The following is a 72,089-nucleotide window of genomic DNA, read 5'->3' as shown; positions in this document are numbered from 1 at the left end:
ACAATAGGCAATTACAATAATCTGTCTAGTTCGAAGTATATGTTTTCGTTTGTCCCATCACTCAGGAAAGTGATATTGTAGTCATCAATTTACAACTATGTTCAAGCACGTTCAGCCTAACATACTTCTTAGGCACTCTATGTTTTCCAGACAGAGTTCATAGTCTCATACTTCAACACATATTCAATCGTCGCTTAATTCAAGCTTCATATGAGTTCTACATTTACAACGAAGTTCAAAATTCCACATTTCACTTTCACAATGATTCTATACGATACCTCGTACTTCATCAATCATGAATTATCATCACATAAAACGTTATTTATATATTGCACAGTCAAACATGTTTGTCCATATAAACCATTTGGCATTCCATAGCATTTCATCCCATGACGATATTATTGCATGCAAATCATACAGTTCATGGATATCTGTATCACAATCACAAAATTGCAACTATGCACTCATCATGCTTTGCATTCATAGTTTCGAAATCATGCAATTTCGACCACATAGGCATAAAAATAAATTACCGCTCAAGTAATCAACATGTATGTCCTTCAAGTTAAATTCGCAGTTCAAACATGTAATAACAAGTCTCCGCCTCAAGCATGCGATTCATATTCACACTTCAATATCCATCACATTCAACGCATTCAATCACATACTCCCATAGTGTCTCACATCTCATCTGACCACAACATTTTCCAAAAGCCTTAATATTTACTTTAAATTTCCAATAGGCCCAAAATTGCCATTTTCCAATGAACCATTTTTTTCCATTGAATTTCAAAAATTTCAGTAATTCATTTCAAAAGTCGCCAAAATATTTTTTTTTTTACCTCTTCTTCCGTGGTTGGGCGTAACGAGTTGTGGTGTTGAGCCTTCGACGTTTAACACTTTAGTCTATCGATACAAGGGTAGACTACAACTCAAAAAGACTCTTGGGTCCAGAGCGGAAAGAAACTGAGGCTCTGATACCAAACTGTCACGACCGCCCTTTAGGGTTAATAAATGTGGGCGATCGTGATTAAGAGAATTTAATAAAAAGAGACAAAAAGAATTAGGGCTTCAAAGACGAATTTGACCAATAATTAATATTCAAAGGAAACGACCAAGTATTTGACATAAACCGGTAAAATCCCAAGTATTCAGCATCCAAATAATTTAAGTTGCAAGCCCAACAAAAGATAAGTGTAAGAGATGTCACAGCAGAAACGACCAAGAGAAAGAGTGACGTCATGTGTGAAGACACAACGACACCCATAATTCAAAGACAACAGTTCGATCACCAGTTAAATTGCTCAACACCACCATACCCTCGTCGCCGCTCAACCTGCACATAAGGAAAACACATGCAGGGCTGAGTACCATAAAAATACTCAATGGGCTCATGCCGAAAACATTTTGATGAAAGTTATGTCATCCATACCATAGTGTACTCGAGGTTTACATTTAGAAAAGAAATATCATCGAGTATCACAAAAACAGTTTCATAGCCTGGCCAGGCAAAACAATCTCCCCACTTTCTCAACAACCAATCAATCATATCCTCTTTCCATAGTGCGACGAAAGTGTGGCCACACTATTCGCCCACGAGACCGGCCGACTAGCAAGGACGGCTCACGATCCCACATGTGTACACAGCCTGATAGGGTTTGCGGCCCTACTCAGACCCGAATTCGTTTAACATAGCCCTATAGCCTAATGGAGCGCACTCACAAACTAGGCATCAGGCAACAATCTCAACATAGCCCTATAGCCTAATGGAGCGAACTCACAAGCTAGGCATCAGGCGCAATCTCATCCTCAAAACAAACACGGCATGACATAACAATTTAAACCACCCTTATTACACCATAATCATACTTTTGAAAATCGTAAAAGAGTTTAGTAAAAGAAAGCCCACCTCGAGTGCTTAATTTGAAATTACGTTCTTTCCCTTGCGATCACGATTCCCTTGCGATGATTCACCTTTAACAATTTATATAACACATAAATCAACACACTTTCAAATTAAATAAATAGATGCATGCCCCCTAAGCAAAGTTATTTAACTCGTTTTATCTCGGTTTTCGATTATTCGGCGGCCGCTTACGCCCCTAATTCCTCCGTTGGCTCCTCGTATTTTTCCTCAACGATATCGAAATAAAATCCCCAAAATTATAAAAGTGCATAATAAAATTATCGCAAGTACTCCCCTCGCAATTACATTTATTTCGAAACTCGGGGTAAATTAATTGTACATCGAATTATTCCGAGAATTAACTAAATAATTCCCCACAATTAATTTAATTATTAATTCAAAGATTTATTTAATTATTGGCCCAACTAAAATACAACCATCCTTATTTTTTTTCCTTAACCAAGATAAAAAGGCCCAACTCTTTTTTTAACACCAAGGCCCAACTCTCTCATTTATAAAAAAAAACAAAAACAAAAAGATTTTACTCCCCACCCCACGTCTATCTCTTCTTATCTCCCTCTTCGACCAAATCGAGGATTGCAGCAAATTCTCCCAATTCACGTTGCCTTCTCCGATTTAGACCGCAACGGACCTAGCCGTGCGTCGCCGTCGCAGTGGTGCCGCCGATCCGCCGGGAAGTGCTGCTGTCTCGCCGGTCAGCCTCCGCCAGGCTCCGTCGCACGCCGCTGCTGTCGCACACCAGCTGTCGCGCCGCTGAACCGACGCCAGCCCAGGCTTCGCCTCCTCCGTCCGCTGCCTTCGTCGCCGGGAAGAGCTGCTGCTGCCATCGCTGCTGTCGTCGTTCGTCCAGCCGGGAGATGCCACCGCCGGTGGTTGTGCAGCCGTCGCCGGGAGGCGCTGCCTCCGATTCCGCCCCGATTTGCCCCGGAACTAACCCGTTCAGCCCCGCAAGACTCCGATTTCAACCGAACAGACCGGTTTTCATCCAAGTATGCTTCTTTCACTTCGTTTTAAATTTTCGATTAAATACGGAGTGTTTAACTGTGGTGCGGTGTTTGATCGGTGATGGTTCGGATAATGGTGTTACGTGTGGGAAGGGTGGATGATGATATGCTGTGAAAGCGATTGCTAACGAAAATTTCATGTTTTAGGATCGAGTAAAAAGAATTATACCTTCTTGAGTAGGACTTGGTTGTGGAGTTCACAAAGCTGAAATGAGAGGCTCTTTGAAGCTGAGAATTTCGATTTCGGTTATTAGAAATTGTTGATGTTAGATTTTGAAACCAAAGCAATTTAGGTATAAGTCGATAGGGAAATTGTTTACCACAGTTAGGACTGAATTGAGAATTCGGCACTCTTCGAATTCTGCCGTGGATTTCAAAAGGAGAAATTTCCCTGAATTCTTGTTGCAGAGATGCGGCTCGGTTGCAGAGTTGTGAGAATAGGGAAAATTTGATTTAGGAAAAGTATATAATAGGGGGAAGGTGGCTGATGGGTAGCTTAATTTAAGGGAGAGATTCATGGGGGCGGTTTTTAATCGTGGGAAAAATAGGAGTGGGATTCGAATCCCTTCTTCTTTTTTTGGATTAATTTGGATTTGTTAGCATTTATTTGCAGATCACAGAGGAGGGAAAAAAATCTTTGCACTTGTCGTCCAAGTCAACAGGAAGAGGATTTAGTTTGATTTGTTTAATTCACAGTCGTTTGTATTTTATTAAATTATACAGGCCACAAGTTATTTATTACGGAATGGATTTTTATATTATTTATTCAATTTATTAAATCCAACTCGCAGATTGAGTCCAATATATATTCCTCACGGAAATGAATTATTTTAATTCACATTATGATTTACTTCACAAATTTCTAGCTCTCATAACAATTTATCAATTACTTAAAAATATTTAATTTCACTCCACATCAATTATTCAAAGCAGCCACGTCACATATTCAACAAAGTTGACCCAGTCAAAAAAAATCCAACTCCAAATTAGGTCACGAAAAGTATCCAACAACAATTCTAGTCGACAATTAATTCACGGACTTCGCAATATTAATAGCATTAAAAGCAAGTACTTTAGGGTTCAAAAAGTGGGGCGTTACAGCAATAGTCTAGCCACATCACCCCTAATTATATAAAACAAATAATTGACAATCACACAAAATACGGAATTAAATGTACGACACAGATACGGGAAAATTCAATAATATTATTTAAATTAAAAAAAGTACAATAAAAAAAATACATTTATTTAAAAAAAATTGCATTAAAAAAATACATTAATTTTAAAAAATAACATTATTTAAAAAAAACACGACCTCCGCCTCACTCCTCGTCTCCGTCTCCCCCCTCGCCACTGTCACCGTCGCCGCCGCCTCCGTATCCGCCGGAACCCCCCGATGCCCCCCGGTCTTCAAATCGTCACACATGCTCACGAGCTTTGCGTGAAGAAAACTCTTCTCCTCGGGGTTCGTCGCCGTCCGCCATTCGGCTAATGTCTTGGCCATCTGAACGTGCGTTTGTTGACGCGCGAAAAATTTGAGATCCTCTGTCGACTGGCCAAGGGGGGATGCCGACTGTACCTCCTGGGACCCCCCCGGCGCCCCCCCCCCCCCCTCGCCTCCCGTTGCGCCCGCCTTTGACCAACCGGGCGAGTTCGGCGAGCGAACGATGGCGGGGACGGGAGCTCCTCCGCATCCTCGGGGAGGTCGTGGGAATCGCCGCTGCTGCCGCTGTAATCACCGGTATAGTTCAGTCGTTGCTTCTTCGGCCAGCCAGCGTCGACACCTGCCAGGAACTTCTCGGAGTCGTTCAGCACCTCGTAGCAGTTCCAGTAGGTGAACTCCTTATACAACCCGGGCTGGGGGAAGGCTTTCTCTTCTATCCTCCTGCAGTCATCCTCCGTTTGGCCACTGCTCTGCATGCGGAGGGCGTTGGCGTACAAGCCCGAAAATCGGGAGACCCCAGCCCTGATTCGGTCCCACCCCTTACAGCACTCCTCCCCGGTGCGCGGCCTCCCCTCCGGGCAAAATCTCATGTAGGCTGCAGCAATTTTGGCCCACATATTGATGATCCTCTGATTGTTCGAAGTCAGAGGATCATCACAGACACTCACCCACGCCTTGGAAAGCGCGACGTTTTCCGCGTCCTTCCACTTCCTCCGCACCTAGGGGTCGTCCTCAACCGGCTGCGACGACTGGCCGACCCTCTTGTCCTTCCCCTTGTCTTTCTTCTTTGCGGGGCCCCGACCCCGCCCTACTCCCCCCATTTGAACGGGAGTTTCCGGAACACCGAGAAGATCAAACCCCAACTCCTCTAAGGAGAAAGTCTCATATTGCGTGAACTGCGTCTCCGTTGGGGTCGATGTGTGCGAAGAATCAGTCGAAAAATCAAAACTTGGGCGATAGACGTTTCTCCCCCCCCCCCCGGCGTCCCCTGCTTCGCCGGTACCCCTCCCGGCATCATCTGCATCCCCGGACCCCACCCCGGCATCATCTGCATCCCGGGTGTCCACCCCGGCATACTCCCCTCGGGTACCATTCCGACCATCATTTGCTGCCACGGGTACATGTTGTAGTACCCGGGCATCGGACCCCATCCACCTCCCACGGGTACCGGGGGAGTTTGAGACCCGCTCGTCACTGGAGTACCTTCGTTGTTGTTCTCCATTTCGCGTTATTGATCTTATACATAAATTAAGATAGAGAGAGTACTCGTTAAAAATGTAAGCATTTGAAATGGTATGAGAATTAATGCACAATTGGTAATGGTTAAAGTAATGTCAGTGGATAGTGGAACCCACATTATTATTAATGTTTAATGAGCTGTAATGGTGGCTCATAGTAGTATAAATTTTCAATAAATTGATATATTTTGGTAATGAATGGATATGCTCTTATTTTTATATGACGAATGAAAATAAAAGGTTGCCATATTTTTATGAGACAAATGAAGTATGATATTTATTTGTTTATAAAAATGACCTTCATATGCAGTGAGTACAATTTTGGCCTACATATTACCTCAATAGCTATTACTCAACTACATGCTTACGATTTACTCCTTTCGTCCTAAGGTAGTTGAGGCATTTCTTTTGGGCAATGATTTAAAAAAAATGATGTGTTAATGGTTAAAGTGAAGAGAGTAAAGTAAAAAGGAGAATAAAATAAGAAAGATAAAGAGCGAGTAAAGTAAAAAAGAAGAAAATGTTATTGCCAAAAAGGAAATGACTTAACTATCTTGTGACAACCCAAAAATAAATACAGTTCAACTACCTTGAAACGAATATAGTATATAATAAGTCATTATAAATAAAGACTAGAATTAGTAGCAAAAATCAAATTTTAGATATTTCTGTTACGAAAATCACGTTATAGGTGACTAAACTAATTATTTTACTTCTTAGGTCATGGATGATTTCTCTGTCATTTTCTTCTCTCATCTTCTCTCATAATTTATTTGAGTTAATTAATATTTTTTCATCATTATATTAATTTATAAATCATTATTTAATTTTTAACCCATCAATTGTACCTTGTGTATGACAAGATAACTTGCTTTCATTTTTTATTCTACTTTCAATCCAAATTAATTAAGGTGTTTTCTTTTGAGTATACTATTTAAAATATTTATATTTAAATATTAAAATGGAAATAGAATATAAAGTAGGAGAAAGAAAGAGAGAATAATTTTTTTTTAAATATGGCAGCTACCGTAGAATGACCCAAATTGAATATTATGATTCACCTATCTATTAAAATAGGGAGTATATATCATGAGTTGTGATAAATACTCCCTCTGTCCCATTAAATATGCAACATTTGTTTTTTGGCACGGAATTTTATGTAGTGTTGTTTTGTGAGTTAATGATGAAATAGTAAAGTAAGAGAGAAGAAAAAGTAGAGAGAATGTTGTTTCCATTTTTAGAAACGTTTCATTTTTAATGGGACAAACCAAAAAGGAAAACGTTTCATTTCTAATGAAACACAGGGAGTATATGCTTATAATTATACATATAAAATAATTTCATTATTTTAAGTAACTTTATAAAATAAAAGGTTTACGTAATTTAATTTTTGTTTTACATATTTACCTCTTATGAAGTTATGATGATGAACAAACATATGGTAAATCGGTAGTGAAGAAACAACATTTTTTCTCTATTCGCGTATCTTTCTTACTCCCTCTATTATTAGAAATGAAACATTTGCTTTTCAACACGAGATTTTATATAGTGTTATTTTATGAGTTAATGTTGAGAGAATAAAGTAAGAGAGATGATGTTGTTTCTATTTTAGGAAATGTTTTTTTAATGGGACAGAAGGAGTATAAATTTAAATTCCTTATATTTATTTCTAATAAAATTATTTATAATTTGTTACTACAGGGTCATGTTAAAATGCATATAGTATCAAATCAACAACTAAAACCAATTCTACACCATTAGATCTTAAAATGAGTGAATGAGATTAAGGCTCACGGATTTCAAAAAAGAGTAGATAAAATATCAACAAAAGGGTAAAATACAACATAATAATTTTCACGGTTTTTTTATATCAACATAGTGTATTCCAAATATCAACACATTGACATTAGAATTTCAACACAAGTACGAGAAAATATCAACACAGTTTTATTAATATTGTACATGCATAATATTGAGAGATTTTAATGCATTTATTGATATAAAATCTGTTTATCAACATATACAAAAAATGAGATAAAAATTATAAAATTTCATCATCAGATCATCGTCCGAACATATGCAGATCTCGTTAGAATCCTTATTAAATTACCTTTAACTTGATATATTTTTTATGAAAAATAATATAAATCGAGAAAGTTACGTAAATTTAAAGTTTTAAGATTCTTTTGAAGAGAGAAAAGTGATTTGTTTTAACTATTCCCTCCGTCCCATAAAAATAGGACATTTGGGATCCGCACGGGTTTTAATGTGAAATTGGTAAAGTAAGAGAGAGGGAGAGGGATAGAGAGAGAGAAAGTAGTTGAAATTTATAGTGGATTGTAGGGCCCATAGATGATAAAAGGAAAAGAAGGAGAAAAAGGTTTTGTAAATGGATATGGACTATTTCTATGGGACGAACGAAAAAAGAAATATGGTTTATTTCTATGGGACGGAGGGAGTATCATATATAGGAATTGACATTAATACCCTTTAATTTTATTTAATAATTTTATTAATTTAAAATATAATCCATTTGATATTATTTCAACCACTAGATCTTCTAATTTAATGGCTAAGATTTGATCTAAATTTAAGATTGTAAATTAATTAACAATTGATCATAACCATGTTATTGCATACTACTATTTTATCTTCTTTTTACGTTGAGAGTTTGTTTTCTTATTTATTATAAAAATAAGGGATATTGGCACCTAATATCATGAAACTTTCAAAAAGTTGGATTTTTCCACGAATTTTAAAATTGACAAATAATATCACGAACTTTACCCCGAGTTTGTTATTTCCCACCAATGAAAAAATTCCAGCAAATAATATCATGATACGGATTTTTTTTCGTAATTTCTCGACAACAACTTCGAGAGCTTCAAGTTTTTTAATCTTTGAGAATAGTTTTTTTTGAAGCACACCCTCCAAATTTGTTCTTCAATCTATTAATATCGCCGAAATTTTTTTATTGGAGGAATAACAAATTCAGGGTAAAGTTCATGATATTATTTGTCAATTTCAAAGTTTATTGGAAAAACCTAACATTTTGAAAGTTTCATGATATTAGGTGTCAATATCCCCAAAAATTATTGTGGACTTCTTATTATATACTCCTCGTATATGTTTTTTTAATGTCAGATTCTTATATTGTATCTGATTACTTTTTATTCATCGCATATTCTATTAGTTTTGTGATTTTGATTCAATTTTTATTTTATCTATAAATAAAATATATATCACGATATATTCCTCTCGTGTTGTTATAATTGAGGCATTCATTTTATTCATTAGATTAAAAAAATGATGTTTAGAGAGTTAAGTAGTTAGAGACCAAGTATGAGAGAAAATACGGGAGAGAAGTAAAAAAAAATAAAGTAAAAAGAGTAAATATGTCTTTTTTGACAAAAAAAGAAAACGATCCAATTTAGGAGGATCTTCCAAAAAATGTGAATTATATATAGTGAGATGGAGAGTGTACTTTGTGATATGTGGAAATAATGATATATATTATTTATCTTTTTATTCATAATAATCATAATTAAAAGTGACGTCCATAATAACCGTAATAATTCAAAATTATAAATGGAAACAAATAAATATTCTTATGATATTAATTCAAAAATATATATAGTTTGGGAAAGTTAGTTAGTCACTCTTTTAGATTTGAAGAATGATATTTGAGCATGAACTTTAATACTTTTTTTCTTTTTGAAATAGAAAATATGTAAAACAAAAACTAATTATTTTAGATAAATTTTTTCTTTTCATAAGTTATTCAAAGTGACAAAATTGTCCTATTTATCGTTACTAAACTACTCCATCTGTCCATGAATAAATGTCTCATATTTGACCGGCTCGGGTTTTAAGAAATTGTCTGACTTTAAAAAGAAAAGTGGATAGAAAAAGTTAGTCATTCGTGGGTTCTACTTTTATATATATTAGTTTTATAATAACATGTAAGTGGAATGAAGGGTCCACCTACCAAATATAGTAAAGGTGAATGAGACATTTATTGTCAGACAAACGTAACAGGGAAAATGAGATATTTAATGCCAGACGGAGGGAGTATATAGTACTCCCTATGTTTTATAATAGATGACATATTTGGGTAGTGACACCAGATTTTATGAGATATTTTTTGGGTTAAGTGGAAAGAAAAAATAGTATATCCATATTAATGTGGGATGAAACTTTTAAAAAATTGAAATGGTTCATCTTCTGTGTGACGAATAAAAAGGAAAGTATGAATAATGTAAATAGGAGATTATTAAATATGAAAGCTTTTTGTCGTTGTACTATAAGTATAAGTCTCATTAATTGTTAAGTACTTAAATGAATGAAATGATGATTGTGTCGGAAAATGATAATGTAAATGAACAAAATGAATATACATCATCTACCGTCTCACGAGCAAAATATTCAGTCAGATATGTTGAACATAATTTTTTTCTCAACCAAATCCCAATAACATGATTTTTTATACTATAGGAACCAAAAGGTCAAATCTCATTATTAAGTTCACTCTAAAGCATAATTACCTAGAGAACACAACCTCATTTACATTACAAATACACTACAGAGTATTTTAGTATCAGTCCCTCAAAAATGTATTTCGCACCTCTTAGGTCCTTGAATTAGAAAGAATATCAGTCTCGGTATTTGAAAGTTGTGTTGAGAAAACCGGGTAATTTTCTCTCAAATAGTGAAATGAACCGATTCAGTAATTTCAGAGTTAACCCAATGGGGTCTACTCGATAAAATTACTTCTCCGAATAAATTCTTTGGAAAGACTGGCGAGGACACTGTCCCTCTTAAATACCAGATTCCTAACAGAATTTATCAGTCGGTGTATTTATCACAATATAAAAACACCCAAAAGAACCGTACAAAACACTACTACCAAACCCGCAAATAATATTGAATACAATACTACTACAGAAAATAAACCCAGAAATAAATGCGGAACAAAATAAATAATAAAGAAAGAACACACCCGAAACTTTGATAACGGAGTTCGGCCAAATTGCCTACGTCTCCGAGCACCCTCTGCAGAGCCCGCTTATATTTAGACGGAGAAGAGAATACAAATTTGGGATACATTACAAATGAGGGGGGAGTTCCTTTTATAGGCAACTTACCCCCCAAGTTTCATCTCCCCACCGATGTGGGATATGGGATTTGTTAAAATTTTGACAAACTTCAACAAATCTCCACCTTGGCAAAATTTCAAATCTCACCGAACACAAATCTTCCCCATCCAAACAAACGACTTGCGGTGCTTACATATTGGCGCAGTCAAGCGCCAGCTCCAAATCGCAGAATATTAACCAAGTCCAAACAATGTTCAAACTTGGCTCTCGTTACCACCTTGGTCAACATATCTGCAGGATTCTCCAAAGTCGGAACCTTTTTGATGACAATTTCCTCTTCTTCGAGAATTTCCCGTACAAAATGATAGCGAACATCAATGTGCTTCGTCCTTGCATGAAAGACCTGATTCTTTACTAAATGAATAGCACTCTGGCTGTCAGAATATACTTCAAGTTGTTTCTGACCAACACCCAATTCTTTCAGCAACCCATGAAGCCAAATCGCCTCCTTCACAGCTTCAGTAATGGCCATGTACTCTGCCTCTGTCGTAGACAAAGCTACCGTTGACTGCAAGGTAGACTTCCAACTAATTGGCGCACTCGCTAAAGTGAACAAATAGCCCGTAGTAGATCTTCGCTTATCCAAATCACCAGCATAGTCGGAATCACAATATCCAACTGCAAAATGACCAAGTGATTTATCCTGCTCAAACAACAAACCAATATCTACAGTATCTTTGATATACCGCAGAATCCATTTCACAGCTTGCCAATGACCCTTTCCTGGATCATGCATGTATCTGCTCACAGTACCAACGGCCTGTGAAATATCTGGTCTTGTACACACCATTGCATACATCAAGCTTCCAACTGCGTTAGCATAGGGAACTTTCGCCATATATTCTCGCTCGTCTTCCGTTTTTGGAGATAACTGAGAACTAAGTTTCAAATGGGGAGCAAGTGGGGTACTTACAGATTTGGAATCATCATTCACACCAAAACGCTGTAGTACTTTGGTCAAATACTGCTTCTGTGTCAGCCAAAGCTTGCCTCCCTCTCTATCCCTTGTAATCTCCATACCGAGAATCTTCTTGGCTTCCCCCAAATCCTTCATCTCGAACTCTTTACTCAACTGAGCCTTCAATCTGTCAATTTCAACTTGGCTCTTTGATGCTATCAGCATATCATCAACGTATAAGAGTAGGTAGATGTAGGAACCATCTTGAAGTTTGCGCAAATACACACAGTGGTCGTATTTGCTTCTTGTGTACATCTGATCCTTCATAAACTTGTCAAACCGTTTGTACCACTGTCTTGAAGACTGCTTCAATCCGTACAACGATTTGTTCAACTTGCAAACCCAATTTTCTTTACCAGCAACCTTGAATCCCTCCGGTTGGGTCATATAGATTTCCTCCTTCAGATCACCGTGTAAAAACGCGGTCTTCACATCAAGTTGAGCTAGCTCCAAATTCAACTGCGCTACCAAAGCCAACAAAATTCTAATGGATGAATGTTTAACAACAGGAGAAAATACCTCATTGTAATCAATTCTCTCCTTCTGGGCGTAGCCTTTAGCTACCAATCTTGCTTTGTAGCGAATATCATTTCTGTCAGGAAATCCCTCCTTTTTTACAAAAACCCATTTACATCCAATTGCCTTCCTGCCTTTCGGCAATGGCATCAGCTTCCATGTGTTGTTCTTCTGAAGAGATTGCATCTCTTCTTCCAAAGCACCTTTCCAACCATCGCTTTCTGAACTTTCAATAGCTTTCGAAAAGATACATGGAACATTATCAACAACTGGAAGCGCATATGCTACCATATCCGCAAATCGAGCAGGTTTCTTATTTTCCCGCCTCGTTCGCCTGACTGCAATTGGCTCTGATTGCTGCGAAGGTTCTTGGGGTGGAACCTCTTCATCATCTGACTCCTCTTCTTCCATAGGAGAGTCATTTGTGGTGTTCGTAGTTGGGATCACAACCGCTTCTTCGAACTCCACCTGCTTCGGTGTATACTCCACCTGCTGCGAAGTATCACTACTATTTGGATTTACCTTATTCAACATGGAAGATTCATCAAAGGTAACATCCGTACTTACAATCGTCTTCTTAGACTCCAAACACCATAACCGATATCCTTTAATACTAGCACTGAAACCCATAAACAAAGCCTTCTTTGCACGTGGATCCAACTTTGATTCATTCACATGATAATATGCAATAGAACCAAAAATATGCAAAGAATCATAATCAGTTGCAGGTTTACCGGACCATACCTCTAAAGGAGTCTTGCCATCAACGGCAGAACATGGCAAACGATTGACAATGTGTTGAGCGTATGAGATGGCCTCAGCCCAAAATGTCCTGTCTAGCCCAGCATTAGATAGCATACAACGAACTTTCTACACTAGTGTTCGATTCATACGCTCTGACACTCCATTCTGCTGTGGTGTATGTCTCACTGTGAAGTGTCGAACTATGCCACACTCCTGGCATACATCTTGGAAAGGATCACTCTTGTATTCTCCACCGTTGTCTGATCGGAGAACCTTGATCTTCCTCCCCATCTGATTTTCAACTTGAGCTTTCCATTTCAGAAAAATCCCAAGGACTTCATTTTTGCTCTTCATAGTGTACACCCAAACTCTCCTGGAAAAATCATCAACAAAAGTGACAAAATAGTGTCTACCTCCAAGTGACGGAGTCTTGGCAGGTCCCCACACATCTGAGTGCACGTAATCTAGAATTCCCTTCGTATTATGGATTGCAGTGCCAAATTTCACTCTTCGATGTTTTCCCAGAACACAATGCTCGCAAAACTCTAATTTGCAAGACTTCGTACCTTTCAATAATCCTTGCTTGGCGAGAATTTGCAATGATCTCTCACCAGCATGTCCCAATCGCAAATGCCAAAGCTTCGTCGCCTCTGCATCCTTCTTATTACTCGAAGTTGCAGTTGCTACTGTCCCAACAACTGTACTACCTTGGTAGTAATACAAATTGTTCTTCCTCACACCTTTCAGCATCACCAATGCTCCTGAAGTTGCTTTAAGAATTCCATCTCGCATCATCACAACTAGGCCTTTAGATTCTAAGGCCCCCAATGAGATGAGATTCTTCTTCAACTGGGGCACGTACCGCACATCCTTCAAAATTCTGGTGGATCCATCCTGATTCCGTAGCTTGATTGAGCCTATCCCGGTTGTCTTACATGGACTGTCATTCCCCATGTAAACAAGTCCGCCATTGAGTTCTTCGAAATCAAAGAACCACTCCCTGATGGGACACATATGATAGGTGCAACCTGAATCCAATATCCACTCGTCTGGATGCGATGTTGAAGGTGAAACCGTCAAAGAACAATCTGACTCCGCATCATTTTTACATTCAGCAACATTTGCATCTTGCGAAGCCTTTTCTTTCTTCTTCAACTTTGGGCAGTCTTTCTTCCAATGTCCTTTCTCATAACAGAAAGCACACTCATCTTTGGCAACTCGCCTTTTCGATTTGGACCTTCCTCTTCTCTCCTTTGATCGGCCTTGTTGACGACCTCTTGCCACTAATGCTTCATCTGTAACTGCTTTGCCTTTCATTTTATCTGCCTTTCGCAATTCATGACTATACAAAGCAGAACATACAGTATCTAAAGACACATTCTGTTTACCGTGGAGTAATGTGGTCTCCAGATGTTCAAATTCATCAGGTAGAGACGACAACAACATCAATGCCAGATCCTCATCCTCAAATTTCACATCTAAATTTAGCAGGTCTGCTACTAATTGGTTAAACAAAGTAATGTGTTCATTCATAGTGGTACCTGATCGGTATTCAAATCGGAACAACCTTTTCTTCATAAGGAGCTTATTCTGACCACTCTTCTTCAGAAATTTGTCCTCCAGTGTCTTCCACAATCTATGTGCAGAAGTCTCATTCTTGACAGCATACTTCTGCTCCCTGGATAGACACGACCGAATTGTTCCACAAGCTAACCGATTTATGGTACTCCAATCTTTATCATCTATATCTTCTGGTTTCTTTTCTTCAATGGCAATGTCAAGACCTTGCTGGAAAAGAGAGTCTAGAACCTCCCCCTGCCACATACCAAAATGGCCAGTACCGTCAAATATCTCCACCGTCAATTTCATATTTGACAGTGGAAACCTCGACCACGATGACGAAGAACTAGCCTTGTTTTCTTGATCATTATCCGCCATTACAGACTCAAAATAAAGTATTCAATATTACAAACAAATAGAACCAAGGATGAACCTTGGCTCTGATACCACTTGTTGAGAAAACTGGGTAATTTTCTCTCAAATAGTGAAATGAACCGATTCAGTAATTTCAGAGTTAACCCAATGGGGTCTACTCGATAAAATTACTTCTCCGAATAAATTCTTTGGAAAGACTGGCGAGGACACTGTCCCTCTTAAATACCAGATTCCTAACAGAATTTATCAGTCGGTGTATTTATCACAATATAAAAACACCCAAAAGAACCGTACAAAACACTACTACCAAACCCGCAAATAATATTGAATACAATACTACTACAGAAAATAAACCCAGAAATAAATGCGGAACAAAATAAATAATAAAGAAAGAACACACCCGAAACTTTGATAACGGAGTTCGGCCAAATTGCCTACGTCTCCGAGCACCCTCTGCAGAGCCCGCTTATATTTAGACGGAGAAGATAATACAAATTTGGGATACATTACAAATGAGGGGGGAGTTCCTTTTATAGGCAACTTACCCCCCAAGTTTCATCTCCCCACCGATGTGGGATATGGGATTTGTTAAAATTTTGACAAACTTCAACAAGTTGAAACAATGAAAAATATCGAAACATGACTTTATTATTCAGTTTTTCTTTAAGCCCTGCAAAAGGTCAAAAATAGTGAACTATGAAAATAGTCCATGGACGTATAGAGCATCCGCAGCGGTGAGCAGGACGCTGTCCGTCCGTCCGTGCCAGCGGCACGACACCGCTGTCCGCCGTTGCGCTCTTACCGTTGGCGCGGCTCAGCTCGATACATCGAGTACGTCCGTGTCAGCGAGCAGCTGACGTGGCGCGTTATGATTGGCCAACGGGATTTCCGTTGGAAATTCAATTTTTTTAAAAAAAAATGTAAAATAATACCAAAAATTAAAAAAAATTCAGAATCCCAAAAATCTGGCCGTTTTTTTTACAGTTTTTCTAGTTTGTTTATTTTTATTATCCCCAAAATCATCTACAAATACACACATTCATCATCCATTTTTCACATTAAATCATCTCTCATTCCTCTCTCATTCATATTTTTTCATACAACTTATATCTACATCTTCCTCTCTCACTCAAACCCTCAAATGGATTTCACCTATCTCATTGCTGAAGCGGAGCACGAATAACAAGAATACTATGAACAACATCGTGTCGCCTATGAAGCCTATGTCGCAGCGAATACCCCCACCCCTCCTCCTCAACCAACTAGATCAACTCGCCGATACATCCATCGTGACCGGGAGGGAGCCAACGAAAGGCTCGTTGCCGACTATTTTTCCGACCAGCCTCCATTTCCGGAAGATTACTTTCGGCGCCGTTTTCGCATGTCAAAACTCTTGTTTATGCGTATTGTCAACACATTGTCCGCCCGTGTTGAATACTTTCAAACAAGTACAGACGCAGCCGGTCGGCAAAGTCTCTCGGCGTTGCAGAAGTGTACGTGTGCCATCCGACAACTTGCTACTGGGCAAACGACTGACCTCTTCGATGAGTATTTGCATGTCGGTGAGTCCACTGGAATCCTTTGCCTTAAAATTTTTTGCGAGGGCGTTCGTTCAGCTTTCGGGGATGAATTCCTTCGGGCACCCACCACCGATGATTGCCAACAGTTGCTTCGTCTTCACGAAACAGTCCATGCTTTTCCCAGTATGCTTGGCAGCATTGACTGCATGCATTGGAGGTGGAAGAATTGTCCGACTGCTTGGAGGGGGCAACACTTAAGCTGCCACAAAGGCGGCGGCCCAACACTTATCCTTGAAGCGGTCGCCGACTACCGCCTATAGATTTTGCATGCATATTTCGGCGTTGCCGGATCCAACAAAGACTTGAACGTGTTCTATTCTTCACCACTCTTCAATGATGTGTTGAATGGTGTAGTACCGGCGATCGACTACACCGTCAACGGAAATACATATCACGTGTGTAACTATCTCGCCGATGGTATCTACCCAAGGTGGTCGACTTTCGTGAAGACGCTCAGCAACCCGCAAGACCCGAGACGGGTTCTTTTTATGCAGCGTCAAGAGTCCGCTCGTAAAGACGTCGAAAGAGCTTTTGTGGTCCTTCAAGCCCGATTCAACATTGTGAAGGCCCCATCTCGACTTTGGTACGTGAAAAATATCGCCTACATCATGTACACGTGTATTATCTTGCACAACATGATTATAGCCGATGAAGGACCGAAGGCGGCTAGCTTTTACGACGAGGATGAAGCCAGAAGCTCAACCACGAGGTCTCTCCCACGCCGAGGTGTGCATACGACGGTGGGTGAGAGGATCGAAACAAGGCACACAATGCGCGATACTCGAACCCACGTTCGGCTACAAGAAGACCTAATCAAACATATTTGGGCGAAATTCGGCCACGAGTAGTGGGTTTTTTAAATTTTATGAATTTAATTATGTAATTTTTAATTTTTAGGATTTAAATTATGTAATTTTTAATTTTTAAGACTTTAATTATGAAAATTTTAAGTTTTAGGATTTTAATTATGTAATTTTTAATTTTTTTGTAATTTGTAATATTATTCCGGTTATTTTTAATGCATTTTAATATTGTGAAAATGTTTTTATTTAAATTGAATAATAGAATGGTGGGACCCTTGAGCTTGTCCTTGCGGAAGAGCACGGATGTGGATGCAAGGAGTAAAAGTGGGTCCGGGCCCATATCCGTGCTCGTTGGCAAGAGCACGGATATGGATGCTATTAGGGTTTTGCATATTTGCGGTCCTTATTGATATTTAGGCCCTGGACATAGGGATAATCAAATTTGGGTAATTTACATTTTGTATGACATTTTTATCATTTAAAAAAATATATTAGGCATTTTTGTTCATTAACTATATTCACAAACGTACCCGTTTAGAGGATACGCTAATAATATTCACTAATTCATTAGGTATCATATTTGTGATTTTAGTTTTCCTTATTTTTCTATTTTTTCTTCTTAATTCTTGTTATGCTTTCATCTTATTCATTTTTCTAATGATTAATAATTTATTGTTACAGTTGTAAATTATTGAGTACTCTTTTTTCTCTTAAGAATTTTTTTCCTTTTAGATTTTTTGCACCGAGAGGTTTTAACAAAGTTCAACCTAAGAGCATCGACATCGGTGCTCTTAGCTAAGAGTAGGGGCCGTGCCGTCGGCACGGTGAGACCCCTGCTCGCCGTTGTGCTCTTGCTTACGGCACGACCCTGCTCTTAGCTAAGAGCACCGTCGTGCCCAAGAGCACACATATGTGGCGCATTCCGATTGGGCTCGTTTTTATTTAGTTAAATTTATTTATTTTTTTAAAATTCATAAAAAATCGAAAATAATCCGGAGAAAAGAAAAAAAAATATTTTCGAATTCCCAACATTCATCATCCATTATTTACATCAAATTATCTCTCATTCATACTTCAAAAAATTTTTTATTATGAATTTAATTATGTAATTTTTAATTTTTAGGATTTTAATTATATAATTTTTAATTTTTTAGTAATTTGTAATAGTATTTCGGATATTTTTAATGCATTTTACTATTGTGGAAATGTTTTTAGTAATTGAAGTATTTACATTAAAAATAGTGGGACCCTTAAGCATGCTCTTGCGGAAGAGCATAGATATGGATGTTGTACTCTTGCAGAAAATCAGGGAGTAAAAATTGAATAAAAGTATGTCCAGACTCACATTCATGCTCTTTCTTATCTGAGTTTGTGGATAGCAATTAAATAGTTTGGTGCTTTTGTTGTCCATTGGGATTATCCAATTGGTCTTTGTTCTAGATGACTAATCAGGCCTTGGTCGGTTCTTATTCGTCAACCATGTCCGAGTACGCCATTGTAATGTTATACTATACGATATACTCACTCCGTTAATGAAAAATAGAGCACATTTACCATTTTTAGTTATCCATAAAAAATGAAGCACATCCAAAAAAGGAAAGTTTTCAACAACTCTCATACTTTTTCCTCTTCTCTCTTACTAATAATATGGACTCAACATTCCACTAACACTACTTATCTCTTACTTTTTTCCCGTCTCTCTTACCTTTTTCCCTTCTCTTCTCTCTTACTTTACCAATTCCACATTAAAACATGTGTCATTCACAATGTGTCCTATTTTTCGTGGACGGAAGAAATATTATTTTTGTCCCACAATAAGAGTCACATTTTGTCATTTCGACCAGTCTCACAATAAGAGTCACATTTTGCTTTTACCATAAATGGTAAGTAGGTCCCACATTCCACCAACTTATTCCACTCATATTTTATTATAAAACTAATATATATAAACAAGTGAGACTCATAGTCCACTAACTTATTCAACACACCTTTCTTTACATTTCTTAAAACGCGTTCCCCCACCAAATGTGACTCCTCTTACGGGAAGGATGTAGTATTAAATTTATTTATTCATAAAGAAATAACTTTGAACCGATGTGTTACTTTTACAATGAAATAAAATTATACTATCTCCGTACATGAAAAATAGTCTTAATAGTGAACAATATGAGTATTAATGCAAAAATAGTAAAGTAAAGATTAGATAAAGAGAGTGAGATTGGAGTATTATTAGTGAAAAATTGAATCCTCCTCTTCAGTTTAAGGCTGACAAACCGCTCGGATTAGGTCATTATCGGGAAAACTCAATATCTATAGAACCTAATAAGGCCAAACCCTAACCCAACCTTAAATCTTCGGATTATCATCGTGTCCCAATTCATTAATTTTGTATGTATTTGTTGTGCAGATTATCATGTCACATTGAAAAATGTCAGCATCACCGTTAATGTTAGTAAGTAGTTACTATACAAATTAGTTTGACAAGACACGATAACGACCATAACATGTGATACTCCCTTCGTCTCACAAAAATATGGACATTTGGGACGGCACAGGAATTAATGCATAATTGGTAAATCAAGAGAGAAATAGAAAGAAAAAAAGTAATTATTGTATTATTAATGGAGAATAAGGCCCAAAGATAAAGAAGTTACTAAAAATAGAAGAGGATATTTTTGTGGGACATCCCAAAATGGAAAATGTCTTTATTTTTATGGGACGAATGGAGTATTAAAGGATTAAAACTTGATATTACACTATAAAATACTCCATTTGTACTATAAAAATACAAACTGTTTCAATTTTGGTTTGTCCCATAAAAAAACACACTCCTATTTTTGGTAACTCATTTCTCGCTAATGAGGTGGGCTCCTTCTTCAATGCTCCCATTACTCTTTCTTTATACATCTCGCTACTTTACTAATTGTGTACTTTATTAAAATCGGTGTCGGAAATGAGGCAAGGAGTGGTTGACGGAAATGGAAGTAGAGAAAGAAAACGAAAGAGAGAGAAGGGAAGAAGATGATTGTGAGCCTACGAAGAACTGTAGGAGTGGTTCGGGTACGGTATATCGTATTGTGAGTGTCAAAACACTATACCGATACCGTACCGAAAGTTACGGTGTGACAAAACACTATACCGATACCGTACCGAATTTTCGGTATACCGTAAAATTCGGTAGAGTAGTTTTTGATACCATTACCATACCGTGTTTTCGGTATACCGTACCGCATTTCGGTACACCGTACTTTTGCGGTATACCGAACTGTGGTACGACATACCTTTATATCTATAATATCAAAAAAAATCTATTATACCCAAAATATGCACAAAAATAATTCTATTTTTTTTATTTTTGTATAACAGGGAATTCTATTTTTAAATTTTAGTATGAATATAAAATAAATATTATATATATATATATATGTTTAAATATATAAAAATCAATCGGTATACCGGTATACCGAAGCGTCGGTATATATCGAATATTGGGTATGCCGATAAATACCGGTATACCGAAGATTCGGTATACCATGGTATACCGCAGTATAGGAAATCTAATACAGTTACCATACCGAAAGATTCAGTACGGTAACTACGGTATACCGAAATATCGGTATTTTTTCGGTACGGTAAGTGCGGTATTCCGGTATTTTGGTATAATTCCCCAGCCTTATGAAGAAGACAAAGGAGAAAATTTTAGATTTAATATATTTAATGGGCTGACTTAGTTCAATTTTATGTATTTAAGTATTTGTAGAATTTTAATGGGATGGAGTTTTTTAATGCATTATTTTTAAATTCATATACTATTACTATTTTGGTTTAGTTTTATTTATTAACTGTTTGTTTTAATTAGATGTGTAACACCCCTTACTCGGTTAGTTTTAACCGAATAGGTGACGTTACCTTTCGGTACGATCGATAAACAAAACCTGCCTATTTTTTTTCTCACAGAAGATTTGCCTGCCGTTGGATGAGGGAGGCCTCGGCATCCGTCGTTTCCGCGAGGTCGTCAAAGCTTTCAGCATCAAGCTCTGGTGGAGATTTCTCGCGCAGGATTCACTTTGGGCGCAGTTCACCATGCGCAAGTATTGTTTCCATGCTGGTCGCGCTTTCATTTCTCCTTACTCTGTGCATGATAGTCCTATCTGGCATCGTCTCACGGACATTAGGGGTCAGGTTCATGGTCTCATTAGGTGGTCCCTAGGCGAAGGGCGGATTAGTTTCTGGGATGACGTGTGGGTCGGGGATCTCCCCCTTAGGACCTATTGTCCGCCCGGGACTGATCTTCCTGCTGCTGAGGTCTCTTGGTTTTGGCGTGATCATACTTGGCATGTTGAAAAACTGCATGATTATATGGCTTTGTATGGTGTGCCTTTGCATGTTTTGGATCTTATCAGGGCTGTTCCGATTGAGGTGGGCAGGCGGGATGTGATGCGATGGAGCCTCACTGGCGATGGCGAGTTCTCGACGGCCTCAGCCTGGGAGCTCATCCGGACACGGTCCCCTAGACATTTCGGACTTCGCATGGTTTGGAATGCTGGGCTGACCCCTACCATCTCTGTCTTCATCTGGTGCCTCCTCCTCCAGAGGCTCCCTGTTGAGTGTTATGTTCAGGCCCGGGGTATCTCTCTTGCATCCAAGTGTCTCTGTTGTGTCTCTTCTTTCTCAGTCGAGTCGTTTCAGCATTTGTTTGTGTCGAGTCCTCTGGCGAGATCGGTTTGGGATTACTTTGATGGCTGGTTCCCTTACATCAGCACACACATTCACACGTGCACTGACATTGCACATAGATTAGGTTTTTGGTGGAGGTCCTCTCACAGGGCCACCGCCTTGCACATCAGCTTCGTCATTCCATGTTTGGTCTACTGGTTTATCTGGACGGAGAGGAATAGCTGCAAGCATCGCGGCATTTCTTTTCGTTCTTCGCATGTTATTTGGCAGGTTGTTCGGCACCTGCGGATCTTGGTGGCGGCAGGCGTGCTCGTCCCCACTCATTGGCGTGGTTGCTCTCCGGCTGTTGACTTCATGCCTTCGATTCCTCCTCGCCGGCGAGTTCTGAGGTCCCTGCAAGTGCTTTGGCATCCACCCGACGATCCTTGGGTGAAGCTGAACACCGACGGGGCCTTTACTAGCTCGACGGGACAGGCAGGCGGTGGGGGAGTGGTTCGTGGCTCAGACGGTTCTCTCTTGGGGGCCTTTTGTACGCCTCTCGTAGCTGGGTCGGCCTTCGAGGCGGAGCTTTTAGCTCTTCTTCACGGGCTGCCACTGGCTATGCAGTTCTCCTCGCATGTCTGGGTCGAGATGGATGCGGCAGCAGTGGTCGCGGTGTTCACTTCAGGACGCGGAGGAGCAGCGGATGTGAGACATCACATGGCTCACATTCGTACTTTGCTCGCACAGATACAGTTCATGTTCTCTCACATCTATCGAGAGGGCAACCGGCCAGTTGACTTTCTGGCAGGTAGGGGGGTCCAGACCCCTGCCATTACCTTCTTTGATGCGGATTCAGCGCCTCGGTATTTGAAGTCGCTCGTCAGGATGGACCAGTTGGGCTATCCAAACTTCAGATTCAGATATCGAGATGGATGACTACTTCACTTGTTTCGTGGTTTTGATTTATGGTTTTTTGATTTCCTTTGGATTTGGCCCGCTTTTGGCCATCCTCCTTGTTTTTTTGATGTATTGCTTTGATATGTTTATTTTCTCTTTAGTTAGATGGTTAGTACCCGGTCTGTGGGGATACCATAGTAGCTTTGATAGCTCTTGTGTTTTGTATCTCTCGTGCGGACCGAGTCACTTTTGGGCTCGTCTGATGTATGTTCTTTTGGTGATTTTTGATATTTACAGGTTGGGGGTCCGCCTTAACCCCCCGCCGTGATGGTGTTTGAGGAAAAAAAAAACACTATCATAAAAGTAACTAAACCTGATAACATAACTATTTACTACTATACATAACAAAATATTGATAACTTGCTTCGATAATTATTTACATCCCCATTAGCAAAAGAAGGTTATAACCTTACATTTGTAACCCATTTATTTACAAACAAAAGATAACCTAAGCATGCCACGTGTAAACTCCAACTTTACCAGCAAAAAGGGGGGGTAGTGACTTGACACGTGCTGCTGCCAACTAGCGAGTTCACTCGCTTCTATACTCTGCAAGAGGGAGAAGAAAGGGGGGTGAGCTTCGAAAAGCTCGTAGTGTAATCGCATTCCAGAATAAAATCTCTAAAACTTCAGTCTATATCACTATCACAAGAAAACACTTTATTACCTGGAATGTCGTACAACACATATTCAATTTATATTGGCATCAATATACAAGTTCAAAATAATATCACCAAATATTAGCATTCATAAATGTTTGAGTCATTTAAGATCACATATATCACTTGCAAATAATCAACACCTTCATCATGTACAATCACACTATCATATTTATCACGTAATACTTTCAATAATAACTATCTACCATCAACATAACTATACTATAAGAAACATAACTATTTAAAGAATTCAAACCACCAAAAGTATTATTTCTAAATCAAAAATCACATTCAGCACCCAAGTTATGCTTAGTGATGGACACGGGTACACGGACACTATAAGTAGCCCGATGGGGGCGTCTATCATGTACGTCCATATCGGACATTGTAATCTCTCAGATGGCCTATTGCAAGGAAACTGTCATATATTACCCATATAGGGTACATGTCAACTATCAACATATCATATAGACCATCGCTTCGGTTATCCAGAAGACGAATGATCAAACATGTGTGCAGTACTGCTGTCCTATGGCATGCCAACTATACCATGTGATTCACTCAAGCAATGGGGCATAACGCAACTATTTCATATCAACTTTCACATTATTCAACACATATAACTATTTAAATCACTTTGCATTTCATAAGAAATACCAAACAACAATTTCAATATCATCTTTTCTGTCACTTTACCTTGAAGTATACAATCCACACAATTATTTTTAAGTTCTATGGCATAAGCATACGAATCACACAAACAAGTAGTAATATTTATCGAAGTTAAAGGAATTAAATTCTAGAACACGCGTACACTACTTGTACACGTAAAAAAACGCTATTACTTGCTTATTCAACCATGGAGGAGCCATTTTCCCTTATCGCTTGTGCTTGCACTCGGTTCACCTAATTTTTCAAACAATCACATATACAATTTATAAATAAACACTTAAAGCACAAATATGGAAGCCAAAATATCACATCTATCTATCTCCCTTTTAGCATAAAAACCTCTATGCTCAACTTTTAAAGCTTAAAAAATATTGACGGCATTACATCATCTTCATATAATAAACTGACTTAGCTCACCAACACAAAACTCAATGTGTTTCCTCTTCACTTCCGCCGCTTCATCCTTTGCTCGAGCTCACTGGCGACGTCTCTGTGACACCCTACAGGATATTTTGAAATATATATCGAATAAGTGTTGGTTTGAACTTGTATAATATGGGTGTTCTATGAATTAGACTTGTGTATTGATTGCTTTTATGAAAAGGGATTTATTTATTATAAGAGTATACGTCAGAGGGGTTGAGGTGTGACAAGATGGGTGGTTTTTTTATGTATTAATTATTTCTTTTGTATAATAAATACTAATATTTATGTTATTGAATACTACAAATTTTTTTAATCAAATGTGTAATATATTTAATATATATAAATATATTAATATAAAATATTGTATTAAATTATTTAATTATGTTTAGAAAGTTATTAACAAAGTGTTTTGGAGTTAATGTGTAATTTAAATAAATATGTAGGTAAGATTGAAAAAGTAAAAAGTAGGTGAATGTAATATTCTTTAGGGTTTTAGTTTGGTGTAAATGGTTAGAGTAAAATTATTGTTTGATTTGACAGAACTGAAAAAATGAGTTTGAGTTCGGTGTAAATAGTTGAAGAAGGCCTAACAAAATTGTTTCCCTCAATTTAATTGTCGTTCATTTTCCTATTTAATGGCTAATCGAAAAGATAAATTTTACAGTAGTAATACCTTTTAGATGTTTTAGTATTTCTTTCTCTCTCGTACATTTTGATGCCAAGCCTTTTCAAATTACTTTCGTATTTTTTTATAAACAAATGACGAGGTAAACAACACGAGGTTGAGATGAAAAGTCGATACACCCTCCATCTCAGAGAAATAGACTTCATTTCTTTTTTTTTTGCATGTCTTTAAAAATTATTCATATTTAATAATGAAATATTTTATCTTTTATTCCTTACTAGATTATTTATATATTAAAATTTATGATATTCTCAAATGACTTATTACTAAGTCACAGGTGGTTTGCACATTAAATAACTAAAAATTGTGTCTAATCGGAGGAAATCAAATTCTCTTTTCCTATTTTTAAAGCTCAGAGATAAAAAAATTAAAAAATTTAAATCTATTGTGGTACTCATTTTTCATATCCAAATACTTGTCTTGTGGCTATATTTAATGTAATTCTATGACTTCAAAAAATGTGAAGTACATTTTCCAAAAATTATTTTATAGTTCATCTTACTCTAATACTCCCTTTGTCTCACTCGACACATAATTTTATATAGTGTTATTGTCTGATTTAACTGAGGAGGATAAAGTTCTTATTTTTAGAAATTTGTCATTTAGAGTGAGACATCGCAAAAATGAAAATTGTTCACTTAGAGTGGAATGGTGCGAGTATAAGTGGAAGGAGTATAAGTAAATAGAATACTCACTCCGTTCTTTCATAGTTGAGACATTTCATTTCAGCACAAAGTTTAAGAAATGAACATTTGGTATGTTAAGTAGATAGATAAAAAAAATAAGCAAGAGAAAATAGAGAGATTATAATCGGAAAGTGAATAAAATAGAGATAGAAAAATAAGAGAGAACAAAATTAAGAGTGAAAAAATGTTAGTTATTATATGAAATGATTTAATTATAAGAGTGAACTTCAAAAATAGTTCCTGAATTACAGGTTTTTTAGCTGAAAATACCCTTTCGGGTGTTTGGGCAATTCAATCATTTTAAAAAAATTTCTTTAGAGTGTGTCCGTTCATTAATGATTTTATGCAGGTAGTGTCATTGATTGTTTTCTCTCTCTTACCTCTCACATTCTCTTTTAAATATGAGGTAAACCAATTCTCTCTCCTATCTCACTTCCCTTCTTCTTCCTTTGCTTCCTCTACTTCCAACTTATTAGTCTACTATGAGTCTATGACCTTATAATTTTATGATATTAAAAAGCGGACAGATAATATTTACATAAATATGCAAATACGAGCTTTCTTTTTTAGAAATATTGCACAATTATTAATCTATGAGCTTTCTCCTTCCGTCGTCTAGTCTTTCTCTGTTTCTCTATTAACCTATGTTTCTTCTCCGTGGAAATCAACACCAAATTGAGAATTTCAAACTCTCCTTCGATTCCTCAATGCCATTCCCTTATTGACATTTTCCTCCCTCCTCCAAAATTGACACAACTTGCATTCCTTCCTCTCTCTGATCCCAGGCTGCTCGCTATCGAGCAGTGCTCAGCGTCGCTGCTGTCCGGGAGTCTCGCTGTCGTCGTGAAATCCAGCTACTGCTGCCGTCATCCCGCGTTGGAGTTGTCTCACCACAGAACAGTCGAGGCCGTCGATATCTTCTTCCTGGTCGGCTCCGCCGCTATCGCGAATTGCTCACGCCTCAACCAGCACCTCCATCATCTCTCTCTCACCTCTGAAGTTCCTCGTCCGACCGCTCGCTAGCGTGCGAGTCGCCGCCGTCCCCTGTAGTTGCTGGTTCGTTGCCACCGCTGCTGTCCGGTAGATGCAGCGTCGTCATTGTTTCAGCCACTACTGTTGTCGCCGCTACACTCGCCCTTGGTCCAGCCGCACCGCTGCCTCTTCTTCCTTCTCACAGCCACTCAGCAGTCAAACAATATCTGCGTAATTCAGATGACACCGCCAAAAATAATTGCAGCCTCAGACCTTGCCCTTTCTCCCGTAATTGAAGTACAACATTCCATTTTATTCCTTGTCTGTGTCGAGAATTTGCAGAGAGACCAAGAGGAAGAAGAAGGGAAGAGAGATAGATAGATGAGAGAAAGAGAAGGTGAGAGGCAAGAGAGAGAAAACAATCAATGAAACAACTTGCACAAATCAAATAATGAGGTGATACAAGCATAAATAATTAAATGATCTAAAATGCCCAGACCCCTCAAAAGGGTATTTTCATCTAAAATGCCCAGACCCCTCAAAAGGGTATTTTCACCTAAAAGGGGTAAAATGACCATTTTTTAAATACTCTTAATTAAGGGTTGTCTGGAGATATTTTTAAAGTTCAGTAATTATGAGTGAAATAAACTTATAGTCCAATGACTGTTTTTTATGTTCACTCTAATTATAAAAGAAGTTTCCATAATAAACTACTCTCTCCGTTCCATTCAAAATGACCACATTCTTAAGTGGCACGGAATTTTAGGTGAAATATTTGTTTGTGATAGATTAGAGTAGAAAAAGTAATTAAATATTTGAATTTAATTTCAATTATAGAAAATGAACATATAAATTAAGAGAGAATATGAACATTTTAATTGCTACGGAGGAGAGTCTGATAGAACGAAGGCCGTATCATTGAAAACACGAAGAAAAACAACAAAAATGATTTACAAATTATAGATAGAAAGGGGTAACGCTACATACTATTCACAAGACTGTAACAAATAATAATCTCCATTAAATTATTTTTTCCACGTCTCAGCTCAGAAGCCGACTCTCGACGCGCCGACTCTGATCGGCTCCATCTCAAGATTCTCCTTTCAGCAACCGGCCTCGGGCATTAGCTTAGCCGCCGCCGAACTCATCGGCTCCGACTTGCACCTAGTCAGCACGAGCGGCTCGCACTTCCCGTCGGGCGGCAGAGAGCACGACGACCGCGCCGGCTGCGCGTCGTTGTTCCTCTTTGGCGGCGCAGGAACTCGGGGCTTCGACTTCTCCACGGAGACCCTCTTCTTCACCAGTGGAGGCTCCGCATCGGCTTTGGCGGCGGCTCTCCTTGGCCGCTCCGGATGCAGCCGAATGAAGTCGGTGGCGCAAACCCACGTCTCTTTCGAGACCTCCATTGAGAGCTTCGGCTCGCGCATCATCAACAGCAAGCATTCCGGCAATGCCCCCTTTTCTTGGTTAATTTCCTGCTTTTGATCGGCGATTGGATCTGATTTTGGTTCATTCTCTGTTTCTAAAAGAGCTTCAAATGAGGACATATTGGATTCAACATCTTCTTCTGGCTCGATTCTTTCATTATTGGGCATGAATGATTTCTCTGCTTCATTGGCAAACATTTCTTTCTGCACTTGCTCCAGAACTCGAGCTTCGAACACTTCATCGGAGCTACTGGTTTCATCATCATCTTCTTCTTCGTCATGGAATTGAAATGCTACATTTTCATACCTCGCTGCATCGGAGCTAATCCGGTTTGCAATGGCGGCCAATTTGACTGGATCGGATCTGCATCTCATCAGCAGAAGCGCATTTTTCGGAGGTACGGAAATGGCGAATTCATCCTCGAAGCTCCGCCCCTTCACCTCAATTCTGTCGCCGTTAACCTCAATGTCATCAAAAACATGTTTTCTCGGATTCGAAATAACCTCTTCCTCCTCCTCCTCCTCGTCTCCGCCGCACTTGACAGCAATAATCTCCCTCTTCTTCCTCCTCCCGCCGCCGCACCACCACGTCTCACAGCCGCCGCACTTGCAGCTGAACAAGCAGCAGAACTCGCGCAGGAGAGCGGAAAAGCTGGGCAAATGGACCCAGTGGTGGAACGAGGGCTCGGAGGCGCTGCGGAAGCTGGATTCGCCGTTGATACGGCGGCGGCATTGCTTGACCTTCTTCTGCGACTTGACTCTGACTTGGCCGATGCACGTGACTTTGGGAGAGGACGGCTCGGGATTGTCGGCGGCGGCGGATCTCCTCCGGAAGAAGGGGGAGGTTCTGCGGCCGGCATTGGAGCGGGGACGGCGGCGGCGGAAGAAGAAGAAGGAGGAGCGGAGGAGGGATCTAGTTAGGGTCATGGGTGTGACTGAGCAGGAGGAGGAATCAGCAAATGGGAGCATTCAATGTGCATTTTATTTGTTTGTTAATGAGTTTTTTTAGGGGCAGTTTTTTACTGCTCGAGGTTGTTTGCGTTGCCCGACTGATTCATACTCCTTCAGTAACAACAGCGACAGTAACAGTAGCAGTAGTAAAAGTGGAAGAGTTAATACAGCCTAGTGCCACATACTTAGGCTGTCCACTATAGGTCGGATACTTCCAATAGCCCAGTCACCTTTTTTTGTCCACAACCCCAATTTATTTGTCTGCGCCCATAAAAAAAATGTGTCTGCAGCTATAAGCCGGACACTTCCAATAGCCCTGTCACTTTTTTTTGTCCACAACCCCAATTTATTTGTCTGCGCCCACAAAAAAATGTGTCTGCAGCTATAAGCCGGATACTTCCAATAGCCCCGCCACTTTTTTAGCCACTTTTCATTTTATTTCATTTTCGTTTATTTTAAAGCAATTGTAATTAAAATTATCAGAATGTAAATAATTAGAAACCGAGGTAATACTGAAATGTAAAAAAAGTATTGAGACCAAATATTCGTTATATTATGGAACAGGAAAAATTATACAACGAACATTTTATAAAAATACAAATAAAAACACCGCCACCGTCTACTCGGTGGCGGAATCGGATTCCTCCTCCTCTTCTCCGCCGCCTCCCCCGCTGCCACTTGCCCCCCGCCGCATCCTCATACAATCCCAGCTGATTCTGAATCCGACACATGAGCTTGTAGTATATACCCTTGGTGATCGGGTCGGTTGCGGTCTCGTAGAAACGGCAGTTGTTTCATCAACTGCACATCTAGGTTCGCCCTCAAGACCTCGTGGGAACCAGTGGCCATGGATGGCGGTATAGGGGCGGGCTGTAAGATGCGCGATCCAGATGCGGCCGACAAGAGGCGGGAGGCAACTGCAGCCCCTCTAGCGCTTCGGATAGAGGCTTGTTGGCCCGGAGGGCGTGGACGCCTAGAGTGTGTAGCGGAGGGCTCTTCTGTTTGCTCGTCATTGAGGTCGATTGATTGCGAGCCGCTGCCGCTGCTATAGTCCCCGACTATGTTGTGTCTAGTACGCTTCGCCCCAGAAGCTCCTGCTCGCTCTTGCGCACAGATGGCCTTGAATTTCAGACAATGCTCGAGAACGAGATACTCCTCCCACATGTTGAACTTCGGCCAGCCTTCCGTGTTGAATTGGGTCATAGACACCGCCTTCACGTCGGCTTCGCTTCGGCCACTCTCAGCGCTGAGCAGGTTGTTCTCGTATATGCCCGCGAACTTCTTGGTGGCTCTCAGAATCCTAGACCACTTTTTGCGGAGCTGTTCCCTGTCACGCGGTTTGGCGCCTCGAGGTTTGAACTCGTTGTATGCCAACAGGACGCGCTTCCAAAAGCTCCCATCGGTCTGATCGGTGCCCACTATGGGGTCCGATGTGACGGCATCCCACGCCCTCGCCACAGCAATGGACTCCGCTTTGGTGTTGTGCGTGGTCCGTCCACCGTCGGCTGCCGGCGCCGCTGCCTCGCTGCCACCGCCGCTGCCCGAGCCGCCACCGCCACTGTCGGCGCCGCTGCCACCGCGGCTACCGCCTCTTCCGCCGCCCCCGCCGCTGCTTACACCCGCCCCACCGGACACGCTGACTCTAGTCGGAACGGGCGTATCCATGCGTGCTGCCGGCGTATCCGATACGCCCGGACTGAGCAGACCCATCATCGTCTACAGTGCGTCTCGATCTGCATCGGTGAAAGGAGATTGGCTGGATTGGAAAGGGGTCTACGGTCGCGGATGGTTAAGCGCGTCCAGGTTGGGACGGTAATCTCCAAACGCCGAGCGGCTCAAATTCCTCTGAAAAGGTTGGGGCGTGGGACTCGACCTCCACGGCTGAGATGGAGGAGGAGTTGGACTCGATCCCCACAGAGGGGGAGTTTGACGCCAACCCCACGGTTGGGAAGGATACCTGTTATATCCCGATTCATCAGTGCCGGTGATTCGTCATCTCCACCGTGCATTTTTAGAGAGTGAAAACGTAGAGAGTGAATTAATGGAGAGAGTTTGAAATAGGTGTAAAATGGGTGGTGGAGGAGTGATATTTATAATACAATTTTTGAAAAAAAAAATTCCGGGGGACGGCCGGCACGCCTATAGGCGCGGCGAGGCGTGCTCGGCGCGTCCTCGCACTCTTCTCGTCGGAGGGCCTTCCGCCCCAGAAATGGCGTCCGCCTCGAGGCGGACGCTGCCTGCACTATAGGCCGGCGGGGCGGCCGACGCGCCTCCCCTATAGTGGATGCCCATAGAGCATCATTAACGCATTGGGAAGGGCCGCAAATCGCAAGTCCCGACCCGTCCTGCGCGCTGGAGGGAGGAAGGTTGCTGCCTGGGCCGGTCCCAGGGCCGCAGTTGCGGCCTAGGGACGGTCACGGGGTCCGGCCCGGCCCCCCGATGGAGGGAATGGGGACGTGACTGTATCTGCAATTTTTGCATTTGGAAGAGGAAGAAGAGGGAGGAAGAGGAATAAGAGGGAGAGGGAGAGGGGCGACGGAGCCCAATTTCCTTATTTCTTTTGCATTTGGAAGAGGAAGAAGAGGGAGGGGGAGAGGAAGAAGAGGGAGGAAGATGAAGAAGAGGGGCGACTGTTTTCTAATTTTTAATTTTTTTTGAATTTTTTTGCATTTTTATTGTTATAATTTTTAGTTTTTTAGTCTATAATTTATTATTTTTGAATTAAAAATGAATTTCTCGTGTTATAATTGTTAAAACGTTTTCAATTTTTACACGTAAAATAGGTCGAAATTATGAATAGTGTTATTTATTAGTTGCGGCCCGGGTTGTGGCCTGCAGAGTTAGAGCAGTTGGGGCCTGGGCCGCAACTGTAGATGAATGATGACGTGGAGGGGACTTGGGGCCTGAAACCGGGCCGGGCTTAATGATGCCCTTATACATACACTCATTTCCCTTCCGCCTATTTTTGAAATAATATGTTAAATACTCTTTACCTCTAATATCTCATTTTTATAATAAAAAGTAAGTAAGTATGAGTTGGTCGAATGTAGGGTCTATTACCAAAAGTAGTACAAAAGTAGAGCATTCACGATAAGAACAACCCTCCTCATAGCCCATCTTCCGCCCTCACAACCTATCCCCAATTTCTCTCTACCACATCATCAGCCTATCACACATCCCATCCTCAGTTCTCACAGCCTATCCCAGCCCATCTTATAGTCTATCTCTCCGCATATCTCACTATCTGTATATAATTCATTTAAATTGTAAATGTTTATCAAATATTAAAACAACAACAAAAAAATCAATTGGAGAAAAAAACATTGAAAAAACCAAATATATTTCATTAAAATAAAAAATGTAGTGCAATGAGTAGTATATATAGAGGTAAAAAAATTAACGTCGATCGTCGTAACGCTGATCGTAGTATATACGTGGATTTAAGTAGCATTAATTAATCTAAGAGCACCCACAATCGTGCTCTTGCCAACGAGCTAGGTTGTAGGCCCGGCGCCACTATTTCTGCCTGCTCTTAGGCAAGAGCACAACACCCACAGCTGTGCTCTTCCGCAAGGACGAGCACAAGGGTCCCACCATTGTTTTTGGATGCCCAATATCACGGACTCGTGCGATCGAAGTTGCAAGGGGGTCATAGTTGACCTATCAGCCATATTGAGTTGGGCCAAAATCCCCCACAACGAGTTGGTGGGGGGTGGAGGTGGCGCATAGGGCATGGGAACGGGAGCGGGTTCGGGAGCATCGCCGGATGGAGTCGCGGCGCGACGGCGGTTGGCCGCCGCCTTTCTTCCTTCCTTGCGGTCGGCGTTGGGAACCGCTCGGGCCGGCGTCGAGGCTACCCAAGTCAGCTCCGGCGAGTTGGCTAACCACGTCTTCGGAGCCGGCGTCGGATAGGGATACCGACCTTGACCGTTTGGAGGAGCCGCTTGAGGAGGATGTTACGCCTCCCCTATACTTCGGATGCGACCGCGTCTCCTGCCAAATGTTGAGGTACTTGAATGCCTTGTAGTTCATGGATTGATATGTGTTCATCGCGGCAGAGATGACGTCGACCTCGCTCAGGCCGCTCCCCGCCGACCGCTCTTCCTGGAGGTAATACCCCTGGAACTTGCTAATTTCTTCATTGGCTCGGTAGATGGCGTTGAGAACCATACTCTCGTTGCGCTCGATTGTTCCCTCCGACCGGTTTTCATTATACCGGCGATAGATGCACCACCAAAAGTGATCGTCGGATTGGTTCGTGCCAACCTCCGGATCTTCGGAGATTGACAAATACGCCTTGAACAATTGCTCCTTCTCCGCCGGCGAGTACGGTGTGCGGACACCGCGAGTAGGAGGAGTCGGAGTTTGGGAGGGGGCGGTCGACCTCGCTCTAGGCTCGGGTGTCCACCCGTATCGCCCTTCTGGGGCATCTTGGTCGTCGATTGGGTATGGCTGGTAGCCACCTGGAATGCCCGAACTTTGGGTTTGAGGAGGGGCCGAATATTCCTTTTCCGGACTAGGAAACGGTTGTGAACCGAACCAATCGGGGTTCCAACCGTGGGAGCCCGGAGGGTGATCGCCTTGGCCGGACATTGTTATGTTGTATGTGTGGAAGAAAGATTGAGAATGGAGATGAGAGAATGTAGATGGGAATGGAAATGAGAGAATGTAGATGAGAATTGTGTAGTGTGGTGTGAATTTTTTGGTGTGAAAGTGGGGGTATTTATAGATGAAAATGTGTATTTTTGGGGTAAAAAATAAAAAAAATAAAAAGTGGATAGAAAACGGTAAAAAACAGATATATTTATTTTGGGAAGTGGAAAAATATTTTTTTTTTATTTTTAATCGGTTTTTTAATTAAAAACTGATTTTTTTATACAAAAAATAATAATAAATCAAAGGCAACGGTTATGCCATTGCCCAATCACAGCACGACACGTCACCTGCTCGCTGGCACAGACGTGCTCGATGCATCGAGCAGCGCCGTGCCAGCGGCGCGAGCGCAGCGGCAGACAAGGTCTTCCGTGCCGCTTCATCAGCAATTAGCATAGAAAAATGAATTTATCACTATTATTTACTTTGAATTTAGATTGATTTTATATCATATAATTTCATGAAATTAGAACTTTTGTCACTTTTACAGTCAGATCTAAATTCTAATACTCCATAAAACTTTGAAATCTGTATATTATCAAAATTTTCTGAAAAATATGTAATGTTATTGGTTAGAGTAACACATATACATATTATAGAATTATAAATCGAAGATTTTACATATGCATAGTTCTTTTTTTATTATTTATTTTTTATATACATATGTATAGTTTGAGTTGAACCAAATACAATTTGAGATATATATTTATTTTTATTTGTGTTCAGTTTCTCTAATAAGCAATGAAGTCGATCATGTCATAAGTCAAATATTCCATATGTGGCCATATTAATCTTTACTTATTGAGTTCCAATAGCCTAATATTTCCATATGTGGTCATATTTAGTAATCATCTGAAGCCAAATCTCGAATTTCATTAGGCTTTTATATATATATATATAGGTCCATGATCAATTGAGATTTTTTAGGCTAATTGAGAAATGAGATGCAACATCAGCTACTCATTTTTATTAAATGAGTGGTCCAGATTTTGCCACAAAAAAATATTTTTAGATTAATTTATTATGAAAGGGTATAATGGTAAATTTAGTTGAAAACAAATGAAAACTAACTTCTCCCCTCCCATTCTTCTTCCCTTACGCCTCCACCTTCTGCTCATCTCCTCCCCCACTCTTTTCCGACCCTTCTCGCTGATGCTCCGCCTCAAATCACGGCAGCGCTCCTCCTCACCCCGTCACCAGCTCCTTCCTCGCCGGAGACGCCGCCGGAGGTGGAATCCCTAGCTCGTCGTCCGACGCCTCGAGCAGATAGCCTAGATCCGGCCGCGATTCGCCGGAATCCGACACCAATTCGACGATTCCTTCCTCAACCTCTCCGGATTCGCCGCAATCCGACGCCGATTCGACGATTCTTTCCTCAGCCGCTCCGGATCCGTGACTGGAAGTGGGAGATGTAGTGATTTCCTCCTCGAAACTCTTCATGAACGAGTCGAGGTCGTGGATGGAAGTGCAGAGATCGGAATCCTCGTCGATTCCATCCAACAGATCCTCCCTCAGCCGCTCCACCTCCGGCGAGTCAATCTCCTCCGACTCCGTCTCCGTTTCTGTTATGGAATTATCAATTAAGCTATTGCATAGTTGTATACTATGATGCTTAGAGAAGATTAAGTCAAATAGTTGTTATTTTTTAATTACAATAATTGTTTTTGAGTTGTTGACAATATATACAAGCTTTTGATATTGATATACAAACTGATACATTTTACTATAAGTTGTTGACATTTGATATATAAGCCGGTGACACTATGACAACTATGGTGCATATCGTGTCAATGGCACATACATGTCATGTCAACTACGGTACATATCGTGTCAACTACACATACAAGCCATGTCAACTGTGTTACAAGCTATGTCAATTACACGTACAACCATGTCAACTGCACATAGAAACCATGTCAACAACAATTATAAGTCATGTCAACTAGACATACAAGCCATGTCAACAATCCGACACATTAAAACACGAAATGACACTTATACCCCCGTGTTGACATAATGTGATAGCTGTTGACATTTAGTTAATCTTGTGGATTAGTGGCTGATATTGCATCTCATTTCTCAATTTAGCTAAATAATCTCAACCTAACAGGACCCTATATATATATATATATAGGGTTGTGATCAATGTCGAACTAATTTTAAAGACCGAACTAGAGACCAAATCTGGGCCATTAGATCTAATTTTTTTGATGAGATGTGCTGTTGTGTAAATTTTTCGGTCTTCATTACAAGCCCATTTTACTTCATTGTATAGGTTTATTACTTCATTCCGTACGTAATACCTTGAAACTACAACATGTTTTTACTTTCTTCCAGTAGGTTTTGAAATTATTCAACATATGTTTCATTTGAATTCATTGACCTGAGTTTTTACTTTATTTACATAAAAAAATGCAATTTATTCAAGTGCGTTTATTACTTCATTCAGAAACGTTATTACTTCATTGGATAAGGTTTTTACTTCATTCCAGTAGGACTTCACATACTTCATTCCAATAATTTATTGCATCATTCCATGTGTTTATTACACCATATCAGCGTTGTGGTGGTGGTGATAGATATTGTAGAGAGAAAGAACGGCACGCGACGGCGAAACCGCATTTACGTACTGGAATGAAGTAATAATCCTACTGGAATGAAGTAAAAACCTACTGGAATGAAGTAAGGACCTACTGGAATGAAGTTAAATCTTTGTAACATGTTTGTATGACTTATTTACCTTTGGATGAATTAAAATAGGCTCGTGATGAAGGCGAAAATAAATGATAAATTTGTGCCTCTCATCCATAAAAAACTAGATAAAAAACCCTAATTTGGTATGGTTCGGTGGTTCGATCTTTAAGAGTGGATTTGTGAATAATGGGACTCATATATATATATGGTCTTGTGAGGTTGAGATTATTTAGCTAAATTGAGAAATGAGATGCAATATCAGCCACTAATCCACAAGATTAACTAAATGTCAACAACTATCACATTATGTCAACACGGGGGTATAAGTGTCATTTCGTGTTTTAATGTGTCGGATTGTTGACATGGCTTGTATGTCTAGTTGACATGACTTATAATTGTTGTTGACATGGTTTCTATGTGCAGTTGACATGGTTGTACGTGTAATTGACATGGCTTGTAACACAGTTGACATGACTTGTATGTGTAGTTGACACGATATGTACCGTAGTTGACATGACATGTATGTGCCGTTGACACGATATGCACCATAGTTGTCATAGTGTCACCGGCTTATATATCAAATGTCAACAACTTATAGTAAAATGTATCAGCTTGTATATCAAATGTCAACAGCTTGTCAAAAGCTTGTATATATTGTCAACAACTCAAAAACAATTATTGTAATTAAAAAATAACAACTATTTGACTTAATCTCCTCTAAGCATCATAGTATACAACTATGCAATAGCTTAATTGATAATTCCATAACAGAAACGGAGACGGAGTCGGACGAGATTGACTCGCCGGAGGTGGAGCGGCTGAGGGAGGATCTGTTGGACGGAATCGACGAGGATTCCGATCTCTGCACTTCCATCCACGACCTCGACTCGTTCATGAAGAGTTTCAAGGAGGAAATCACTACATCTCCCACTTCCAGTCACAGATTCGGAGCGGCTGAGGAAAGAATCGTCGAATCGGCGTCGGATTGCGGCGAATCCGGAGAGGTTGAGGAAGGAATCGTCGAATTGGTGTCGGATTCCGGCGAATCGCGACCGGATCTAGGCTATCTGCTCGAGGCGTCGGACGACGAGCTAGGGATTCCACCTCCGGCGGCGTCTCAGGCGAGGAAGGAGCTGGTGACGGGGTGAGGAGGAGCGCTGCCGTGATTTGAGGCAGAGCATCAGTGAGAAGGGTCGGAAAAGAGTGGAGGAGGAGATGAGCAGAAGGTGGAGGCGTAAGGGAAGAAGAATGGGAGGGGAGAAGTTAGTTTTCATTTGTTTTCAACTAAATTTACCATTATACCCTTTCATAATAAATTAATCTAAAAATATTTTTTGTGGCAAAATCTGGACCACTCATTTAATAAAAATGAGTGGCTGATGTTGCATCTCATTTCTCAATTAGGCTAAAAAATCTCAATTGATCATGAACCTCTATATATATATATATATATATATATATATATATATATATAGGGTTAGATTGAGATTTTTGGACCTAATTGAGAACTAAGATGCATTTCCAGCCACTTATTCACAATTTTCGCTCGATGTCAACTACTAAGACATTATGTCAACTAGGGGGCATAATTGTCATTTTCACGCGATGTCAACTACGGAGGCATTATGTCAACTACGATGTTAACATCAAACGTTATTTATGTCAACTACGATGTCAACATCAAACGTTATTTATGTCAACTACGATGTCAACAGCAAACATTATTTATGCCAACTATTATGTCAACAACAACATTTTACAAATAATTAATGTCAACAAAAATATTTTCATGTCAACGACCTATATTATGTATGTCAAAAACAGCGTTTTACATATAATTCATGTCAACAACAATGTTTTACATATAATTTATGTCAATAACATTTTTTATAAAATTTATGTCATCGACCTATATAATTCATGTCAACAACAAGCGTTATAATGTCAACGAGCTATATAATTCATGTCAAGAATAAACATTTTCATGTCAACGACCTATATAATTAATGTCAACAACAACGTTTTACATATAATTAATGTCAACAACAACATTTTATGTATAAATTATGTCAATAACGACATTTTACATATAATTGACATTGTATATATGTAGTTGACATGGATTATATATGTAATTGACATGTATTGTACATATAGTTGACATTACAGGTGTGTAGTTGATATAAATTTTATATGTAGTTGACATTGTTTCGTACTCAACAACAAACATTTTCATGTCAACAACTTATATAATTTATGTCAACAATAATATTTTAGGCAATATCACAAACACCTTATCTACACAACTCACAAATTCCAGCAACACAATCAAATTAAAAACTGCATCCATATATTTTACAAATTAATCGTGATTGTTGGACGTCAAATAAATTGCCTTCTCAAATTCATCTACATATTTCACAAATTCATCTACAAGTTCAAAGCGGGACCCACAAACCTAAAATCGAGAAGAAATAGGAGAGATTTCGATTTGAATCAGAGACAAAATCGTGTGAATGCTGAGGAATCGTTGAAATCCGAGAGAAATCTCACAGAAATCGCCCAAATCGCCAAACACAAGAGGGTGAAAGAAAGTCAAGAATTAAGGGGCTACTATGAGTTAGCACATCAACAGAGGCCTTAGATTGGGACGGAAGTAATGCCACGATGCTGAATTCGCCGTGAAGAGACGACACGAGATCCGTCGTCCGAAGATGACCAGCGGCGATAGCGCCGCGGTGGAGCAAGCATGACGGTGGATCACGATCTCACGGTATACAGTGACAGCAAAGGCGTGAAGAAGGCAGCGGTGGAGCAACAATGTCAGTTCAGCGGCAATGATTGACAGATCGAACAATGACGGGGAGGCGCTGAAGCCTTCGTGATTCGGGCAGAGACTGCGGCGGATTTGCAACGACGATGAGAGAAGAAGATAGGCGGAGAGCTGAGCCGTCGAGCTCGCCGACAGTGATGACGGAGTTCAGATCGGAGGGAAGAGAGAGCGAAATTGGGCACAGGTGAGAGTCCGATTTATTTCGAGAAGAAGAGAGGGAGAGAAGGGAGTGGCTGCTCAAATATTGGGGAAAAGGACGAAGAAGATTAATTAAATTATGAAATTACCATTCTGGCCTTTCATAACTAATTAATCTAAAAATATTTTTTATGTGGCAAATTCTGGACCACTCATTTAATAAAAATAAGTGGTTGATAATGCATCTCAATTCTCAATTAGGCTAAAAAATCTCAATTGATCACAACCGTATATATATATATATATATATATATAGTTGTGATCATATGATAACCCCCAATTTGTGTGATAACCCTATAACCAAATCTGGACCACACATATTTTCTAATCATGTGGTTCAGATTCAAACTTAGCTTTCCTTCATAAAAAACGTGCAGAGGGTAAAACTGTAATTTCCCTCATTTAATTTCTGAATTTCGCTCCATTCTTTCCCTCTCTCTCCGTTCGATTCTCGCAGCAGATAAAATGATAAAATGATACTCACAGCAGATAAAATGATACTTCTAACCTATAAAATGATAAAATGAAACTCACAACAGATAAAATGATACTCGCAGTAGATAAAATGATACTTCTGACCTATAAAATGACAAAATGATACTTGCAGCAGATAAAATGATACTTCTGACTGATAAAATGATAATCTTGGGTGATTATATTCGAAACCACTATGACAAAACACTAGTATCAAGTCATACAAGTTACTATTACAACCACCAGTTATTCTTCTTCTTCTTCTTCTTCTTCTTCTTCTTCTTCTTCTTCTTCTTCTTCTTCTTCTTCTTCTTCTTCTTCTTCTTCTTCTTCTTCTTCTTCTTCTTCTCCACGATGCTGCCCTAAATCCCTCTCCCTCGATCTCATGACAAGCCACCGCTGTTATCCTCTCCTTCATCAAATTCTGCGCCGCCGTCACCACCCTATCTTTCCCTCATCTCCTTCACAGCGCCGCTGCTGTCAAAGTGCTGCCGGCGTCGTCGCTGCCGGGTCAGCCGCTGCTGATCTCTTCTCCAAGGCGTCGCTGCTGTTCGTTATTACGACGCGCTGCTGCTCGTGTGGTTGCATCTGCCGCCGTCTCATCTTCTCTCTCTGTCGTTGACTGCCGGCAATGCCATCACCGGCGTTAGAAACACCGTTGCTGCCATCTCCTTGTTCTGAAACCGCCCGGAACTACCGAACAGCTGCTGCTGCTCCAAGTCCAGCCAGTGCTGCCCACCCAATTTTATAACAAAATGACAATTTTTCCCTTAATATATCCGAAATATGATAGTTTTATTTGATAAAATGATAGTTTTGTTAGATTAAATCTAGACCACATATTTTAAAAATGTGTGGTGGAGATTTAGTTATAGGGTTATCGCATAAATATGGGTTATCATTATAACGCACCCCTATATATATATATATGGTAGTGATAAAATGCAAACTTATATATTGTACAAACTCCAAACTTTTCAACACAACGTCAACACAATGTCAACACAGTGTAAAATTTCAAGATTTTGATGTCAATACAATGGTAACATAATTTCAACACAGCATCAACCGTTGACATTGTGTTGACATTTTTTGTTGCTATTATTTTATCATCTGTTGATATTTTCTAACGATCCAGATTATGGTTTAGAGTTTGTACAATATTTACAGTGTGCATTTGATCACGTCCCTATATATATATATATTACATATCGAGCTTGAACAAACTTTTAATCAAACACATCAAAATTTAAATTGATACAATTCAACTTTCAGCCCTATTATCCGTACGCACACCCAAAAGAATATCCAACTATGGTATGATTCCAGTTTCTCAAAACCAATGAAACATGATTAAAAATGAGGGGGAGCAATGGAGACATGTACATAATACAATTGCTGCATTTCTTGTCTTTATTTCAAAGGTACCCACATCAAATGATGCTCACACATGCACACAAATAAAGAATTGGATGTTTAAGAATCTCAGAGCATCCATAGCCGTGCTCTTCCAGCGGCAAGGTTGTGGGCCCGGCCACACTTTTTCTGTCTGCTCTCTGGCAAGAGCACAACACCCACAGTTGTGCTCTTCCGCAAGGACGAGCACAATTCAATTTAAAATTCAATTAAACAAAAATATTTCCATAATATGAAAATTCATTAAAACACCGAAATAACATTACAAATTACAAATAAATTTAAAAAGACATAATTAAAAGCCTAAAAATTTAAAATTACATAATTAAAATCCTAAAATTCAAAAATTACATAATTAAAATCCTAAAATTAAAAAAACCACTACGCGTTGCCGAATTTCACCCACATGTGTTTGATTAGGTCTTCTTGTAGCTCAATGTGGGTTCGGGTATCGCGCATTGTGTGCCTTGTCTCGATCCTCTGGCCCACCGTCGTATGCACACCTCGGCGTGGGGGAGACCTCGCGGTTGAGCTTCCAGCTTCATCCTCGTCGTAGAAGCTAGTTGCCCTCGGTCCTTCGTCGGCTATAATCATGTTGTGTAAGATAATACACGTGAACATGATGTCGACGATATTATTGACGTACCAAAGCCGAGCCGGGGCCTTCACAATGTTGAATCGGGCTTGAAGGACCCCGGAGGCTCTTTCGACGTCTTTCCGCACGGACTCTTGACGCTGCGCAAAAAGAACCCGTCTCGGGTCGTGCGGGTTGCTGAGCGTCTTCACGAAAGTCGACCACCTTGGGTAGATACCATCGGTGAGATAGTAACCCATGTGGTATGCATTTCCGTTGACGGTGAAGTCGATCGCCGGTGCTACACCATTCATCACATCATTGAAGAGTGGTGAAGAATAAAGCACGTTCAAGTCGTTGTTGGATCCGTCAACGCCGAAATATGCATGCCAAATCCATAGGCGGTAGTCAGCGACCGCCTCAAGGATAAGTGTTGGGCCGCCGCCTTTGTGACCGCTTAAGTGTTGCCCCCTCCAAGCAGTCGGACAATTCTTCCACCTCCAATGCATGCAGTCAAAGTTGCCAAGCATGCCGGGAAAGCCATGGACTGATTCGTGAAGATGAAGCAACCTTTGGCAATCATCGGTGGTGGGTACCCGAAGGAATTCATCACCGAAGGCTGAACGAACGCCATCGCAAAATTTTTTAGACAAAGGATTCCAGTGGACTCACCGATATGCAAATACTCATCGAAGAGGTCGGCCGTTTGCCCAGTAGCGAGTTGTCGGATGGCACACGTACACTTCTGCAACGACGTGATACTTTGCCGGCCGGTTGCATCTGGACTTGTTTAGAAGAATTCAGCACGTGCAGACAATGTGTTGACAATTCGCATAAACAAGCGCTTTGACATGCGAAAATGGCGCCTGAAGTAATCTGCCAGAAACCGCGGCTGGTCGGCAAAATAGTCGGCAACGAGCCTTTCGTGGGCTCCCTCCCGGTCACGATGGATGTAGCGGCGAATTGATCTAGTTCGTTGAGGAGGAGGAGCGGGGGTATTCGCCGCGACATATGCATCGTAAGCGGCACGATGTTGTTCGTAGTATTCTTGTTCTTCGCGCTCCGCTTTCGCCATAAGATGGGTGAAATCCATATGAGGTTTTGAGTGAGAGATGAAGGTGTAGATAGTTTGAATGAGAGATGAATGAGAAATGATTTGAAGTGATAAATGGATGATGAATGTGTGTATTTATAGATGATTTTGGGGGGGAAAAATAAAAAAATCAAAAAAATTCAGAAAAACGGGCAAAAAAATGGCCATATTTTTGGGATTTGAAAAATATATTTTTTTATTTTTTATCATTTTTAAAAATTAAATACCGATTTTTAATAATTTTTTTTTCAAAGAGAACGGCTATGTCGTTGCCCAATCGCGTGCCGCCACGTCGCCTGCTCGCTGGCACGGACGTGCTCTTCGCAGCGAGCAGCACTGTGGAGCTTGTCCGTGCCAGCGGCACGGACGGACGGACGCTGTCCGTCCACCGCTGCGCATGCTCTTACACACGATACTCTAAAAATTTTTCTTAATTTTTTATTTGATAGTAAATTTTTAATTGTATATACATATTTTGTGTTGTTAAGTTTATTATGAGAAAATTTCGGAGAGGAACCCCTATCTTTATATATTCCCTTCGTCTCATTCTTTGGGGACGGAGGGAGTATTGTTTTGTAAGTAAAGTGGAGAGAATTAAGTAGATGAGAGAAAAGAAGTAGAGAAATAATGTTTCTATATTTATAAATGTGTCACTTAAGATGGGACATTTCAAAAAAAATGTATCACTTAGAACGAGATAAGGAGAGTAATAAATATGGAAATTGTTCAGTACAAAAGGGTAAATTGAAAACATATTCATAAGATTTGTCAAATCTTGTTCCCACAAGTTAAAAAAGATAATGAAATTTTAATTTGTTATTAACTGTTTTACTAGTTATGTTGATTTAATTGCACTAAATATATATTTATAAAATAATTATGAATAAATTCAAATTTTAATTTATTTTATATATATATTCTTAAAGTTTTATGCCTGTCATCAGGGTCCCGGCCATATAGCGCGAACAATTACAAGCAAAATTTCAGACTCCCTTGCTGTCTAGGGAATTTCAATTACCCCCACTCAAATCAGACGATATATTTTAATCTTAATTTATTTTAAGTTCTCCACACTTCTGAATATTCATATTGTCCCGTTACAATACAATTGAAACTAGCTTATAAAGTTGGTGATTAATAAATATTGCTTTCAAATATTTATTGTGTAAATCCTAATATCACTTAAGAGTTGCGTAAGAAAAATGCTGCGGGAAATAGGATAATTTATCCAAACCTATTCCAAACCGTGATAAACCTGAACGGTCTCCCTCCGGTCTCTTCTTCAAAGATCGTCAATGTCGAGCTGAGGATGTCATCTTTGCTGTTTTGGACCGCCCTCATTCGCGCATGTATATGGCGGAGAACTTTTGTCACTCCTGTTTCATCGCACATATTGAGCTCGAAGCATCTTCGACGTGCAGAGAGGAGTTCCAGACGATCGATTGTTGTTGTAGTTTTGAGTCACGGCTGCCCAAATAGCAGAAAGGTTAGGTTGGGCTCCTGCGAGCGGCTCTGTCAACGTAGCGACACTCACTTCGAACAATGTCTCCGTGTCTGTCGCGGTGAAGGGGCGCAAGTCATGTGTTCCGAAATTTGGTTGTTTAGAGCATCCGCAGCGGTGCTCGCGCCGACGGACGGCGTCCGTGCCGCTGGCGCGGCACCGCCCTGCTCGCCGTTGCGCTCTTGCCGCTGGTACGGCGCTGCTCGATGCATCGAGCACATCCATGCCGCTGAGCAGCTGACGCGGCGGCGCCTGATTGGCCAACGGCAATGCCGTTGGCAATTATTTTTTTTAAATCTGATTTTAATTAAAAAATCCGAATAAATATAAAAAAAAATATTTTCCCACTTCCCAAAAAATTAGATCCGTTTTCTCCCCATTTTTAATTTATTTTTTAAATTTTCCCCCAAAATTCACATTTTCATCTATAAATACACCCACTTGCACAAAAAAAATTTCACACCACACTACACAATTCTCATCTAAATTCTCTCGTCTTCTCTTATCAATTCTCAATCTTTCACTCTTACTTACAAAAAAAAATGTCTGGCTCCGGCGATCACCCCTCCGACTCCCGCGGTTGGAACCACGAATGGTTCGGCTCACAACCATTTCTTAGTCCGGAAACGCAATTTTCGGCCCTTCCTCAAACCAAAGGTTCTCAAGTTCCGGGTAGCTACCGGCCTTACCCGGTGGATGACCAAGATGCCCCCGATGGGCGATACGGGTGGGCACCCGAACCCAGATCGGGAGGGAGCGGCGTCGGCGGCTCTCAAACTCCTCTTCTTCCTACTCCTACTCCTACTCCTACTCCTCGTGGTTTCCGCACCCCGTACACTCCGGCAGAGATGGATCAATTATTCAAAGCCTATTTAATTATCTCCGAAGATCCAGAGATAGGCACTAACCAAACCGGGGATAGGTTTTGGTGGCGCGTCTCTCGCCGGTACAATGAAAACCTCCCGGCTGGAACCATCGAGCGCAATGGGAGTATGGTGCGCAATGCCATATTCAGACTCAACGAAGAAATCCAAAAGTTCCAAGGGTATTACCTCCAGGAAGAGCGGTCGGCGGGGAGCGGTAGGAGCGATCTCGACATCATGAGTGCCGCCTTGGCGACCTACCAATCCATAAATTACAAACCGTTCAAGTACCTCAGCGCTTGGCAGGAGTTGTGTGTGCATCCGAAGTATATGGGAGACATATCATCCTCCTCCAGCTCCTCCAGCAAACGGTCGAGGTCGGTATCCCTATCCGACGCCGGCGAGGATAAGGTGGCTAGCCAGCTCGCCAGAGCTAAATTGGGTAGCCCCGACGCCGGTCCGAGCAGTTTCCAACGCCGGCCGCAAGGAAGGAAGAAGGCGACAACCAACCGTCCCCGCTCCCGCTCACTTTGTGCCACCTCAACCCCCACCAACTCATTGTGGACCCTTTTGTCCCAACTCAATTTGGCCGATTGGTCAAATATAACCCCCGAGCAACTTGATTCACATTTGGCAATGATACGGGGTCTCCAAAGAACATTGGGATAGGGCAAGAGGAATAGTCTTCCACGGGGGTATTTTTTAGCCTTTAATTATGTATTTTTTAGGATTTTAATTATGTAAATAAATTTTTAGTATTTTAATTATGTAATTTTTAATTTTTAGTATTTTAATTATGTAATTTTTAATTTTTTTTGTAATTTGTAATAGTATTCCGGATATTTTTAATGCAATTTAATATTGTGGAAATGTTTTTATTTAAATTGAATAATAGAATGGTGGGACCCTTGAGCATGTCCTTGCGGAAAAACATGTATGTGGGTGTTGTGCTCTTGCCTAAGAGCATGGAGTAAAAAAGTAATAAAAGTGAGTCCGGGCCCACATCCGTGGTCTTTGGCCAGAGCATGGATGAGGATGCTCTTATATGAGAGAGAGTTTTTGGTGTAAGAAAAATAAGGGGAAGAATAGGGCATTTATAGATTATTACAAATTTGAAATAACTCAAAAATAAAAAATTGGGAAGTGGAAATTACAAATTTTTAAAAAAAGAACCTTCCATAATTTTAAAACACATAATTTAAATCCTATAAATTTAGAAATTACACATTTTAAATCTTAAAGAATTACTCCCTCGGCGGAGATGGCGGTGTTGGCGGCAATCCCAATTCGCCGAGATGGCGGTGTTGGCGGCAATCCCAATTCGCCGAGATGGCAGTGTTGGCGGCAATCCCAATTGAACCCTCAGTAACTCCATTGCTTGGATATGTGCGCTTAATTGGACCGGCGTCATACGGGAAGTGTCGACCATCGCCGTGAAGTATAATGCTATTAAACGGGTATGACTTTGACGTGATTTGCCTTGTTTATTTACTAGATCTCTAGTCGTTTTCTCGTTGCCGTTGCTTCATTCACCTACCTCAAGGAACATTTTTGCATAATGAGATATGAAGAAAAATGAGAGAAATAATATATAGAGAGTGTTTTGTTGTGAAAAAATGGTGTAGAAAATGAGATATTTATAGGTGATTGTAGGAATATTAAAAAAAGGGTAAAAATATATTGTTTTTAAAATTTATTTATTTTTAATTGTATTTGGATTTTTTGATTTTTTCTAAAAAAAAATTAAAAATAGGAGAAAAACGACGCCCACTCCGCGAGTGAGTGTCACGCTCCAATGCCAGCGCACCACGTTGGGACACGATGACGCATCCACAACTCTAGCCCGTTGCTGGGTCATCACGCCGGGACGAGTCCGAGATGGGATTGGGTTGCGTTGCGGATGCTCTTATACATGAAATTTCATACAACACGAAAACAAGATATGAATACGCAGGAAATTAATGGATACTTTAGTGTTAAACCTTATCATATTATATCCTTATCAGGTCAACAGATAACTAAACAACAATTCTGGTTAGGTATTATTTTATTCGGATAACCGGTTTAAAATAATTACTATACTATTCCTTATCTTTTGTACTTTATTAGATTTATGATTATGTTTTAATTTTCTCACCCCTTTATATGTTGTCTCCGTTCCTTGCATCCGTAACTAAAAGCGAGAATAGCTTCATATTGTTAACATGTGGTTTTCGTGTGTTATCGACTTCATGTCGTTATTTTGTTATTATTTCGTCGCTAACAAAATTTATCGTGTTTGGATTTGTATTCAAATTGATGATTTTCTTAACATTCTCCATGTCCCCCATTTATATTCTCACTTTGACGTGCACATTTTGTAAGAAATTAAAAGAAAAGTGAGTAAAAAAGTTAGTGAAATATAAATCTTATTTTTATATTACTATTCCCTTTGTCCCACAGAAATCAGCTTAATTTTTTTCTTGTTTGTCGCATAGAAATACTAATCCATATCTATTTATAAAAATATTTTCTCTTATGTTTTACTTTTATAGTTTATGGGTCACATTATTTCAATTATTTTTCTTCTCTCTTCTACTTATCAGTTACGTTATGCATTAAAACTTGTGTTAACCCCACATAATCTATTTATAAAGTAATTAAATATAAGTATAACAATTTAGTTGATTATAGAGCTCACTTATCTAAAATTTAAAAGAATAAGCAAAGAACCATATCACCCTGATAATCAAATACTCCTTCAAAATATGTGCATTTGGCACGATACGACAATTAATACACAATTGGTAAAGTAAGAAAGTGGATGAGAATGGTAGATAAAGTAGTGTTAGTGGATAGTGAAACCCACATAATTATTAGTATTTAATAGTGAATTCAAATAGTATAAATTATAAAAAAAATGATATATATGAGCAAAAAATTAATAACAATTTTCAATAAATTGAATGCATAATTTTATCGGACGCAAGAAAATAGAAAATGGACGTAATATTATGAGTCGAAGGACTACGCCTAAGGGCGTCCACTATGGGTAGGACGCGGCTATAGCCGCGTCTGAGGGCGGTGGGCGGGCGGTGGGCGGGCGGCTATAGCGGGGAAGGTGGGCGGACAACTTTTGGGGGCTATTGGGGCGGCGGACGCGGGATAGCCGCGTTCGGGGCGAGGACGCGACGGTGAAAATGTAGAATTTTATATTTGGAATTTGGGGGCTATTGGAGGTGTCCACTATAGTGACGGAAATAAAATTTTGGGGCTATGTACAATAAAATTGGGGCTATGAATAAAAATTGGGGTGGAGCTATTGGGCGTGTCCGCCTTATAGTGGATACCCAAACGAGAGAGATAAAAAGATGGTAAGTGGCCAATTTGAAATATTGCAGAATATTGGGCATATTTTTGCACATGGAAACAGAAACAATCAAAGAGTGCACGTGACAGGCGCAGTGTACCATGCATTGTGGCAGACTTTGGTTTATCAATATTTTAAATCTTCTCAATCTACCCCACTTCAGCTACTCAGTTTTTAAAGATTTGAATGACTGAACTGCTTGTTTTTTATTTGAATAAGCCCTTAGTCTATAATTCCGTTGGAGAACCCGATAACCGGAAATTAATATCACACATCCAATTTGTATTCCACTTTAATTAAGTATGGATTTTATAAAATATAAAAGAAAATGAGTTATAAAAGTTAATACTTCCCCAATTCTATAGTAGTGAAGTAATTTTGTCATTTTAGTATGCTCTATAGTAGTAGAGTCATTTCCCGTTATAATAAAAGTCAATACATATATTCTCACTTACTGTACTCTCTCTTCATCTTTCTACTTTTTCATTTCCAACTTTATTCTTCATTTACTTAAGCCACTTAACACAAATTTTCTTAAATTGCGTGTCGAAATAGAACGTCTCCACAACTGCATAATGGATGGAATAATATGTAGGTCCTACTTTTATTTAGTTTTATAATATAATGGGAGAGAGAATGAGTTATTGGAATATGTGGTCTATTACCAGATATAGTAAAAATGAAATGAGACAACTTATAAGAGACTAATCAATATGAAAAATTGAGACACATAATAGGGATAGAGGGAGTAATACATATGTCGTGAATTTGATTTCATACTTGCTTAAATTTCTAGAATTTATTTTGTGTCAGTTCATATATATGTCGTGAGAGGGTCTTGTTAGGTTGAGATTTTTTAGCTTAATTGAGAATTGAGATGCATTTTCAGCCACTCATTTTGAAATGTCAACTACAAGTAGATTATATCAACTAAGGGTATTATCGTCATTTCATTTCAATAGCCAGAATATCAAATGTCAACAACTCGTATTAAAATGTCAACAACTAAAAAAAATTTATTTTTTTATTTTTTTAAAAATTTTTAAAAAAAAATTTTAAATTTTTTTAAAAAAATTTTAAATTTTTTTTTAATTTTTTTAATTTTCACGCGATGTCAACTACGATGTGTAGCCTGCACATCAAATGTCAATAGCCCTGCACATCAAATGTCAACAGCTTATAGTTGACATTATATGTTTATAGGTGATATGAATCATATATGTAGTTGACATTATATATGTGCAGTTGACATGAATTGTATATGTAGTTGACATTATATGTGTGTAGTTGACATGAATTGTATATGTAGTTGACAAAAAAAATAAAAATAATAAAAAAATAAAAAATCGAAAAAAAAATTTAATTTTTTTTTAAAAAAATAAAAAAATATTTATTAAATAAAATGTATGATGAAATTACCATTCTGCCCTTTCACAATTAATTAATGTAAAAATATTTTCCATGTGGTAAATTCTGGACCACTCATTTAATAAAAATGAGTGGCTAATAATGCATCTCAATTCTCAATTAGGCTAAAAAATCTCAATTGATCACAACCCTATATATATATATATAGAGTCATATTATTTACATTTCCACTCTTAAAGACCGAACTAGAGACCAAATTAGGGCCCTTAGATCTAGATTTGAATGGATGAGATTAAACCATGTCTCATGAATTTCGCTACTTCATTATGTAAGCAATATACTTCAAATCAGGGGTATTTTGGTCAAATTACATCTAGGCTAAAAAAAATTCCATGCTGCTTCTCCTCATTCACGCCGCTCATCTTCTTTCTCATCTCTCTCGTTCTCTTCTTCTCCAAATCGAAGAATACTTCTCCAAATCAAAGAATTCTTCTACAAATCGATGAATTTTCTTCCACAAAGCGACGAATCTTCTTCTTCAAAGCGACGCTCATCTTCTTCACCAAATCAACTCTCACTTCTACTACAAATCGACGCTCAAACGCTGCTTCTCTGCCAAAATCGACGACTCCACAACTTCCTCTTCTACAATCGACGACATCTCAAGCTGATTCAAGTCGATTAACCACAGATTCAAAATGGTTGACACACGAAAGTCGTAGATCGATAGTCGTTGATTAACCACAGATTCAGCATCTATATCTGTCGATCTCAGCATCTCTATCTCTCTATCAGCCGACGTCCACATCTCCACGCGATTTGAAATAGTTGACACCAGAAATTCATCAATGGAAGGTGAAGGTTTATATTATATTATTTTTCTGAACTTCCCATTTTGAAGTCTATGGCTAAAATTGCTTCGATTTACTGTTTCAGATGGACGCCGATTGCTTTCCGGCAAAACGTTATGCCTCATGTAATACACTGTATTAAAGTTTTATATTTTTCAAAATTCTACTTTACTTCATACTTTCTTACTTTGGTTTCTGATTTTTGCATAATTAGTTCATCAATCAGTGGGTAACAAGTTCAATTAGGGGTGAAATATAATCGTTTGCTTGTGGCTAGTTCGTAACATCATTAGTATTACTTCAAGTCTGATTTATGTCTTCATCATGTTTCCTGTTACTTCATTTTTCAGATTGTTCATAGTACTCCATTCGTACACTTTATTACTTCATTCATGTTGCATGTTACTTCATTCGTACACTATGTTACTTCAATCATGTTTCATGTTACTTCATTTTTCAGATTGTTCATAGTACTTCATTCTTATACTTTATTACTTCATTCATGTTGCTTGTTACTTCATTCAATAGGTGTTCTTCCCCATATGTGCAAATCAACATTATTATGTTGTTTGTTTTTGCTTCAAGAGAAACGCTATTGTTGTAATAGACAATTCTGCAAACGGGGATGACAATGACCTCACAATAAATTATGGTCACATTCCAGAAACATTGGTTCTTATTCTTCTCTTATGATTGAATTTTATAGCACATACATATGAACACACACAACTATAAATGACATGTATTTGTTTTGTACATACAGAGATCATACTTTTGTCACTTCCTCGCCAAGAATGGTCTCCATGCATATTGTAAGATCGTGTCCAACTCTAAAATGCAGAGATTGAATATGCCATGGAGGACAGTTGATAACGTTGAAGATTGTGGAGTATTTCTGATGCCGCATATGGAAACGTACAAGGGTGAGCGTGAAGTTTGCTGGAACTGTGTCTTGAAGAATACAAGTTCGGGGGTGCTGCAGAGCTTGAGGGCCAAATATTGTTCGGCGCTGATGTTAGCCCAAAACAGCCACGAGAGCTTTAACAACAAAAATGTTACAGCGGCGTATTACGAAGAGGAAAGCAAACACATTGAAATTGATGTTGAGAAAATGATTGCAGCATATATAAAGAAGAAATGATGATTTTAGTAGATCAAGTTTTGTATTCGACATACATCTGTTATGAGCCATTTTGAAATAAAGTACCACGCTTTCTAATGTTGTTCATTATTAGTCTATAATACTGCATTGGGTAACAGATTTAGTTCATTTCAGAAATCTTAGTTCATTTCAAAGATCTATTGAGAAATGGAAAATATAAAGTAAGATTAATAATCTACTCCTACTATATATTTTGTCTATTCTCTTTAAGATTAATAAGACATTATAAAAACAATTCAGTATATTCTCTTTAATCTTGCAAAAAGTCTAAACAAATTCAAATTCAAAATGTAAATGAAGTAAGACACTACATGATTGAAGTACAGAAGTGAGGGAATGAAGAACATAATTATCCGAATGAAGTAAATTTGGAACAGAACTACTTGAACTAAATAGAACAACTAGCCTCAACATCGGATTTTCCTCTTTAAATGTTGTTCAGTATTAGCCTGTAATACTGCATTGGGTACCATATTTAGTTCATTTCAAAGATCTTAGTTCATGTTTTAGATCTATTGATTATTGATAAGTGAATGACAAATGGAAAATATATCAAAGTAAGACTAAGAAAAACATTATAATAAAGAAAAATTAAGTCATTATAAAAATACTTCAGTCTATTCTCTTTAAGCTTGCAAAAAGTTTTAACAAATTCAAATTCAAAACGTAAATGAAGTAAGAAACTACATGACTGAAGTACAGAAGTAAGGGAATGAAGAACAGAAATATCCGAATGAAGTAATAAAACAACCAGCTTCAATACCATCATCAAACCCACAATGCACAGCCTTGACAAATTTAGACTTCAACCAACGTCCTCCATGTAACTCATTAGGGATTAATTTCATTTTTTTTGTTTCTCAAGACACAAAAGATGTGACTGCATATAAGCCCAATCCTCCCAAACATCTTACAACTACATGCATATGAATCAAAAGATGTGGAATATGACACAGTCAAGTTCTTCGAGAACTTGTCGTTGACTACATAAATCTCAACACAATAAAGTTCACGTTACTTCATTCGACCTGCGGATTACTTCATCCAGCCAAACTGTTACTTCATTATACATCTGTTTATACTACATGCATGAAAAACTCGAAAAAATATCCATCAACATCGGAATTCTCCATGAGATTCTGAAGGTAAGCTTAAGAAGTAATCGGAATTCTGATCTCACGAAGTAATCGAAATTCTTCACGTCTATCTCCAGCTTTTTATTCAGAGATGAATCACGATTAGATGATGATTGCAACACGATTTGAGGAAGATTGAGATAAGAAGATAGATATTAACAAGAGAAAAGATCGGCAGATCACATCGATGATTTGCTGTGTATGCCTCGTTCCACGTGTAGTCGGAGAGCTTTTCCATCTCCACCAGATCGGAGATCCACTCCGCTGTGTGGTGCTTCTTCCTCAACTCCAATGCAGTGGGTTGAGGGAGCCGGCCAGCCGGGGACCGGTGAGAGAGAAACGTAGAGAGAGAGAGAAGTGGATTGGATTTGGGAATGGAGGAAGAAGTGTATTCACGTAACTGCATCATTTTTGGTCTTCCAAATCTGCCCTTGTGTCAATTTATTTAAATAAAAAAATAAGATAATGTGTAATTATTAATAACCATTAGATGTGATTAATGGATGGATGAGATTTGGTCTCTAGTTCGGTCTTTAAAATTGGTTCGACATTTATCACAACCCTATATATATATATATATATATATATATATATATAGGGATGTATTCAAATTAATATGTAAAAACCTTTTAAAAAGGAAAACTAATTTCATTCATTGATTAGGTGTGATCTGATGGTTGATATGAAAGCCACATGGCATTTAAAAATTAATAAAATAATCGAAAAGAGTAAAAATGGTAAAGCACAATTGTACATGACTTCGCTACATGATGCAGTTATATTTGTACATCATGTTCTATTAGTACATGATGTTAATGTATGAAAATGGTATTTTAATGTACGAGTCTCACACATTAATGTACGCAGGTGACTGAATAATGTACACATTATCATGGGTATATCGTACATTACTATAGGACTCATGCTTTTCTGAATATGTAGATGCTATATAGTACAACTTCCATCCAAAAAAGCATGAGTCGGACGATAATGTACGATATACCCATGATAATGTACGATAATGTACATTATCATGGGTATATCGTACATTACTATCCAACTCATGAATTTGTGAAATTGTAGATGTTATATAGTATAGCTTCCATCCACAAAAGCATGAGTCGGGCGATAATGTACGATATACACATGATAATTTACATTATCGTACATTATCATGGGTATATCGTACATTACTATACGACTCATGCTTTTGTGAATTTGTAGATGCTATATAGTATAGCTTCCATCCTAAAAAGCATGAGTCGGACGATAATGTACGATATACCTATTATCATGTGTTTATCTTACATTACTATCCGACTCATGAATTTGTGAATTTGTAGATGCTATATAGTATAGCTTACATCCACAAAAGCATGAGTCGGACGATAATGTACGATATACCCATGATAATGTAGTACGATATACCCATGATAATGTACATTATCATGAGTATATCGTACATCACTTATCCAGTAATGTAGCATCGTATTAATTCCCTTAGGACCGAAAGTTAACATCATTCACCAAGGGTTTAGTAGTCCATGGGGCTAGGGTGTAGTACCATTATATTAACAAAACGTTCACTAACCGGAGGAAGTTATATCCAGTCCCCTAGGGTTAACTTATCCATAGAGCCTGGGTATAGTATCCACATGATTACCCTAGTGAAGGTTGTGTTACTGATTCGGTACTACACCTAGCCTCATGGATTGCTAAACCCTTAGGGAATGGATATAACTTTCGCCACTTTGAAAAGTTCTATGGTTAATCTCTTCAATTTCATTACATAAGTTTATGACAAATAGTAAATCTTCTGTTTTGCAGCGTGATAGAGGGAAAAAGATGAGACTATGACTCTCTGTGTGTGTGTCAACTGGCCAGGAGGGTACCTAGACCTAGCTGTGTCGTTGGGTTTGTGTCTATCTTCCCTATCAACAAAAAAATACCTCAACCCACTTCTACTGGCTAGTATAGCGGAGTAAGGGTCAAATCCCACAGAGATGGATGTAGGCGAGATACACTTGCGATGACATTCTAGGAGCGGTTGGTTAGCTACCACGTTTTTTTGGGGTTGAGTTTTACCTAGTTGGAAAATGAAATGGAACCTATACCCCTCCTGACCAGTAGGTCAGGGTGGGCTCTAAATGCTGCGTGCTAAAAGAAATTAAAGTGCGTGTGTAAATTAGGGTACGAGTGTGCTTGTGAGAAGCTACTAGACGAAACTTACTAAAAATGGCTAGACAAAAGGTAAAGAGAATCAAAGGACATGCTGGCAAACTGTCTCCTGGGTGTGCAGAAAAGCTGAAAAAGCAACAAAAGCAACACAAGTGGTCCCATTCTTTGATTGTGACATTATCTTCTTCACCAAGCTAAACAAACGAATGATCAAACTTGAAAATTCGTAAATGCTATATTTAACTTGAAATCGAGAACGAAAGCTAAGAAAACTGAGATCTACGCAAACTGGTCAGCGGGACAAGGTGACAGAAGCAAGCAGAAACGATTCCCATGCATTTTTTGAGGAACTTAACCCGATTAAAACTTGTAAACACTCCAAGAAAACCTAGATCTAACTAAGCAAAGCAGATTCAAGAACTTAAACAACAGAAATCAACGTAAAACTACCAGATCTAGCTACTAGGCAGAAAGAAATAATAAACAAGCTGAAACACAAAATAAAACCACAATAAACTTCATTGCATTAAAGATTATCACCCAAAAGATGTTCCAACTAAGTAGCTACTGGAATCCAAGTCAAAGGCAATAAAAAACAAGTACTTAAACTAAGAAATCTTAAAAACAAAGCAAGTAGAAGATTGTTTGGCTCATCGGAAACTGAAACTGGAAGAATTTCTGGAACTACGGCGGCTGGAATGAATCAGGCATGATAATCCTCGCCGGCAGGTGGCCGGAATCTTCAAGTCAGGCTGTTGGATTTAGATGGAACTAAGAGCTAGTGGAGCTATTTTCCTCAAAAGTGATGTAGTAGTGATGATAAGTCCTAAGTGAAGTGGTGTAAAAAAATCCCCATTTTCTTTATGTTCAGCTCCTATTTATAGGGTGGCTTGCCCTAATTTCTAGGGCTTTCTCTTCATGTGGAATGACAATTTTTCCCTTCTTTAGATAGGTAATTATTCCAAGCAAGTCCTTCCTTCTCGTGTCCAGTTCTGTAGCATCCATCCTGGTCAGTTTGCGTATTTTCTGCTCATACTAACCAGTTTGCACACTTTTCGCAGCTTTTTCACTCGAATTCCTTCTGAACCTTTCCTCCTGATTTAGTACTTCAACCTGCACACTTTAACAACTATTTTGTAGATATTATCCGATAAAGCACCTTATACTGACCAGTAACCAAGGCCGAGAACGAAACTCATCAAACTGCTCACACTTAACACATACTTGTCCTCAAGTATGAAGAAACAAGCTAAATAAAAATAATGAGTTGAGTTCGCAAGCCTGGTTACCTCCCCTCACCGACCTAAGACTCTAAAACTTAAAAGACTCTTCAACACATAGATGACTCACAGAAAACAAAAAACAAGAAAACGGACAAAAGAAAAAAAAACTCATAAACACATTACACAGGCTATATTTTCAATCAATCCTCCCCCTTGTGTTGAATTAATCCGGCTGTAAACAACTTCGAAATTCTGCCGCCCCCCTTTTCCTTCCCAGTCAGTATATCTGCTCGTCAAGATCACCCAGACTCTCGGCCAAACACCAGATTCACTGTCGCTCATTCCTCACTAGGGATGTTAGGACTGTTTTCTCTCAAAATGCTGAACCACAGATGCTTCGGACTCAGATCTCACGTGCGGCTCCTGAAGGCTTTTAAGGCTTGTAACGGGGCTATTGGTTTGTAGTGTATGGGGCAGATGTTCCTAAGGCTCTAAGGTTCAAACACTACTACTTTATTTCGATGTGGGGGACTGTGTGCATTTGGGCTCTTGGCTGTTGCTTCTCTTCGGCTGGACGTTTTTTGATATTGGACTCCAACTGGTCAGTAGCTTCTTTGTGGCTTCGCCACCCTTATTCCTTATTTTTTCTTTTTGTGGTCAAGTGTGTTCGACCATTTTCTTCAACATTTCTTTATGTGGCTTCGCCACCCTTAGTCCTTCTTATTTTTTTGGACCTGGGATTTTTCTTGGTCGATTTTCTCATTTCCTCTCGATTTCTTTCTCCAGTTGGTTTTTCTTGTATGTCCTCCTGGCCAGTCGCCTTCTTGCCTTATGCCTCGCACTCACACAGTCCCTGTGGTTATTGGGTTATATCTGGGTATAGATTTGGCTAGAAAAAGGGGTTCTAAGGGATGTTTTTTTTAGGGGGGTTTCCTACTGCCTTCAGGACTTGCTACACGCGGTCACTTTACCCTAGGCATCATGTGACAGCCACTCTTTTCTTTTCTAAATTGGTGGAAAGTGGTTCCACTTAGGCTTGTAACTCACCATTTAAGAGGGCTTTTGTATCTGGCTCTAAGGATGGGTTTTTCTCTCATACTTGCATCATCCATACTGACTAGGAGATACTAAGAAAGGTGGTTTCTACTCTTGGTATGTTTTATTTCCATCGATCATCTAGCCTTAAGATTGGATCAGTTGAGTTTTAAGCTCGTGTTTTAACACATGTCCTAAAAAAACTTAACCTAAACTGACTTACTAGGGTCTGACTCGACACATGACAACACATATATACAATTATACTGGCCATTATCTCCTCCTCCCACTTCATCATTGCTTGCCTTCACGCAAGTTTAGTGAAGTGAAAAACAGGATGACCAATATCCAACACATAGAAGCACAAAAGACCAGAAAACACATAACACATGAAAGACATATTATATATGAAACTTCTCATACTTAGACTATGAAATAGGCTAAGTGGGAGAAGAATAACGAACATAGAGAACACATAGACAATGTGGAACAAGAACTAATATGCAAAAAATACTATGTCAACAAAAACTTCTCACACTTAGACTATGCAATAGGCTAAGTGGGAGAAGGTATAGGACTCACATAAAAAAAACACAAAACAAAGACAACTTCTAACATCCTAAACACATATAACGTTGTAAACCCTCGTCTTCTCACACTTAGACTATGGAATAGGCTAAGTGTTATGAATGAGGGTATACGCATGCTAAAACATGTACAAAAAAATAGAAACAACACAACTAGAAAAAAAACTCAAGTTTACTGAAAATAAAAAGAAAGCTAACTGGTCAGTTGGTAGGGTCGGTCATCTTCTCCTCTGGATCCTCTTTGGTCAGGAGCCTTGTGCAGTTTCCTTCTCGGGTTCCTTTGTTGGTACACATCAGAGGTGTCACTCTTTTTCTTATGATTCTTGAAAGTCCCCTTGATTTTCCTCTTTTCCATGGGCCGCAGACGATTGTTGCTGTGGACCTTGCTCCCGATCAGTTTGGGCACTTGTCCCAGCTTCTTGATGATAATGTCCGATAGGACCACCCTGGGCTTCTTGGTCTCCTTCTTTTGCTTTGCTGCCCCATTGCCTTTCCTCTTTCTTTCTTGGTTGCATTTTCCTTCTTTGTCTTGATTTTTCTGTAAGTCGGTTTCTGGTACTGGTGTCTCTTTCAGGGCAGCAGGGATGACAAGTGGATTGTCGATGTTAGCCTCCTGTACTGGCTGGGCGAAAGTTGCAGTCGGGTTCTCCCCAGGTTTTGTAGGAGAACCCCCTTCCTGGATAGTAAGGGTCGATGACGGATATCCAGCAACAACAAGGATCTCTGACTTGGTTGTAGCATGTTTTGGATCCTCCCCAGGTTTTGTAGGAGGTCCACTATCTTCTTGGCCAGTATCAGTGTCCTTGCTCTTCTTTTTGTTGCAAGGAGTCTTGTCATCCTCGCTTGAGATCTCTACAAGATCAGGAACCTTGTTGGGCCCCTTCTTTTTCTCAATCCTACGCCCGATGATTCGCCTCGATGCGCGCTTCGGCCCTTGTTTTCTCTCTGCCTTCTTCTCGGCCAGTTGGTGAGCCCCAGTGGCTCTAGTGAATCTTGACTTCTGATAAATAGTCTCTTCAATATCCTCTTCATCAGGTTCTTTAGTGGTTTCCCTTGAACTCTCTTCCGGACCTTGATTGATTTGAGGTTCAGCAACTGGCTCAGTTTCATCAGGACCACTCTTCTTGGTCAGTATGTCCCCCTTATCCTTCGTCTTGCTTGATTCCCCAAATTACTCCTTCCGTTCAGGCTCCTTGTAGGATATTCCTGACCACAATGTCACCTTCCTCACATTAGCCTTGTCAGGTATGTGCACTGCAACTGGGAGCCTTTCCGCATTCCCACAAATCTCATTCATCGAACTGGCCAGGTAGGACAGTTGCTTATTCAACATGTCCATATTTTCCTTATGCTCTTTCTGGGCGTTTTGCATGCCTTGCACCACTTCATTATTTGATTGAAATTCGCTCCTCATGGTTTGCTGGTAAGCAAGCATCTCTCCCATCATCTCTTCCATAGATCTTCCTGACTTGTTTTGGTGTAGGAAATGGTTAGGATTTTGCTGATGGTGGGGATTATACTGGGTGTTAGGGTATGGGTGGTAGGTTTAGTTTGGCTGATTTTGATGAGAGGGGTACTGGCTGAATTGGTTAGAGTTGTGGGGTTGACTGTGATTGGGATTCAGGTGGTGTAGGTAGGGATTTTGCTGGTGATGGGAGTTATACTGGCCGTTAGGATGCGACTGGTAGATGGGATGGTTTTGATTGTAAGGGTAGTTTGGCTGATTTTGGTGTGAAGGGTACTGACTGAACTGGTTGGGGTGGAGATGCTGGTTAGGGTTAGGGCATGGGTGATTTTGGTAATGTTGGGGTGAGTGAGATTGGTAATTCTGGTTTCCCATCTGATATTGTGGCACATAGGTGGTATTTTGATATAGGTTTGTTGGTTGCAGATTATGCTGGTTTCTTCCTGACCAGTTCGGCTGTGAATCTTGGGCTGGGGGTCCATCGTATGCATTCTGAGGTGGGTTGGGCTGTTTAGAGTTTCCCTCTCTCCATCTAAAGTCCAGGTGTTCTCTCCAAGGTGTGTCATCCTACTTTTCAGGATTCCAGTTCCTATTTGAATTCCAAAGCCTAGTCGTATTTGAATAGTGATCCTCTTGGGCAGTTACCATGGTGGCATTAACTGGAGGAACTTGCGGTTTACTCTTCTCAATTGTTGACCAAAGTGCCCTCTCGAGCTTGTCAATCCGTCTCTCTAATTGATCATTATTTCCTACTGCTGCAGCATTCGCCATACCTTTTCTGGACGGGAGAGTACGTGGATTGTCATAGGCTCTTTTCGCATAGAGAAGTCTTTCCATGATTCTCTTGGCCTCACTAACTCGTAGTTTGGAAAAACTTCCTCCACTTGATGAGTTCACTAAGTCCTTGCTCTCCGCATTCATCCTCTCATAGAAAATCGAGTAAATTTCTATTTCCAACATGTGGTGGTTTGGGCATGCATCCAACAGACCCATGTATCTTGACCAATACTGACTCAGGGTCTTATCATAACCTTGTGTAACTCCTCGGATTTTATCTCTTAGTGCACTTGTCCTGGCCGCTGGGAAGAACTGATCCAAGAACATCATCTTGAAGTCAGACCAGGTTCTGATACAATTTGGTGGCAGCCTCTTGAACCAAGTATTCGCCTCCCCTTTAAGGGCAAAGGGAAGTGCCTTCAGTCTGTAGTCGTCTTCGCTCGACCCCGCTGGCTGCTTGAGAGCCTTGCAGATTTTGCAAAATTCATGCAAGAACTCGTATTGGCTCACAACTCCTTCCCAAGAACACAGGCAAGATGGCCATAATGTGGGGCTCCACGTAGATCGCTTCTTGTCCTAGGGTAGTGACGATTGCTTGCGGTGGTTCGCCATCCAAGTGAGCGTACAACGGCTTATCTCGGGATCATTTTCCTGGTCAGCCATGTTAGCTTTCTCCTCTTCAGTTGCGGATATTGATTCCGGTTCACTCTTGATGGTTGTGCTGCGATCCTCCTCACCGCTCGCATCCAAGTCAACAGGCAAGGCAGTGGTTAATTCTGAATGAGTGGTGACTGGATTTACCCCTTCTTCCCTTGGCCAGTTGGACTCAGTTTCATTTAACTGCGGAACACAAAAAATAAAGAAAAGTTTATCTACAATATTCACACCAAAATTCTTAACAAAACTCCTCATAAACTAAGACACAAAAGAAAAGAAAAACAATTAACTATATGTACACCAAAGTGTCATGCAACAAATGTATGCAAAAACGCCATCCATCCCCGGCAACGGCGCCATTTGATAGAGGGAAAAAGATGAGACTATGACTCTGTGTGTGTGTGTCAACTGGCCAGGAGGGTACCTAGACCTAGCTGGGTCGTTGGGTCTGTGTCTATCTTCCCTATCAACAAAAAAATACCTCAACCCACTTCTACTGGCTAGTATAGTGGAGTAAGGGTCGAATCCCACAGAGATGGATGTAGGCGAGATACACTTGCGATGACATTCTGGGAGCGGTTGGTTAGCTACCACGCTTTTTTGGGGTTGAGTTTTACCTAGTCGGAAAATGAAATGGAACCTATACCCCTCCTGACCAGTAGGTCAGGGTGGGCTCTAAATGCTGCGTGCTAAAAGAAATTAAAGTGCGTGTGTAAATTAGGGTACGAGTGTGCTTGTGAGAAGCTACTAGACGAAACTTACTAAAAATGGCTAGACAAAAGGTAAAGAGAATCAAAGGACATGCTGGCAGACTGTCTCCTGGGTGCAGAAAAGCTGAAAAAGTGCAAGTTCAAAAGCAAAAAGCAACAAAAGCAACACAAGTGGTCCCATTCTTTGATTGTGACATTATCTTTTTCACCAAGCTAAACAAACAAGATCTAACAAACTCCATTGATGAATGATCAAACTTGAAAATTCGTAAATGCTATATTTAACTTAAAATCGAGAACGAAAGCTAAGAAAACTGAGATCTACGCAAACTGGTCAGCGAGACAAGGTGACAGAAGCAAGCAGAAACGATTCCCATGCATTTTTTGAGGAACTTAACCTGATTAAAACTTGTAAACACTCCAAGAAAACTAGATCTAACTAAGCAAAGCAGATTCAAGAACTTAAACAACAGAAATCAACGTAAAACTACCAGATCTAGCTACTAGGCAGAAAGAAATAATAAGCAAGTTGAAACACAAAATAAAACCACAATAAACTTCATTGCATTAAAGATTATCACCCAAAAGATGTTCCAACTAAGTAGCTACTGGAATCCAAGTCAAAGGAAATAAAAAACAAGTACTTAAACTAAGAAATCTTAAAAACAAAGCAAGTAGAAGATTGTTTGGCTCATCGGAAACTGAAACTGGAGGAATTTCTGGAACTACGGCGGCTGGAATGAATCAGGCATGATACTCCTCGCTGACAGGTGGCCGGAATCTTCAAGTCAGGCTGCTGGATTTAGATGAAACTAAGAGCTAGTGGAGCTATTCTCCTCAAAAGTGATGTAGTAGTGATGATAAGTCCTAAGTGAAATGGTGTAAAAAATTCCCTATTTTCTTTATGTTCAGCTCCTATTTATAGGGTGGCTTGCCTTAATTTCTAGGGCTTTCTCTTCATGTGGAATGACAATTTTGCCCTTCTTTAGATAGGTGATTATTCCAAGCAAGTCCTTCCTTCTCGTGTCCAGTTCTGTAGCATCCATCCTGGTCAGTTTGCGTATTTTCTGCTCATACTAACCAGTTTGCACACTTTTCGCAACTTTTTCACTCGAATTCCTTCTGAACCTTTCCTCTTGATTTAGTACTTCAACCTGCACACTTTAACAACTATTTTGCAGATATTATCCGATAAAGCACCTTATACTGACTAGTAACCAAGGCCGAGAACGAGACTCATCATAGTGCAACCTAAATCGTCAAAATGTCATTCAATCTTCTTTCTGCAATTCTTAAAGAAAACAAACTCGAGGGCCAAAATTACATAGAATGGAAACAAAATTTGGACATCGTTCTCACAGCCGATGAGTACAAATTTGTGCTCACTACTCCACGACCTCCTGTGCCAGCGGCTAATGCCACGCAGGCAATACGAGATGCGCATAAACGGTGGCATAAGGCGAATGAGATGGCTAAGTGTTATATGTTGGCCTCCATGTCAACAGTGCTTAGACATCAGCATGCAGCCATGGCGATTGCCGCCGAGATTATGCAAAATCTCAAAAATCTTTTTAGTACTCAGAATCAAACGGCTAAGTCTCAAGCCTTTCAGAGTATCATGGCGAAGACTATGAAGGAAGGCACATCTGTGCGGGACCATGTCCTCGAGATGATGAGCCACCTCAATCAAATTGAGGTTTTGGGAGGGACGATTGATCCCGAGTCCCAAGTCACTGTAATCCTTCAAAGTCTACCCCCTAGCTTTCAGCAGTTCAAGCTCAACTTCGAGATGAACAAAAGAGACTATACCTTGGCTGAATTGTTGACTGAACTTCAGTCGACAGAGGATCTCATGATCCAATCTAAGGCGGCGATGGTTAGTTCGACACATCATTCCTCTGGCCCTAGGCCTGGCGCATGAAAGAGGAAAGTGTCGAACCAGGTTGCCGCTAAGGATGCTATGGGAAAGAAGAAAATGAAGGTAAACAAGAAGCAAACTGGTAAGTGCTTCAAGTGTGGACAGAAGGGGCATTAGAAGCCAGACTGTCCTAGAAAGGGCAAGGCTACATGTATGCACCAAGATCTAGTGGTCGAGTCATGTTTGGCTTCGACGTCTACTCATACTTGGGTTATTGACACAGGAGCTACTGCTCATATTTCTTTTGATCCTGACTTAATGCGGGTGACAAGGCAGCTATATGATCGTGAGATCGAGGTCCAGCTGGGCGATGCTACAAAAGTACCAACCGTTGCAGTGGGAGATGTTTATTTGCGTTTTAGTAGTGATAGATTTTTGATTTTGAAGAATGTTTTGTTGATAACTTCATTTAGAAGAAATTTAATTTCAGTTTCTAAATTAGTTTTTGATGGATATTTGATTTCTTTTAATGACAATTACGTTATTAAGAAAGATGGTTCTTATATCTGTCGTGGTATCATGGAAAACAATCTGTACACAATCACATCTACATAACTTAATGATCGCAAATCAGAACTCAATACAACATAAAAAATTTCAAGGAAAAGCATAGAACCTTCAAGTTTAATGAACGAAACGTACTTATGGAACCTGAGACTTGGTCATGCCAACGAAAGAAGGATCCATTCTCTTGTGGACCAAGACCTTATTAAAGGTCTAGAGAATGAGCCATTTTTAACGTGCGAATCCTGCTTAGAAGGCAAGATGACTAATAGACCTTTTAGGGTGAAAGGTAATAGGGTCAAGGATGTACTAGAGCTCGTTCATACTGACATGTGTGGACCAATGTCAACCAAGGCAAGAGGTGGCTATCGGTTTTCATCACTTTTATTGATGATTATTCGAAAGTTGGACACGTTTGTTTGATGCGTTTCAAGTCTGAATCTTTTGACAAGTTCAAAGAATTCAAGGCTTATGCGGAGACACATCATGGAGAACGTATCAAGAGCCTGCGATCCTGGAAAGAGGCAGAAGAGGCGAGACCGATCACGTTATATGGAAGGATAACCAATCGGGTGGATCAGTTTGCAATTGTCTTTGCGACTTGATCAAGGCGCTTCTCTCTCTTTCAAAAACAATTTATAACTCCCTAACATGCATCCTACTTTAAAAAGTAAGCGGCAAGTACGTGGTCGATCCCACAGAGAAGCTGGTGCGTTGAGTGTGTGTTTAGTGAACAGGGTTTTGGCTGCGGCCACGCTTTAAGTTGGGAGTTTTAAACTACTAGATTAAACTAGGAAGAATGTAAACTATCTACTTGATCAAGGGACATCATGCTGGAAAAAGTAAACTAATCAAGTAAGTGACAAACTGAAATAAATGACTTAACTACCTAAGCATGCTACGATTCTACGAGATACTTTACCATTCAACATTATGCAAGATCAAACTTATGGATCTGGGAATTTAAGACCAAACTAAGCTATAGCAGTCAATAAGATTTCCGAAAACAAATAGCTTGATTTAAAAACAGAATTCTGAACAGATCTTGGAAAATATGGAATACAAAACAAGAATGATTGCTTTCAACAACTTAACAACACGAAATTTAACTAAGTAACTAGAACTGAAATGAAAGAAAGTGATAGATCCGAGAGATCCTCGGTCGGAAACTGAAATAGCGGCGAACGGATCTGGATTTCTCTGTCGCGCTCCTTCTCACTCTCTAGCTAACCATTCTAACTCTCTAATGGAAACGGAACTAAAAATACTGATAAAGAAAGGAAAAAGATAGATAAAAAGATCCTCAGCTATGGCAATGCATCCTCTATTTATAGGCTCTTCATAACAACCTCCAGCTGTGATAACAACTTTGGCAGCGAATCTTCGTCCTAGCTGGAATTGCGCCTCTTATCCATCGATACGTGTCCCCTTTTCTGTTTCACCGCGGTCCTTGGATAACTGATTTAGAATCACTTTCCAGTGCATCGGCTATACGTGCCCTCTTTCTGTTTTGCAGTGGTCCCTGGCTAACTGCTTGACCATCAATTTGATCAACCCACACTGTTTTGGGCCTTTTTCACCTTCTGCGCCAACATGATCAGTTTGGCCTTGCTGCCTTGGTCAAGCGGCATTCCTGCACAATTAACACTCGCTTTCCGCGTAAAACTGATCAAGTAGCCTACATTTTACCCTCTAAACCAATGCATGAAATAGGCCTTATCAAACTGCTCACACTTAAAACATACTTGTCCTCAAGTATAAAGAAAAAGAAAGGAATAAGAGAATAAGGTAAATTTCAAGCATGGTTTCTCGTTTCAAGAAAGTAAAAGAAGAAGAAAAACACAAGACTCAAAACATAGACACATATTCACATAGATGCATAAAACCGAATAAACTTCCAACAATCATACCCGAGGTTGAGGTCAATCCATTTTCCAGCAGCTTATGTTTCCACCCTTTCACGTTCACTTGATCAAGGTGTCAGTTCGTCAAGATAACTCAAATTTAAACCAACTGTTGGATTCACTCAGTCACTCATTTCTCACCAGAGATGTTAGGTCTGTTCACTCAGTAATTGCTGCACATTTAATACCTCGAGTCTGACTGCACAAGATTGTTCCTTAAGGTCTTTGTTTTGGTTGTAATGGGGCTCAGGGTAGTAATGTGTTTAGGAAAGATCCTAATGGTTATAGGTTAAAATTTAAAAATATAAACTGGAAAAAGAAAAATGAAAGGCACATGAGTCAAGAGACCAAGATCTGAACAACTTTACCGGATCAAGCTGGGTTCACTTCTTTACCACTTGACAGCTCCCTTGGTTAAGCTACGACCTTAGCTTTTAACTTTCTGGCTTATTCTTAACTATCGACTTACTGGTTCAGGTTACAAACTTTTTTTCCTGCCCTTTTTTTCACTTGATCAACCTAACTTTTTTATTTGATTAACTTGACTAATTGACTTGATCAACCTGGCTACCCATTTATTTCGATCCCTCTATCGCTATTCTCTTTTCTTTTGAAATAGTCCATCTCTCGGCCCCATTTTCTCATGTGTTTATAAAATGTAAAAATTTGGGTTTAGGGTTTCAAAAGACGGGTAAAAGTGTATACCGGCTCAACTTGGTTACTAAGGGGTACCTTGTTTGATGAGGCGGGTTTGCGAAACGAAGGAAAAAAAGGCTCAAATGGTTAAGTCCTAATGCCTTTAGTCCTTACTACTTGTGATATTTTCATCTAAATATCAAAAGGCAGCCTCTCATTTTTTTTGTAAAAATAGTAGAAAGTGTTCTACTTTGGTTTATAACTCACAATTTAGAGAGGCTTCACAGAAGGATTTAACTTGAGCATTTCCATCATACTTACGTCATCCAAACTGATCAAGTTGAGCAATCAAGTTTCCACATGTAAACATGTTGTATCCTTTTTCTAACTCTTCCCCAAGCATTCATGTCTTTCATTTACCCAATTTCATGCATACTGCTCTAAATTAATTCTATCTGTTTGTTTGTTTTTTTAAATTTGACTTGTGTGATTTCAATTAGGCTAACCCTCCCCCCTCCCACTGCATATTAGCTCGCCCTCGAGCGACTCGATGAAGTGGAAAAAGGGTTAGGCAACAACATAGGTATAACAAAAACCAAGTAAAACTTCTCACACTTACACCAGACACTGGGCTAAGTGGGAGAAGTGCCCTAAATCAAAATCATGCCGAACACAAACAAGAGTAAAACAAGAACACACATTCAAGAAAAAGAACAAGAAATCCATAAACTTCTCACACTTAGACCAGACACTGGGCTAAGTGTGAAATGGATAAAAACATAGTAATTACAGATCAAAAACAAAAATAAACACATAAATTGTTTTGAAACTGAAACGAGTTGGGTAAGATGTTATACTATTTCCTCCTTGATGGCTGGGCAGGTTGAGTAGAGGTCGGCCTGGTAGGAGCAGTGGCATGCCTTCCTTGTGGGGAGCGAGTAGAAGGAGGTGGTGGGTGCCATGTGCTTGGTTGTTACGCTAGGGAACTGGCTGGATCACGCACTGCCTCTCTATGATAGTCCCAATCCTGTTCATCTGCACCAGGCGCAGCTTCCATTCGGCGTCTCTCTGGGCAGCCTCATCCGTTCGGTCAACCCTTGGGGTGGCCACTATCGCTAGCAGGGGCCCTTGATGCTTGCTCGGGCTGGGTGGGCGTTCAGCATGCCTCTGCCTTGATTCCAGCTGACCTCTTGATTGCTCACGCTGGCCGGTAGTATAGAAATGGAACCTCCCCTGTCGTCCCTTCTCCAACACTTGTATTCTGAAAATGTAATCAAGGTCAAAAAGTTCAGGCGGAGGGCAACGAAAAGGGTGTCGTACACTCTCCTAGTTCTCCAAATTCCAGTTTCTTCTTAAGTATGCTCCAAGGAGGTGGCACACATTCAAGTGGCGTGCCGGGCGTGTAGCGATCTGATGAATCAAATAAGCCAGCCAGAACCCCAGGTGGACCTTCCGCTGCTCCTTCATACACCACATAAAGTAGAGTTCGGCCAAGGTGATCATCGCGGTGGTGTTGGCTTGGCCCAATAGATTGCAGCCAAGGTAGACTTGAGCGATGCGGAGGGCAGCCCCTGGACTCAGACGCCTTGAACACTACAGCACGATTGTGGCTGATAGCTTGCCAGGCTGCCTGCTGGTCGAAGTCCGCCTTCTTGTTTGGGAGGCCTATGTCGTGCCCAAACCATTCACCGTTGGCCACCTGATCATTGCTGTAGAGCCCCATACGAATGGAGAACTCATTAAGGCTCATTCTTTGCTGGCGGCCAAACACCCTAAATGAGATGCTTCTAGCATCGAGGTCGGTTTCTCTAGTGAACCGGAAGGAGGTAAAGAACTCCTTGGCTAGAACCTCTGGAATAGGGGTTGCATCGATCTCTAGCAGCCACTCAAAGCCAATACCGGTGATATACTCAGTGAATTTCTCCTCGACCTCTATCTTCTCTAGGGTGGGTTGGTGGAGCTTCTTCCATGACTTCAGCCTTTTATGTTTTGTCACCCTCTGATTGACCTCCTCATGCCACTTTGGGTTGTCAAATTCAAGCATTCGCTTGAGGAGGTTTGCGGTTAGCACCACGGATTGCTTGGAGTAGGTCACAACAGGGGTTGGCTCAGGCCTCCTCTCCGCACTTCGCTTGGAGGTCCTTGTCCAGCGCAGTTCCGGCTCCCAAGTCTCACTGCCTTCTTCATTATCACGGGGCAGTGGGGGAGCTGCTTGGTCAGCTTCACGAATTAGTATCCCCTGGTTGGTAGGGCATGTTCTCTTGGGGGAAGGCTGGGCTATCTCCTTCCCCTTCCTCTTCTTCTCCCTCCTTAGCTAGCTGTCATCCACAGCCTCTTCTTCATCGATAAGGTGCCGCACACGGCGCGGCCTTCGGTGTAACTGCTCCTCCTCCCTTTCGATGAAGGGTTCATCATCTAACGTCCTCAGGAAGTTCAGGTCTCCCCCTGCTCTGAAGCAAGATGTCGCTGGGGAGGGGTCGTCGGATCTCCATGTCGTCGTCAATTTCCACCACTTCAATCAGCTCTGGCTCTTGGGTGTGGTTGGAGTTAGAGCCTCCGCCACTCGATGGTGACAGGATATTGAAGGCATGGGCGCCTTCTTCTTCTCTAGGGCTAGCTCGACCAGTCTCCTCGACTGGCATCTCGACGTCTGCACCCTACAGCCTCGAGGTAGGTATGCCCTCGGCGGGGTGAGCAATAGGTTGCACAACGTCCCCCCCTTCTCCATAGCATCAAGGTCTTCTGCCGGTACAGTATCTCCACTGTATTTGTCCACTAAATCCTTTGGGTTAGATATGGGCTTGTGGGATTTAGGGGAGGGAGGCGAACATTGTGTTTTGGGGGAAGATGTTGGGATTTGGGCTTCGGGAGTATGAACTGGGTTTTGAGATCTGGGGAACACCAGATTTGCTCTGAGGAGGGTGAAAGCCGTCGCAGCGTCCGTCCCTATCGACAGACTGTCTAGGAGACTCTCCAATTGCTCCGACAACCGCGGATCTACTGTTGGAAGTGGGGGAGGTGGAGCGGCGGTGCTAGGGTTTACAGGCGGTGCCACCGAGGCTGGGACGGAAGTCCGTCGTCCACTACTGCTGGTATCAGAACCGACGTTCCTTGAGGAGGTAGCTTGGTCGCTGGCTCCGTTCTTCTTCATTTTGCTGGTAGTTGTGGATTTTTCGTTGAAATCGGTGGCAATTTGGGCTAGGGATCCTGCTATTTGAGAGAGATAGAAAAATCGAGAGAGAAATTTGGGTACGGTTAGCGTGTGAGGGAAAAAGTGAAGGACATTTCAGATAAACCCCTTTAATTTGAAAAAATGACTATTGGCTTCCCCACGACACTTCATATATTAGGCGCGTCAGCAATCAAGCGCGCCTTTTCATTTCCCTGCCTTGATCAAGCCACTGCATTAGACCACAAAACAAATCTAGAATCCAACTGATCAAGTGGACAAGGAAATCCAGATGAATACTGAAGGAATAACCACTTTGATTCGTTGAACTCAAGATTTTGAAAATACACTTTTCTTTTTATATTTTTATGCTTTTTAGTTGTTTAACTTTAATAAAGAGAAATAACATATTTACACTAAGTTACCAAGGAGACGACTGAGTGCCCTTAGGATGTCACTTGATCAGTTATCAATTTGAAATCCACATTTAGCTCGATCAAGCAGACTACCCAAAGGATACCAAGTTAACTCCTTTTACCTGTCGATCAGTGGAAAGATTCAGGAGTAAGTAGTGGAATTTCTTCCACCCCGCACACCTCATTCCCATCTTTGTAGGGCTTCACTCGATGACCATTCACCAAGAAGGAAGACGAATCAGGGTCGCTTCCTTGGAGTTCGATTTCTCCATTCGCGCGTATGGCAACTATGGTATAAGGGCCTGCCCACTTTGATCTCAGCTTTCCCGGCATCAGTTTGAACATTTCTTGAATATATGTACAATGCAAGTTTAGAGAATTTGTTTTTCTTTCATCCAAAATAAAATTATAATGAAATTTTATGTAGTTATACTATCTTAATAATAACTTATAAAAAAACTAAATGTCTCAATAAAAAAATAATTAAATTGCAACAAATATTATAATAGTAAGTATCAAATGGATCGTTAACACTATAGGTTTTAATGACTTGGCTTAACTTATAATGTATGGCCAAAGACTCAATACATAGTAATTACTTAAATATATAAAATAAAATAAACTCAATTAGAATTATGTATACTAAATTAGAACCTACTAATTTAAGACATAATCGAGCAAAACACCCAAATTGAAACCTTTAAGTATTAAATATATATTTAAATATGAATATAATACCCAAGTAGTACATTAATACCCATAATAAAGCCCAAAAATTATAGAATACATAAATTAATAAACCCTCATCCTAAAAGTAGTGGCGTCCCTTCTCTCTTTCTCCTCTCTCACGCTCGACACCATTTTTGTAGCACCTCTTTTTAGCAACAATTAATGTTATGCAATATTGTTTTTTAAAATCAACTCAATTATAATTGTGTACTTTTAGTAATTTAAATATAAATATATTTATAAATTATATATCTTGAATATAAATATATATTTATAAGTAATTTGAACATATTTGCTTAAACTAATATATTTACATATAAAATTGTATACTATTATACACAGCAACAATTAATGTTATGCAATATTGGTTTTTATAATGACATTAATTTAGTTTCACTTTATATCATTATTTATTGGTGTTTCATAATTACTATTTAGTTTAGCTACATTTAAATTCAATATAAATATAGGAGAATTTCAAAATTTTGAAAAGTAAAAAGAATAGAACTATGAGTAAATAAAAAATTAATTCAAAAAACATACATATTATATAAAGTCCAATAAATTAAAATTTCAAATTAAAACTTAGCATAAATATAATAATAGAGTACAACACT

General features: G+C 39.8%; 2 protein-coding genes and 1 long non-coding RNA gene across 3 annotated transcripts; 1 reads left to right on the top strand and 2 right to left on the bottom strand.

Moving 5' to 3' along the window:
* The first annotated feature begins 2,402 nt into the window (after positions 1–2,402).
* On the top strand, positions 2,403–3,733 carry LOC121786491. The gene is made up of 2 exons (XR_006047203.1): positions 2,403–2,916; positions 3,532–3,733. It is a non-coding gene; the product is annotated as an uncharacterized LOC121786491 (long non-coding RNA).
* A 24,391-nt stretch (positions 3,734–28,124) lies between these two features.
* Positions 28,125–29,375, bottom strand: LOC121786705. Its single transcript, XM_042185332.1, has one exon. It carries the CDS (start codon positions 29,373–29,375, stop codon positions 28,125–28,127), a length of 1,251 nt encoding a protein of 416 aa, XP_042041266.1.
* A 5,862-nt stretch (positions 29,376–35,237) lies between these two features.
* LOC121786703 lies at positions 35,238–59,884 on the bottom strand. The gene is made up of 3 exons (XM_042185331.1): positions 59,799–59,884; positions 58,954–59,744; positions 35,238–35,614 (listed from the first exon to the last, which is right to left on the bottom strand). The coding sequence occupies exons 1-3, from the start codon at positions 59,882–59,884 to the stop codon at positions 35,238–35,240; spliced, it is 1,254 nt and encodes a 417-aa protein (XP_042041265.1).
* Between the last annotated feature and the right edge of the window lie 12,205 nt (positions 59,885–72,089).

Source organism: Salvia splendens, chromosome 22, assembly GCF_004379255.2.
Source record: "Salvia splendens isolate huo1 chromosome 22, SspV2, whole genome shotgun sequence".
In the NCBI taxonomy this organism is placed as follows: domain Eukaryota; kingdom Viridiplantae; phylum Streptophyta; class Magnoliopsida; order Lamiales; family Lamiaceae; genus Salvia; species Salvia splendens.
The sequence above is the reverse complement of the archived record's forward strand: the minus strand, read 5'-3'. Positions and strand labels throughout refer to the sequence as shown.

Excerpts from the sequence above, each read along its gene's own strand:
- LOC121786705 (XM_042185332.1), bottom strand. The coding sequence starts at position 29,375 with ATGACCCTAACTAGATCCCTCCTCCGCTCCTCCTTCTTCTTCTTCCGC.
- LOC121786703 (XM_042185331.1), bottom strand. The coding sequence starts at position 59,884 with ATGAATGAGATTTGTGGGAATGCGGAAAGGCTCCCAGTTGCAGTGCAC. Across the intron at positions 59,745-59,798 it reads GTGAGGAAGGTGACATTGTG|CAAGACGAAGGATAAGGGGG; the intron begins GTCAGGAATATC and ends TGGGGAATCAAG. Across the intron at positions 35,615-58,953 it reads CAAGGTCCACAGCAACAATC|AAACGGAGACGGAGTCGGAG; the intron begins GTCTGCGGCCCA and ends ATTCCATAACAG.